General features: G+C 42.5%; 1 protein-coding gene across 1 annotated transcript; it reads left to right on the top strand.

The window, feature by feature from the left end:
- Positions 1–22,755: 22,755 nt before the first annotated feature.
- On the top strand, positions 22,756–45,778 carry LOC121316416 (translocating chain-associated membrane protein 2-like). The gene is made up of 7 exons (XM_041251487.1): positions 22,756–22,823; positions 24,124–24,208; positions 25,963–26,033; positions 26,281–26,385; positions 27,066–27,209; positions 42,959–43,116; positions 43,490–45,778. The coding sequence occupies exons 1-7, from the start codon at positions 22,756–22,758 to the stop codon at positions 43,561–43,563; spliced, it is 705 nt and encodes a 234-aa protein (XP_041107421.1). The 3' UTR covers positions 43,564–45,778.
- The last annotated feature ends 24,065 nt before the right edge of the window (positions 45,779–69,843 follow it).

The raw sequence follows: 69,843 nt of genomic DNA, 5'->3' as shown, positions 1-69,843 counted from the left end.
CAATGTGTGAAAAATTGGGGGGGTGAAAAAACAAATCAATAAAAAAAAGAAAACCTGAAGAGTCTTCATTATGTAAGTATTCACCCCCTTTGCTGTGACACTCCTAAATAAGCACAGGTGCAACCAATTGCCTTCAGAATTCACACAATAAGTTAAATGGAGTCCACCTGTGTGCAATAAGTGATTCACATGATTTCAGATTAAATAGACCTGTCTCTGTAATGTCCCACAGTTTGGTAGTGCATTCAAAGCAAAGCTATTACCATGAAGTTTCAAAACAACTATGGGATAAAGTTGTTGAAAGACACAGATCAGGGGAGGGGTATAAAAAGTTTTCAGAGGCATTAAATATCCCTTGGAGCACAGTCAAGTCGATCATTAAGAAGTGGAAGGTATACGGCACAACCCAGAATCTGCTTAGAGCAGGCCATGACAAATCTGTAAGACCTCAGCATTCCATGGCTGAGATGGGAGAAACTGTCTATGTGTCAACAATAGCTGAGGTACTCCACAAATCTGGCCTGTACAGAAGAGTGGCAAGAAGAAAGCCATTTCTGAAAAAAGCCCATGTAAATCCCACTTGGAATTTGCAAAAAGGCATGTGGGAGACACTGAAAAGATGTGGCAAAAGATTCTGTGGTCCAATGAAACTAAAATGGAACTATTTGGCCTAAATGCAAAGTGTTATGTCTGGCACAAACCCAACACAGCATATCATCCAGGTAACACCCTCCCTACTGTGAAGCATGGTGGTGGCAGCATCATTCTCTGGGGATGTTTTTCATTGGCAGGGACTGGGAAGCTTGGCAGGGTAGAGGGCAAAGTGGGTGGAGCTAAATACAGGGAAATCCTGGAGGAAAACCTGCTTCAGTCTGCAAAAGATCTAAGACTGGGACAGAGATTCACCTTTCAGCAGGACAATGACCCCAAGCACATAGCCAAAGCGACACTGAAGTGGCTTAAAAACAAGAAAGTGAATGTCCAAGAGTGGCCCAGTCAAAGCCCGGACTTAAATCTGATTGAGAATCTGTGGCAAGACTTGAAGATTGCTGTCCACCAACAATCTCCATCCAACTTGACGGAGCTTGAGCAATTTTGCCAAGAATGGGCGAATATAGCATGATCCTGATGTTCAAACCTGGTACAGACTTACCCCAAAAAAATTCACAGCTGTAATTGCTGCCAAAGGTGGTTCTACCAAGTATTGACTCAGGGGGGTGAATACTTAACTCAGCACTTTGGAGAGGCAACATCATTTATGAAAAATAATGAAAAAAATTTTCATTATTTTTCATAAATGGTGTTGCCTCTTCAAAGTGTTGTAGGTTGTGTAAATCAAATTAAAAAAAAGATTATGCATCAAAATTTCAGGTTGTAACACAACAAACTGTGAAAACGTCCAAGGGGGGTGAATACTTACTATAGGCACTGTATGTTAAAGTTTTATAGCAATTCCAGGTTTGACTATTATTAAGAACATAAGAACATAAGAAAGTTTACAAACGAGAGGAGGCCATTTGGCCCATCTTGCTCGTTTGGTTGTTAGTAGCTTATTGATCCCAAAATCTCATCAAGCAGCTTCTTGAAGGATCCCAGGGTGTCAGCTTCAACAACATTACTGGGGAGTTGATTCCAGTATATTATTATTATTATTATTATTATTATTATTATTATTATTATTATTATTATTATTATTATTATTATTTTCAAAATCTGGTACCTGGGAAGGGGTTTCATTTTTACAACTGGAGATGAAGTGGTTAAAACATCAATTAAAATGACCATGTAATTCCCATAGCCTATTTTGCTGCCTTTGGATCTCAAAATATTACACACAGGTGAAACGCTAACTTCACACCTGAAATGCCAAAACCAAAGCATTTGTGTTTCTCGTTATACACACCAGGGCTCGCAAAATTGCTAGCCCGACGTTCCGGGACAACCAAAAAAATCTGTTGGACCATGTCTTTTTTTTTTTTTTGGCTGCTTGCACGACGGGCAATCTGATTTTTTTTCACTCTATAACAAGATAACGTTCTGTGCTTTAATCAAACAGCAGTTTCGCAGTCGAGATTCCGCTCACAGATCATCCCGGTAAAACACGTTTTAGAGTGATCAATGTTTTTCATTGGTAACGCTTGAGTGATTTCCAGGGTGACGTACATGTACACATTGCTTTTGACCAAGTCCCGCAAGGATTGCCTATCTATCTAGTCAGCGCACTGGTATATGTCACATGACTGTGTCTGCTCCAGTGAAACAAAGGTTAAAACGGACACTAGACAGCCAAAATACTTTTATATTGAAGGCTATGTTTTTTTTAAACAAAGTTAAAGACTGGAATTCCAAACTACAGCACTCAGCTCACCAAGATTCACATTTTGTTATCTTGTTGTTACCTTTATTAAATCGTTAACCTGATTTCCCAACCCAGGAAAAAAAAAAAAAAAAAAAAAAAAAATAGTCTACCATAGTTATTATCACTGACTCAGATTTAGCACGTAGCATGTTGACATCGCTTTTTTCTTTTCTTTTATGGGATTTAAAATGTACCGGTAATTTTATTTTAAATGTATGGTGTTTGCTTGTAACTTACAGTACTGAGTGCAGCAACAGTCTCAGGTCCAAACCGTCAGCCCAGAGTAGATATACTATTTACATCCTCGCTATGTGGCCTTCATTGTACGATTTTAAGGTACTGATTTTAAAAAAAAAAAAAAAAAAAAAAAAAAAAAAAAACCTGCTGCTGATGTTGGCTCGTCAGCTGTATGCAACCGGCATGGCAAAGCAACATTTATTTATTTATTATTTAGTGCTAGTAGTGACAAATACTGTAATAATAAAGAAAATCAAAGAATAAAACAGTACTAATATTATTAATAATTTAGCTAATGCCTTTATCCAAGGCAGCTTCCTTAACTTACTCCAGCAGCTTATATTGTTCGTTTTGTATTGTCTTTTTACTATAGCGAACAAAAGGCTATGGACCCAAACAGGGTTGTTATAGCGTGGATGTACTGTATTAAGTATTTGACTTGTGTGCTTAATATAACATTTTAATATATAATGCATCCACATTTGTTATTTCATTTTTGTTATTTTTCACCTCCCATAGTGTTCAACATTTAAGAGGGTATAAAGAAGTTTGGATCAGGATCCAATATCATCTCTTACAAAAAAGTATACTTGTGCCAAAATTGTCAGGTTTTAGTATACTACTGGTACCATTATACTATTCTATTTTGGCACAAGTTATACTTGGAGTATACAACATTGTATATTCTTTTTTTTGTAAATAATGCAACGTAGTTCTCAAATATTGGACATTTCTAGATTGTATCTTGCTTCTCTTTTGCATACCTGCATTGTATCTTGCTAGATGTGTACCTCCAGATTCTGACAAATACTTTTAGAAAACCAGGAGCAACTTCTGCTCTGGATCAAAAAGCTATAATGCACTGTAGATGCCCACCAATGTGGATAACTATAGAAAAACTAGTAGAAACTAACTAAAACAAATGGAAGTCTGTGAAAAACAAATGGAAGTCTGGGAAAAGTATGGAATTTGTATGAACCCTGAGATACTGTAGCTATATTGAGTACAGTGTACTTTGTACAAATCAGTCCATAGGTCAATTATGGGCAACTTGACATTTTTTTTGGACAACCAAATGTCTACAGTGGACTGCCTGAATGTCACGTACCATTACCAAAATTTTGCGAGCCCTGCACACTGTACATTTCTAGTAGTATGTAGAAATGTCATTGCACAGTATGAGAAATTCCTTAATCATGAAGCTGGTATTTGTTTGACCCCCTTGCCGCAGTAACCAAATGCATGACATTGAGCCGGGTTGTATACAGCTACTGTAGCTCTGCTTCTACTTGATAAAGTATCAAATGAACAGGGGAGGTGAAGAATACAGTAATGTAAAATACTGTAAAGAAAATAAAATGCATATTTTTCAAGGTAAGCAGTCAAATACACCATTTCCGTGAAATACATGATATCATTAATTTTCAGGGGCATTTCTTACGACAGAGTACAGGTTCCTAACCTTCCTGAAGAACCCAGGAACAGAGGGAGAGACTGAGAAGGGAGAGTATTTAGGGTCCGCATTACCCTTTTTGATCTCCCTGAGGATGAAATTATTGCTCAATACCAGCTATTCCATTATGTACAATTGTTTGTATTGGTCATTGTCACAAAGATGGCCAGAGTGGGTGGCATCAGACCAGAGCCAGGAAATAAATAACGAGAGATGGAGTTTGGTGGAGCTGAATCAACTCCCCAGTAATGTTGTTGAAGCTGACACCCTGGGATCCTTCAAGAAGCTGCTTGATGAGACTCTGGGATCAATAAGCTACTAACAACCAAACGAGCAAGATGGTCCGAATGGCCTCCTCTCGTTTGTAAACTTTATGTTCTTATCTTCTTTCACTCAGCATTTAATGAATGAACAGACAGACAGAAAATAAACGGTTGTAACAATACAAAAACAGGACATGGCACATTCGCCAAAATAAACAGACAAACAAAACGGACTAAACAAAACACGGTAAGCTTCTTTTACTTTACGTTATTATTAGTTTTATTCTCTTTACCTCTGTCTCCAATCCCGTTCTCCACTCACCGAACACACAACCCGCAACATATAACAGAAAATACACACAGGGGCGGGCACTTTGTCACAGTCATATAGTAAACTTGGTTCATTATATCCTTTTCATTTTGTATATTTGGTTTTATCTGTCGTATAATAATAACATAATGTAAAGTCAATGACACACGGGTCATTGCCTCTAGCAGATGTAATTTAAAAGATTTTGTGTTTTGGTAAACAGTAGCTGAAAAGAAAATTGAGAAGAATTTATTTTGTTGATGTAAAATATTAAACTGTAGATGTTCAATAGCAAATAGTACTTTTTTGAAAAATGGCGTAGATTTTATATCTACAGTGGGGGGCAGATTGTGGTCGCGCGACATCACGATACAGATGCGGTACAACGTTGCAAACACTGTGACTTAATGTTAGATTATTACCATAACCCTGATTTCCTGAAAAGAATGACAACCATTACCGAATGGGAAGAGCCTCTCTGACCGTCAATCACTGAGCATATATAAAAAAAGCTGCCCTTTCAGGGCCCTTCTGTGAGGAGGAAGTCCTTCCCGCCTCGGACGTCCTCACAGAAGCATATCGCCATTTTCTTTCGAAATCGAAGGTTAGCTGGGGACGCGACCACGAAGGGTAATGGTTGTCATTCTTTTCAGGGAAACAGGGTTATGGTAATAACCTAACATTCCCTTTTAAGTGAAATGACAACCATTACCGAATGGGAAGTTGTACCAAAGCTGTTGTGGCTCCAGATTTCCAACAGTACAGGCTCAGAGCTCTCATGACACCTAAAGGTATGCCTCCTGCAACACCCTAGAGCTGAGGATGGGCTTCGCTCGGTTTGCAACATCAAGGCGGTTAAAACACGCAAATGTCTGACTACCTGTCCATGTAGCAGCATTGCAAAGCTCATCCAAGGAGGTGCCATGAAAGAGAGCCCACAAAGTCGTTTGGCCCCAGTTAGAATGGGCTGTAATGTCCAAGCGTACGGCATTTTATTCTTAATGTTACACGCGAGTCATTTCCAGTGAAAGCCATACATGTGTCATCGATGGACAGCGTATGAAGCTCACTTACTCTTCTGACAGACGTAATGGCTAATAAAAACACCACTTTGAGGGAAACTGGGCGCTGCTCTGCTGAAGCCATGGGCTCAAATGGGAGACCCGTAAGGACCCCAAGCACCAGTTCCAGATACAACTTAGGGACTATGATTTTCATTGGACTGAACCTCTGAGACCCTTTAAGAAATTACACTGCCAGGAAGTGTACCCCAGGGGACACAGAATCAGGTAGCGGAGGGAACGCATACAAGAGCCCCTGTGGCCAGAGATGAGCTAGCACGTCTACTCCCAGCGGGCCCCCATCTCTCTCCATAGAGAACCATAGGGGGCAATGAGTGGACTCTGCTGTGGCGAAGAGGTCAACTTGTGCAGTACGAAACCTCAGGAGTCTGCGCTGTGTTGTGAAAGCCTGGTGAGCGCAAGCCGCCTTGGTGGTTTATGTAGGCTACCACTGTCATGTTGTCCGTCCGGACTAGCATGTGTTTGTACATGAACTGCTGGTGAAAATTAGATAATGCCAGGGCTACTACTTGCAGTTTTTGGGCATTTATATGCATTCTCATTCTCAGCAACCTTAGGGGAAGGGTTCTCGAGGCGGCTGCCATCAGCCCCAACAACCTTTTTGAAATATTCTGATCTGTAGAAGAGCATCCTCTCTGAATTGGGAGATTGTGACTTTTAACGACCGAATCCTGTCTTCCAACAGGCATGCAAGCTCACAGAGTTCAATTTGATCCCCAGGAACACTGTAGACTGAGACGGTACGAAGTTGCTCTTTTGTTGATGTATGGAGAGCCTTAACTTCGTCACATGATTTATGACCTGTCTGGTGTGACCCTTGGCGTGTGCTTTGGAACATGCACAAACTAGCTAATCGTCCAGGTAGTTAAAGATCTGAATACCCCGCAGCCTGAGTGGAGCCAGTGCTGCATTCATGCACTTGGAATGGACGGCAGCATGCAGAATTCGTACACGTTGCCTTGAAAGGTGAAGCATAGATATTTTCTGTGCGTGGGACGGATTGGGGGGAAGAACCGGTTACCCCTGGCCGCCGGTGGTCCCTTACCGCCGGCTCTTCCTCTTCCTCTGCCTGTCTTCTTGCTTGGTCTGGGGTGGAGGGCGACGTTCAGGCCCAGTTGCCCCTGCAGGCTGGGAAGGCCACCTAGGGCGTTGGCAGTAAGCAGTAAGGCGTGAGAATTTCGAAGCGACCTCCGTGGCCTTGTGGGACCTCTCAAGGCTCACATCAGTGATTGCTCCTAACGTCTGCCCTGGTGTTATAAGGGTATCTAACAACACAATCTTCTTGGTTTCCACGACTGTCCAGGGTTAGCCATAGGTGTCATCGAGCGGCCACCAGTGCCTGTCTGATGCCTGACCTAACTCCCCCATCAGGTCGGTCATCGCCCCCGTCACCACCTGAAGCTCTCCCTCGGCTGCGATTGGTAGAGCACCAGTATGGCTATTGCGTTTACCTTTCGTATTGACAACGCTGCTGATGCATATGCTTTTTTGAGCATGGTGTCAGTAGTCCTGCATGGCTTGGACAGGCAAGTAGGGTCTTTGTCACCTATGTGGAAGCTCGATCCTTGCACCAGCACCGTGACCGTGTCCCAGATAGGAGGGAACGTATCTTTGCCAGCTTCTTGGGCTCCTGCTGTTCTGGAGCCTGAGGGAGCGGACACCGGGTTGCTCCAAGATGAGCGAACCAGCTCTAAGAAGTTCTGGCATAGAGGGAGGGCTTGTTGTGGGTGCCCTTTCTGCTTTAGAAAGCGGTTCCCCTTCCCCTTCTGTTCTGCCGGCCAGGGAATGTCCGTGGCAGCAGCTGCGCGCTGCATCAGGGCCCAGAACTCCTCCCTCTGAGACGTATGCGGAAGGGGCGATATGGAGCCCCCCGCTGTGGCCTGCCCAACTGAAGTGGTGGGGTCAGACACGTCCAACCTTGATGCTGTAGAGGACAGCTCGTCTGGGCTTGGGGGTCTAGGTGGGGCCAGGGATGGAGAGTGGGAGTGGGGGAGCTGGGGCTGTCTGGTGGTAGGGGGCAGTCTACCCGGAGACTTCAGCTGGGTCTCCAGCATGGTTTGCTGGACCCTCACCTTCTGTGCAAGCTCTTCAAAACATCGCTCAGTCGAGCTTTAGCGTCTCTCTGGTGACTCGGAGGGAGAGCGTCTGCGCCTACGCGGGGAAGGAGAGCAGTACCCCCCGCAGTTACCGCCTGCCTCCTGGTGAACACCCACTCGCCTCCAAGTGAGGGCGACCCAGGGGTATGGGGTAGCTCCCTGGACACAGTGGCGGGCGGGGTTCCAGAGGACCTTTTTGGAGGACCCTGGACCACAGCTCTCATTCTCCCCTGGCCCGAGGAGAGAGACTCAGCTTGAGAGAGGACTGCCCTCCTGTGCTTCGTTCATTTGGAGAACTTCTGGCAGGGAGAGCAGTCCAACTCGCCCACCAGCGCCCTGGCCGTGTGGTCTGGACCTAGGTATATGGCACAGGAAGTGTGTCCATCCTGCTTAGGGAGTTTTGCCGCACACTGATCGCACTGGTGTATCCCAGCGGAGGACCTTGCAGAGCGCACTGACATGGCGCGGGGTGTCGGTGCCGAGGAAACGTATCGGTGCAGAGTTGCCTGCGCTAGTAAGTTAGGTGTTGGCGTTGAGGTGGGTGCACCGATTGGTGTCGGTGCTGAAAAGAGCGCGGACGGTACCAGGCTGTCAATTGGTGCCAAGGAAGCGCGGTCGGTGCCGAGTTTAATCGGGGTTGGTGCCGAAGATGTTAAACTGGTGCCGAGTCAAACTGTGTCGGGGTCGGCGCCAAGGAGGGTGTTCAAGCCGGTGGAGAGTTAAGTCGGGGTCAATGCTGGGCTGATATAGCCGAGTCAATCGCTGTTGGCGTGAGGAGAAGTGCGGCAGCGCTAGGAGAGCCCGACGCTTGAGAGGGGCAAGTAGGCCTGAGCTGGAAGGTAGCTGAACCCGCGAGGTCACCCTACAGCACCACAATAGCTCTATCAACGGTAAAGAAAACTACACGAGGTAGTGAAAGAGAATAATAGCTAATCGCCAATCTCAAATAGAAGGGTCGAAACCAATTGTAATCAATCAGTAGAAACTACCGACGCGAGACTAAGACAATAAGCAATCTCAAAACACTCGATATATGTAGCTTACCGTGTGTATCAATTTGTATGTCGAAACTGTAGAAATCAGCCAATTTTCGGAACAAAGAAAGCACAAGGCAATCTGTGACCTGTCTCGGTGAAGTGAGATAGAAAATGGCGATATGCTACTGTGAGGACTTCCTTCTCACAGCGGGGCCCTGATAGGGCAGCTTTTTTATATATGCTCATTGATTGACGGTCAAAGGCTCTTTCCATTTGGTAATGGTTGTCATTCCACTTGAAGGGGAACCACCTTTTTTCTGACAATATAAAAAAAGATCACTATGCTACTCAACCACCAGATGGCACAAGGGTGCAAAATAAATAAGATGTACATAAGAACATAAGAAAGTTTACAAACGAGAGGAGGCCATTCGGACCATCTTGCTCGTTTGGTTGTTAGTAGCTTATTGATCCCAGAGTCTCATCAAGCAGCTTCTTGAAGGATCCCAGGGTGTCAGCTTCAACAACATTACTGGGGAGTTGATTCCAGACCCTCACAATTCCCTTTGTAAAAAAGTGCCTCCTATTTTCTGTTCTGAATGCCCCTTTGTCTAATCTCCATTTGTGACCCCTGGTCCTTGTTTCTTTTTTCAGGCTGAAAAAGTCCCTTGGGTCGACACTGTCAATACCTTTTAGAATTTTGAATGCTTGAATTAGGTTGCCGCGTAGTCTCCTTTGTTCAAGACTGAACAGATTCAATTCTTTTAGCCTGTCTGCATATGACATGCCTTTTAAGCCCGGAATAATTCTGGTCGCTCTTCTTTGCACTCTTTCTAGAGCAGCAATATCTTTTTTATAGCGAGGTGACCAGAACTGCACACAATATTCAAGATGAGGTCTTACTAGTGCATTGTACAGTTTTAACATTACTTCCCTTGATTTAAATTCAACACTTTTCACAATGTATCCGAGCATCTTGTTAGCCTTTTTTATAGCTTCCCCACATTGTCTAGATGAAGACATTTCTGAGTCAACAAAAACTCCTAGGTCTTTTTCATAGATTCCTTCTCCAATTTCAGTATTTCCCATATGATGTTTATAATGTACATTTTTATTTCCTGCATGCAGTACCTTACACTTTTCTCTATTAAATGTCATTTGCCATGTGTCTGCCCAGTTCTGAATCTTGTCTAGATCATTTTGAATGACCTTTGCTGCTGCAACACTGTTTGCCACTCCTCCTATTTATGTGTCGTCTGCAAATTTAACAAGTTTGCTTACTATACCAGAATCTAAATCATTAATGTAGATTAGGAATAGCAGAGGACCTAATACTGATCCCTGTGGTACACCACTGGTTACCACACTCCATTCTGAGGTTTTTCCTCTAATCAGTACTTTCTGTTTTCTACATGTTAACCACTCCCTAATCCATGTACATGTGTTTCCTTGAATCCCAACTCCGTTCAGTTTGAGAATTAATCTTTTGTGCGGGACTTTGTCAAAAGCTTTCTGGAAATCTAAATAAACCATGTCATATGCTTGGCAATTATCCATTATCGATGTTGCATCCTCAAAAATATCAGGCAAGTTAGTTAGACACGATCTCCCTTTCCTAAAACCATGTTGACTGTCTCCCAGGACCCTGTTACCATATAGGTAATTTTCCATTTTGGATCTTATTATAGTTTCCATAAGTTTGCATATAATAGAAGTCAGGCTTACTGGGCTGTAGTTACCTGGTTCAGTTGTGTTTCCCTTTTAGCCTGTCTGTTTTCTCATTGGAAATAGGTACATTTCAAAATATCACTGTCCTGGTCACAAAAGGAAAGTTTGTGGGGCCATTTTCTATACTTTTGAGGCATAAGCAATTAGGAAATAACACTTACTACCCAGGAACAAAAATTATGTTACATAGTGTTATTGTTGTTGTTATTATTGTAGACATTTAGCAGACGCCTTTATCCAATAATTAACATATGTTCACCTGTCAGCAGTGCTTGAATGAGTATAACCACTTTATTTTGAAAAAAAAAACTCATTTTTTTGCTGCTTGACATTTACATACTTTCAAGCAAGTGAGTAACAAAAATACAGTCAGGTACTGAAAATTCAGAGCTACAAAAGAATCTCAGTAGCAACATTCTCCTGCACAAACACAGTTATGTGAGAGCAATGTGCCTGATAGTTGGCATATGAACTGAGAGTATTATCATGGATACATTTCGGGCACCCCAAAGCTCTCCAAAAAGGCCACCTTTTGAATGAAATATTGGACAAATAAGTAAAAAAGAGGATTACAAAATCTAATTCATGTGAGGTGCCAGAAGGTAACCTCCCTCTTAGAACTTGCTCAAGAAACTAGTGTATGACCGGCTATAAAGATTTGCACAATGTTTATTTTTGGAGAGGTTTGGGGACCCTTGGGCCTAGCTTTGTAAAACCTCATGTAGAATTTGATCCATTTATTCAATCAGTTTAAAATTTTTATCCAGTGTAGTAGACATGTTGGGGAAGCACTGGAAAAAAATCTGTCTTTTTTTTCTTTTGCTACAAGGAAAAAATGACGCTAAAATATAAACAAATGAAAAGTGTTTCTTGTTTTTTTTTTCTGGTTATCTCCTTCCAGTGTGGTACTGAGTAAGACTTATATCAAATCTTTTATTCCTAATGGCCAGGGGGTTATCTTGAATTCAAGCCCTGAACCATGCCTGTGCTGTCTGTACTTTGCAAAATAATTTTTGATTTATTTAAGGCCAAAGCCCTCCAGGCGGAAGTTGCCTGTGGGAGGCTGGGTGTTTAACAGGTTAAACCGGTTTTACTCAGAAAAAAATACTTAAAATAGAGTGTGTAAAATTAACAGCGTGTGTGAAAATAAATTGGACCTGACGCAACTGACAAGCGCTGAATAAATGGCTGCTACCTCTTAAAACCGACATTGTTTTGATCTACTACGCTTGACCTAGTAGGAGAGTGGTTTGAGCTACGTCATCGCATTGACGGGATGAGACCGGCCCCGGGCCTGCGTTGGGTTCACACATACAGATAGGCCGGCCCTGAGGCAGCAATGCCTACTTTAGGCAGCATCAAAAAGCTGGTCTAAATTTCACCCGGCCCAGGGCCGCGTTTTCATTTTTCGAGCGTTCACATATGAGAAGGCGGCCCTGGGCCGGCCTAAACCGCAAGTGTGAACGGGGTCATAGTGACTATGCATGCATTCAAGGAGTTGTCTCGCAACTTTAACAGGTCTGACTGCTTCGTGCAGATGTACAATTTGCCTCACCAGGCTGATAATGCGTCTCTGTTGTTTTTCTTTCAGCAGCACAAACATTTTCATTATAGAGTTCTTTGCTGGGTGAGCAGGTACAATGTGGGTTTGCTGCTGCATAGGTGAAATGCTGTCGGGCAGCTGCGGCGAAGGGAGCTGTGCGATGATTTTTGCCTGTGTACAAAAATAAAATGTATTTTAATGTAAGCAGAAGGACACACTTTTTAAATAGCAGAAGCTTGAAACAGAATTTAATGTTTAGAATTGAGTTGAGTTATTTTGGAGTTGAAGTAGCCCAAAACAATCTGAGCACTACATTTAGTCTACATATTTTTTATTGTTTTTAGTATCTTTTAATGTTGTACCACACAAGTGTCAATGTGTTGTTTGTTGGTCTGTGCTCCAGGACCCCTTGTAAATGAGGCTTTGGTCTCAACTGGTAAATTTCCTGGTAAAATAAATAAATAAACACAAAATTTGTAGCCTGTAACATCATACCTTTGGCTTATTGAAGCTGACACCCTGGGATCCTTCAAGAAGCTGCTTGATGAGATTTTGGGATCAATAAGCTACTAACAACCAAACGAGCAAGATGGGCCGAATGGCCTCCTCTCGTTTGTAAACTTTCTTATGTTCTTATGTTCTTATTGACAAGCTTCCTCTTTTTGTCTGGATTACAGCTTTCATTGTTACAATGCTTCATTTTTCTTTTCTTCTGAGCGTCATTTTTGATCTGCTGTCTCTCCAGCTCTGCTTTTGATTCAGCAAGTTTATTGGCATCTGGTAAAATAACAAGTAAAAGATAGATGAATGAATTGCATCAGTACATAGCAAAAAATGAGAGCTTCCCAGTATTCAACCATAAAATGTGAGCAAAAAAAAAAAATCAGAAAACAGTTACCTCCAAGCTTTCTAATTTTCACTTCAAAAGTTTCCTTCTCTTTTCCCTTCTTTCGGAGAACCAAGTTGCAGCCCTGCTTCAGTGTTCCAACAATATCTTTAGTCAAGATGATGTCAGTGTTATTCGGTTAATATCTATTCTAGGACACAAGGGCAAACTTATAACCATGGTGTGAGAAGAAAGACTAAGGGATTAATTCATCAGCGTGTTATTTTCTTTTGATATTTAATCGTATACTTGTTTTTACCCTGAACATCTCTTTACAGTCTCAGTGACAGTTTTAGATAGATTAACCAACTAATGAGTCATAATGAACGTTTAATGTGGAAATGTGAAAAACACGTGAGATAATGCGTTTAAAAACAAATCGTCAATTCTTCAGCTACGTTATATAATGTCCTGAGTGACGCAATCGCCAAGCGCTGGTTTGTATTTCAAATAAAACCTCAACTGTCAACTTTAAGTGTATAACTTTGGATGTATACATGATACAAACAGCCTGTAAACAGTGCAAGATCTCCAAATTATTTCCAAATGATTATTATTAGGCTTCCAAGCCAAAGGCTGGGAAGCCTATTGTTATTGTTAGTGTTTTTATTTTTATTTTTTTTAATTATTTTTTCTTCCCAAAACAAGATGGCCGCCAGTTGTATGTTTACGTCTGAAATTGAAAACTGCCTCAGTTACAAACGGTTTACTTGACTAGAAACTTCACAAGCATCATCCTTGACACTGTAGCAATACAACTGACAGAAACTCGTATTAAACAAGATGGCTGCCTGACCCATTTTTGAAAAAAAAAAAAACGTTCAAAATGTTTTTCTGTGGAACAGTTGAAGTTGCTGATTTTAAACTTGGCACAAGTATTGGTCCTCTGCTATTAGTATTAGTATTAGGTCCTCTGCTATTCCTAATCTACATTAATGATTTAGATTCTGGTATAGTAAGCAAACTTGTTAAATTTGCAGACGACACAAAAGTAGGCGGAGTGGCAAACACTGTTGCAGCAGCAAAGGTCATTCAAAATGATCTAGACAAGATTCAGAACTGGGCAGACACATGGCAAATGACATTTAATAGAGAAAAGTGTAAGGTACTGCACGCAGGAAATAAAAATGTACATTATAAATATCATATGGGAGATATTGAAATTGGAGAAGGAATCTATGAAAAAGACCTAGGAGTTTTTGTTGACTCAGAAATGTCTTCATCTAGGCAATGTGGGGAAGCTATAAAAAAAGGCTAACAAGATGCTCGGATACATTGTGAAAAGTGTAGAATTTAAATCAAGGGAAGTAATGTTAAAACTGTACAATGCACTTGTAAGACCTCATCTTGAATATTGTGTGCAGTTCTGGTCACCTCGCTATAAAAAAGATATTGCTGCTCTAGAAAGAGTGCAAAGAAGAGCGACCAGAATTATTCCGGGCTTAAAAGGCATGTCATATGCAGACAGGCTAAAAGAATTGAATCTGTCCAGTCTTGAGCAAAGAAGACTACGTGGCGACCTAATTCAAGCATTCAAAATTCTAAAATGGTATTGACAGTGTCGACCCAAGGGACTTTTTCAGCCTGAAAAAAGAAACAAGGACCAGGGGTCACAAATGGAGTTTAGAAAAAGGGGCATTCAGAACAGAAAATAGGAGACACTTTTTTACACAGAGAATTGTGAGGGTCTGGAATCAACTCCCCAGTAATGTTGTTGAAGCTGACACCCTGGGATCCTTCAAGAAGCTGCTTGATGAGATTTTGGGATCAATAAGCTACTAACAACCAAACGAGCAAGATGGGCCGAATGGCCTCCTCTCGTTTGTAAACTTTCTTATGTTCTTAAAGCAGTCAGGCAGCCCTTACAATGAGAACTAAACACGCTTAGACGGGTACTGATACTGGGTCTTGGGAGCCGTAAGTTAATATTAGTAATTATTATTTTATTATTTTTTTCTTCCCAAAACTTTAAACTGCTGCTTTCGAAGCTGTGTGACTGATCAGGTTCTGACTTGACAGCTACCAAGCTGGATACATTGGCTGTCATGCTGAAAAAACCTTGCAATTGGCGGCGTGACGCATTTTTCGATAAAACCTTTCGAAATCATCTTCTTGGGAACCGGTGAAGCGATTGATCTGAAACTTGGCATATATCATCAGCATCCAAACCCGCAAGTCAAGAAGTTGCTGTGAAATTTTAGAAGTTGCTGCCACAAATCTTATCAAAAACGCACTTTAAAACAAACTGCTGCTGTTTGAAAACCATTTGCCAACAAACTCTTAGTTATCATCAAAACATGGGATACAAATAACAAACTGCTGCTGTTTGAAAAACAAGATGGCCGCCACTTATAAGTTTACATTTGAAATTTAAATCTGCGTCAACTGACAAACTTTACTAGTTAACATCCCAGTAAGAATGGGATACAAATATGTGAAAATGGTGATGTTTTATAAAACAAGATGGCCACCAAAGGGTTCACTTCCTAATCATTTACTATAATAACTAGGAAAACGTAAAACCTCCTTCACATGAATAATGCATGTATCCATTTCTTTAGAAAAAGCATGCCTTAACTTATTGATATGTGCTACTATACAGTTTATTTATTTTGGGCTATTGCCTTACACAAAAGAGTTCACTAGACGTTAGCTCTTGCCTTTTGTTATTTGTTAGTTTTAGCATGTGACCTTGACCCCGCTATTCATCTATAGTCAAAGCAGTTTCTAACTAGGTATTGCCCGCTAGCGGTCAAAAGACGCTTAACAAACCCCAGTGCAGTGACAGTGGGGGAAATAATCATAATGACTGTACCCGTATAAACGTGTGCCTACATTTTTTTTTTTTTTTTTTTTTTTAACTTGAGTGCGCATGTGCCCTAAGTGGTAGGAATGCTTTTGTCTTTAAGGCATCAGAAAATTGGAAGTTTGTATCAAGCTTAGATCTATTCAAAAGTACTGGTGCCATTAAACTGAGGACAACTTGTACTGTGTACTATGCAATAAGATGTTAAATGTTTATAAGGGTTCCATGGCTACCTCCTAATCATATTCAAGGGCTTTCTCAAGCACTCTTTGTTGTCTGAGGCCCATGGGCATCCAGAGGGAGGACAAAACAGTTTGACTGTTTTGAATGATTTATGAAGGGATGCTAAAAGTTCAGGTTTTTTTAAAGTTCTCTTCTTTTTCTCTGGAGTAGCCAAGTAAAATACTATTGTGTATCTGCCTATATAGAATGTTCATTGTGTTAAATGCTTTACATTTTTTGTTGGTGACATTACTTTCTTATTTATTATATTCCTATTGGTAATATGCTATTATTGTGTCTGCACTCATGGATATTTGACATGTGTATTTACCTTTGAGCTTGTATGGCCGTCCCTGTTTATCCCTTTTTTAATTGAAGACACTTGATCATGGTTACAATAGAGGTGTATTAGTATATCTTTGTGCCTGGTTGTAGAAAACATTTAAATACAAAAACATTATTTTTTAAATGTAGTGAAGACATCCAAAAATGTATTATAAAAAGTATTAAAAATCATGCAAGTCCTTCTCAGTCAATCCAAGAAGCTGAACGATGAATATTCTAGTACAGTGTCTTCCAAAGTGTACAATTAGCACAAACCATTTTTACAGAAAACTCTGCAGTTTTTGCAAAACATTTTTTGTTTTACCTTTGCTGTATCCTGTGTTGTACAGTACATATCACAGCAATCATTTTTAAACTTAATCCCAGTGGCTTTTACTGTGGCAAAGTGGTTTGCTGTGCACATGTGTAGAGGTGATGCAGTGCTCAAGACAATGACAAACAACAAAGTACTGGTGAAGTGATGGTTTATTTATAATCCAACGTCTGATGACAACAGTAAAGAAATGGAGGGCTGGCAATACACAGTGATGTGTGTTGCACAGTTCAATAAACAACTGGTTGCAGTCCCGAAATAATACACAGTTAAGTACACACACAAAACACACACAGTCACAAGTCCAAAATGAGTGCTATAGTGCTTGTGGTGAAATACAATTTTAATCCGTGAACAATGGTGCAGGGTTGTCCAGGTTTGTGCTGGCCTTAAATGACAGCTCCAGATCGTTTTAGCCACCTAAAAAATAACAAACAGTACAATTAGATGATACGGACAAACAAAACACTCACGTTAATTTATACTAGTCCTTCAGCAGTTCTCTTAACCATAAAAAAGGAACAGATCACCTAGCCACGTCCCCTATTTTTACCTTCAGTCATCCCCCTTGGTTAGCGAGTGCAGCCGTTTCTCCTCCAATCCGCGGTTGCCACATCGCTTTCCCTCTGGAGCGATGACTTAATTTACGCAGCTGTGCCCCCTTTGTAGATGGCGAACTTCCACCTAACTCTGGGAATTAATCGTCAGGGCATCCAGTCCGGCACTCTGTTCCCCTTATACAACGCCTATCTACTTTTCTCTTTACTCACCCCTCCTGGGAAATATATCCGCATTTTGGTGCATGCTGAAGCATATGATACCTGAAGGGCTGCAATGCCAGATACCATGAGTTATCAAGGTGTTGCTGTCCTTCATTGTGCTTAATCACTTGAGTGTGGCATGGTCTGTGACGAAATCGAATGTATATCCCAGCAGGTAGTATCGTAATGAGTGAGTAGCCCATGTAATGGCCAAACAGTCATTTTTGACTACAGGCGGAGCATCTTTTTGCTGAGGTAGTGTCGGGTGTTCTCCATCTACCTTTTTGGACAAACCCGCACCCAGACCAACATCAGAAGCATCTGTGTGGAGGATGAATCTCTTGGTGAAATCTGGTGTGAAGAGAGTGGTGGCCTGGCAAAGTCTGTGCTTGATACTATGAAATGCCCCCTGACATTCTCCTGACCACTTAATCAAATTTGGAGCGCTGTTTTTGGTGAGGTCAACTAAGGTATTGATCACTGTCGCATACTCGGGAATGAATCTTTGCTATTAACCAGCCAACCCCAGTAGAGACCTCATCTGATCCTTGGTTTTGGGGATTACCATGTTCGTCAAAGCCTGGACTTTGGTGGCAATGGGTTTCACCTGATGATTTCCCATCATAAATCCTAAATATTGAGTTTCTGTTTAAGTTAAGTTGGCTGACAGCCGGGCTACCCTTAGAGACTGAAGGACCTAGCCAAATGCTCTTGCCAGGTGGATCTATAAATAACCACATCATCAGTATATGCTGCAGCATACTCACAATGTGGGTGTAATCAGTCTCTGAAAGACAGCAGGTGCACCATGTAGCCCAAACGGTTATGAAATGGAACAGACCAGTAGGAGTTGAAAATGCAGTTTTTTTTCTAGAGCTGCTGGTTAATGGGAATTGCCAGTATCCCTTTGTCAAGTCCAGAGTGGAGATAAATCTAGCTGTTCCCAGTCTATTGAGAAGCTCGTAGACCCGAGGCATGGGGTAGGCATTGAACTTGGCAATAGTTTTTATCTTACGGACATCAACACAGAAGCGGTTGGTGCCGTCCTTTTTAGCGATTGTCACAGTCGGACTACACCACCCACTCCTGAAAGGTTCAGTCACCCCAAGTTCAAGCATCGCTGTACTTCTACGCCACTTTGTCGACTTTCTGGGATCCGGTAAAGTCTCTCTCGCACCGTGACACCTAGGGGAATGATAACAGTTATTCAACAAGGTTAGTTCTTCCGGGCAAGTAAAAAAAAAAATTTAAAAAGCATTATTGAACTCCTCAAATAACATGCAGCTCTCTTTGCTGATGTAGAAATAACTTTGCCCCCAGTGGAATGTTTCTGTAGCTAGAAGCCTCTAAACAGCCTAAATTGTCCTATATTTCTCCTGGGGCTATAAATAAGGCTTCCCTTGTCTGCCAGGGCTTTAGTAAATGTATATAAGAAATTTCCTGTTCATTATGGCGATTGGGCTGACTAATTTCATAATTGACCTTCCCTACAGCCCGAATCACCTCATATGGCCCCTGCCATTTAGCACACAGTTTTTTTTCCGACAAGGGAAACAGCAGCATTAGTCTCCTGGTTGAAAAGTCTGAATTTTGTGTTTTTGTTGTAATGCTGCTGTTGCCGGTGCTGAGCCGATTTGAGATTGTCCTGGGGCAAATGACCGATCTAAGTAGGAGCACATGCTGCACTACATTTTTGGACGAGCCTTTGTGCTTTTCCCACCTCTCTCAACAGATCGAGGAGGCCGCAAGGCTGTCGGCCGTACAAGAGCTCGAAGGGGGAGAACCCTGCGGCACCTGTCTCACAGCAAAAAGGAGGTAGGGGAGAAGCGTTGCCCAGTGTTTTTGCTCTTGGCTCATGAATCGTCTCAGCATCTGCTTTAAGGTCTGATTTAAAGTGCGCAACCAAACCATTTGTCTGTAACGTGTTAGACAGTAAGTTGGTTCCATGATCAGTCAAGATTTCCTTGGGGATCCCTATTCTAGCCTAGCCTAGTTCTTTGGCTATTGCAGCTGCACTAGTGGACCTCAATGGAACTGCTTCCGGGTATCGCATTGCATAATCTGAATCAGAATGTTGCAAATGTCCATTGCAATGCGCTCAAAGGTAGTGAAAATAATTGGCAGTGGGACCAAATGGGCAGGGCACACTCGACCCAGCTCTACTCTCTGGCAGTCTGGGCATGTGGCTACATATTTCATCACTTCATTATGAAGCCCTACCCAATAAAATCGAGCCAATATACGTTCCCTTGTTTTGTTAGCTCCCAGGTGCCCTGCAAAAGGGATATTTGCCGACAAGACAGGGGAACCATCAATTATATTACAGACTGTCCAGTGCCCGTAGCAAAGTTTACCCTATATAATGATTGTCACTTAATAATGAAGTGTGGATATAGTAGTCCCCAGCGCCATCCACATCCTTGCCTTAAATAGACTGAACCTGTTTCCAAGCGTGCACCAGTGTGGCGTCTTCGCTTTGGCCCCAAACTAGGTCCGCGCTTGAGGCCCACATGTCTGGTATATTGAGAGAGGCTGGAGTAGCCTCTGCCCTGGATGGCCCAGTAACCTTTTCTTGGATGAAAAGTGAAGGAAAACAATTCAGCTTGTAAGGAACCAGTCGTTTCCCTTTTTCTGCCACGTTTACGAGACTGTCGTTAATTTCACCAATTCTTTATAGTTTGGCAAGTCTCTGCCCGGAATTACTGTGTGATACACTGATAAGTATACTTTTAGCATGAATTGTGCTGTCATGTCTCCATGGATACAGGAGATGGCCACCTGATCTTATGGCTGCAAATCCCGCCCCCCCTGCACAAACATCTGTCCCGCATTTGCCCACCCTGCCCGGCGCTCCTCATACTAAGTCAACAACACCCCAACAGAGCCGCAGATTTTTGTTTCATTGCCGATCCGATCTTTTCTGAGTAGTCTACTGTGTATTATCCGTCACTGACATTTTGTAACCAATCAGGTTTTGAGTTTGTTATTGTGGCAGCGCTGCCAACACTCATGCATTGAGCTCACACGCATTAGTGAAAAAAAAATCTCGCTCAATTTTCGAAATTCTAGGCAATTTTTGGTCGGTTTCTAAGAATAAGCAGCTATCTAAAACACATTGTGATTTGTTGACCGGCTGGATACAACAAATTTTCAGCCAATCATAGTTTGCCTCCTTTTTTGGCACTCCATGCAGCTGCTGTCAGGGCAACATGAACTACAATATTTGAGCAAGCTGTGGTGGTGCGAGTTGGGCTATTAACTGAGGGAAGCATTATTAATTTTTTTTTTTTTTTTAACAAATCAAACAAACAAGTCGAGGTGGGCATGATTTTAGGGAATGGCTAGAGACACTTTTATCGGATTCTGCCTAGTCAATGCCAGTGTTGTTTTCAAAATGTCTAATAATGAAAATAAATCATACTTTTAACTATAACGAAACTGCAACGAAAAAAATAAATACGATAACTAAAATGATTTAGTTGTCTGATCTGTTTGGTAAAATTGGCATTTGATTCCATTTGCCCTTTGTAGGGTCGCATTGTTGAATTGTTTATAACATGGAATAGTCATGAAAGTAAGCATTATATGTACATTTTGTTACTTTACAGTAATTTGGTGTGTGTGGGAATCTGTTTTTTGCAATCTCTGTAGAGGGTCTGCTCACTGTATGATTGTATTTGTTTCAAGTACTGTTGCTTAGACACCATGTTGTTGCTAATGCGGTAATAATTATAATTTAAAAGAAAAATAAACTTTTCCAGGAAAAGCTGTGGTAATTCATGCTGTGTGGATAGTTCATAATACTGTGCTGTCATATGATTTATTTAATTTATTTGTTTGCTGTCATTACAGTGAAGTAAAATAGTAGAGAATACAAGCTGATTGATTTGTCTTTTCTAAAATGAGCCCGCCCTAAATAAGTGGATGCTCCCCCACAGCATTCATGCCTGTCGCCTTGTAGCACAATTTAAAAAACGTTTTAAATTTTTTTAAAGCAGCTGTTTTTATTGGATGTTCATCACATAATAGTAAATATCAAGGTTGTATTTACTTAGTATGGATAAAATCGGCGTATTTACATTTAGAAATGTTGTTCCCGAAGATTACAGCAGACACAGTGCAGACAGCGAGGCTGAGCTGATCCTAGGAAATCATTATCATCAGTGACAGCAGTGAGACTGAGAGTGTTTAGGGAATATACCAAACAGCCCAAGAGGTAGGAAAATTGTTTCTCAGTTTTATTAGACATTTGTTATCTTCGGGTTTTGTGCCTTATGTGACCATCCATTATTTAGGATGCTTTTAATAATTATTTCACCATTTAATTGTTTTCTTGCATAAAAACAATGTGTTGCTCTGAAGTTCACAGGATCTAGCCTATCGCTCTGCACTATTATAAAACCAGAATGCCATAAATTGTAATTTAATAAAAAATAAAAGATGACATTTGTATTAATATAGTAATATTAATTTATATGATTTGTGGTTGTTAAGTGTGTGACTTTAAGTTTAACTTGCTTTGATGATGGTTCGTCTGCTTTGAGTTCTTTTGCAAGTTCTGCCGCGAAAGTCTTTCTGACCATGCCACCTGACTTGTGGAGCTCAATTTTTAATGATTTATAAATATGCAAATAAAGTATATCTCTCTGTCTGAACCGAGTTGCTGCTATCGATTTCACGGTGTACCATGTGTATAGATTGCCATGGTTTTGAAACTGCAACATTTTTTCTATACCATGGTCACCGAGTTTACGGTTTACCATTATATGCTAAAGTTGTTAACACATTTCTGTCTCTACCAGCTCCTAATTGCTGCTTGTCAGTTTTTTTAACAAAAAATTAAATAATAAAATAAATATTTTGTTCAGCACAGGAAACAGTTGTGTTGAATGTGGGATAGTAAACAAACTCGTACAAGTAAGGACGCCTGGGGCAACGCGTGTACTGTTTACTGTTGACAGTCCAGTTTACAGGAGGCTAGTTCAGCAGAAACGATGATCACAGATGGAATGATTTTCCCTGACATAGTTCAGCTTCCATATTACACTGTGGAAACAGAATACATTTTTATTGCATTAATGTTTAACGTCTAATGTTTAAACTATAAAAAACTAATATAAAAGAGAATAAATGATAGTATAACCATAACAATCCAACATATTACATTCTGATGTAAAAGTGTTAAATGTTGTCTCTCACTCTGGCCCTCTTTGCACCCCAGTTTACATAGTCTAGTTACGCCACTGCTAGTATGGCATCAGGGCAGGGGCAGCAAATGTAACCCAGCTGGGGGCCAGCCTTGGCCTTCCTGGTAGGGAGGTGAGGCTGTCCGAGGGGGTCGGCAGTGTTGGAGATCTCGGTCCAGGTCTGGGAGATGGTGGTTCTGGTAGTGGTGAAGTTGAGAGCGGAGATGGTGATGGACTGCTCCACTGGGCTGGAGCGGTGAGTAGGCCGGTCGGCAGAGATCAGGGACTCCTTGAAGTCTTCCGCCAGTTTTACTGCCTCTCCAGGGTGTCAGGATTGTGGCGCCGTATCCAAGCTTGGGTTTCAGCGCCAACCACATGGCAAAACTGCTCGGTTTTGTAGCGTAGCGTGATTGCTTTCTGACACAATGTGTGGCAAAGTGTTTTGCAGTGAGCAGGTGTAGAGGTGATGCAGCGCTCAAGACAATGACAAACAACAAAGTACTGGTGAATTGGTGGTTTATTTATAATCCAAAGTCTGAAGGCTCCAGTAAAGAAATGGAGGGCTGGCAATACACAGTGATGTGTATTGCACAGTTCAATAAACAACGGGTTGCAGTCCCGAAATAGACATAGTTAAATACATACACAAAACACAGAAATGGTCTCAAGTCCAAAGTGAGTGCTGTAGTGCTTGTGGTGAAATACAGTTTTAATCGGGAAACAATGGTGCATTGTTGTCTGGGTTTGTATTGGCCTAAGCAACATCTCCAGATCATGTTAGCCATCTAATAAATAACAAGCAGTACAATTAGACGATACAAACAAATAAAACACTTATGGTTATTTTATACTCGTCCTTCAGCGGCTCTCTTAACCACAAACAAAGGAACAGGTCACCTAGCCACATCCCACGTCTATTTGTACCTTCAGTCAAGCCCCCTTGGTTAGCGAGTGCAGCCATTTCTCCTCCAATCCACGGTTGCCACATCTTTTTCTCTCTGGGGTGATGACTTAATGTACCGCAGCTGTGCCCCCTTTTTAGATGGCTGACTTCCACCTAACCGGGGGAATGAATCATCTGGCTGTCCAGTTCAGGGCACTCTGTTCCCTTTATACAGTGCCCTCACAGGTCGGGAGAGAGATTTATCACCAAGAATCATTCTATCTCTGTCACACTCACACATTATGGGTCATGAATCATCTGGGGAATACATTTCAATGCTTACTCAAAAATGCTTTCCAGGTGAAAGAGTGTCTTTTCTAAACAGTGTTGTGTAAGATTGCTTTCTTCTGCAGTAATGCTGGTGCTCAAAAATAAGCTTTGTTGCAGGAGGGAGCATGATCTGGATACACTCTTTCTATTGATGAACACTCCTAAGGAAAAATTGAGAAAGAAGTTCCCCAGGCGGTCTATGACTTTTTGTGTTTTTAAAAATACATACAAAAATTGACAGTTTAACATCGGGTGTGCATATTAACTTGTAGTGCATGTAAAACACCAGTGAATGAATAATTGTAATGTGAAGAGGATTGAAACACAAACTGTCTGTTTCTAGGTTTCAGGTGAAGTTTTTCTATCTCTGTCAGCTGGCCTACTGGCTCCACGTGCTACCTGAGCTCTACTTCCAGAAAGTAAGGAAGGTGGGTGAACCGAAGTCAAGTGTGCGTGGTTTCAATCACTATTCTGTGCTGCTTTGAGCACCCCACCAATTTCAGATGTGGTCAGCATTCTAACAGTAAACTACAGCCCCAAACCTATACATTTGTCTGTGAGCAGGGCGCTGGGGGTCCTAGGGGCACCAAAGACTGTGCTAACAATGGAACCTAGGACAACTACAGTAAATTAGTACAAACCATTGAAGAGAACTCAGGAATGCTTTAAATAGAATAAAAAAGGAACAGTACTGAACACAGTGAACACACACACTGTTAAGAGCTAAATAAGACTAGGCTGTTTTCTGTCAAACAACGGCAGAAACCAACTTGCTGAAATAAAGTCCACGTACTGTCTTCTGTTAATATCTTTTCAATGTAGCTTTATACCATGAAGGACACAAATATCCCCAGTGACATGGGTACAGTGAATGCACCCCTATTATATTATACACCCCTCTGTCTGTCTGTCTGTCTGTTATTAATCCCTTCTTGCACTGGATGTATGGAGAGCAACATGAGTGAGCAGTAAATGATAGAATATAGTGATATCGGTGCAAACAGTCACAATGCCTGCAGCTCAAAGTTATTTTTTTTATTTTTTATTTTTTTTGCTTTGCAAGTGACTAGTCCAGAACTGTGTTAATTACTTTTGCGTTTTGATGTGACACCTAATATAAAGCAGTTTTGTTCACCGCAGTGTGAGGAGGGCTTTACTCTTCTAACTGTAGGCTGAAACTAGCTAGACATGCTACTATTTGATTTTTATTTTTTTGCCAAAGCAACGATTAGTATCAACATTTATTTTAGAAAGAATTTAGCGAAACCCCTGTATCATATTCAACATGCAACAGAACCATGGTTATTAGCATTTTAATTGAAATAACATTTGGTCACAGCGGAGCTATACCTTGGAAAGATAAAGATCCTACATAAAATTGTCTCAAATAAACTGTAGAAAACGCAGCATATAAAAGTGTATTACAGACTTATATGGCATAATGTTATGAGTAAAAATAATGTGCATAGAACAAATTATTAGATAGTTGAACAGAACTAACTTGCACTTTGGAGTCCGAGCTCCATCCCTCTCCTGCTTCAGCACAGCTGGACTCAGAGTCACTGGATGCAAAGCAGACGGGGCTGCTTCGTCCTGCCACAGAGACTTCAGCCGTCAGCCAGGGTATTGTGCACAACTGTCACCATATACCTAAATCAAAAGCTTACATACACCTTAACCCACTAATTTCAAAGTAGGCACTTTGAATGACAGGCGCTGTAGCTGGCAAATAAAAATGCACAGTCGGTGCAGGTCTTGATGATTTCACAGTCATTTGAACAAATGAGAGCATTTTAGCACTGCCTCAGTCAACAAGATCTGTCAGAACAGGGTGAAACTACAGTACTAACTGAGACCACTGAGATGACTGACAGCGTTCCCCAGCCATTCAGAGCGGAATGGAGACGGGACAGGCAGCAAGTATCAAGTAACTACACAAACTAGAGAGAATTTCTAAATTATTATTTTTGGCAAGATATATAAATTTATTTCAGTTAAACTCATATTTTTGGGGATTTCGATGTTTAAAGCTTTACTGATTTTAATATCAAAGTATTAAGCCTAAAAATACCTATACAATTGTAGACAAAAAAATGTTTACTTATTTTTGGTGTAATATGTTTGGACTGCAGTCATACATGTGTTATTAAAAGACTAACACGGGTTTGTTTTTGTTTGTTAGGAGGAGACTCCGCGGCAGCTCCTGTACATCTCTTTCTACCTGCTGCACATCGGAGCCGCATACCTGCTCAAGTGAGTGCTGCCTAAAAGTATGAGACCTAAAGTATGACCAGTGTATGGATTAGTTAACAGAATATGATCTGCTTTGACAGACAAATGATATGCTTGGGTGGTCCATGTTTTCTGTAAGCAGGAATTGATTTCTGTTGAGCTAATGTTATTCATTAAAATGTAAATTATCCTATTAGTTGCATGCACAGTGGGGTTAATTGCCTTGTCTACACCGTGTTCATTATCAGTGTATATATTTTTTCTGCAGTCTGACTCGACTAGGCCTAGTGCTGCTGTTCTTGCAATACCTATCTGAGCTTGGCTTTCACATTGCCAGACTCTTCTACTTCACAGATGAGAGCCATAACAAGCTGTGAGTATTTCTTTCTTTATCTACAATGCTAGGCAGAAAATTAGAAAGACCTTCCATGAAACTGTCATTTGGGAACTAGTACACTATGGGAAGCCAGGATTGCACTGATTCAATTTGACTAGTTAGCAAGACTTTTTTTTTTTTTTTTTTTTTTTTTTTTAATTATGATGGGATTTGAGCATTCATCCTTTTATTATATCCTTTGATAGGCTTTTGGTCATTGGTTTTTAAGACTAATGAAATGGCTTGCAAAACTTTTAAAAGGGCTGTCCCTTGTACAACTAATGAATTTGTTATACAAATGACATCCAAGAGGGTAAGTGTTTCCTTTATTCAAGACTGTGCAAGAAACTACCTGACTCAAAAGTGGTAACTCTGCGGGTCATTTTGGAAAACAGCCCAAACCTCTTAAGAAATTACAGCCAGTAATCTTGGAGTAAGGTTTCCCTCCAGAACAATTTAAACACCTTACTGCTCATGTTGGCCCTACAACGTGTTGCTGTGTGAGATGTTTTTTTTTTCCCATCCAGCTGTCTTTGCATTCAGATCTGTCCTAAAGCTTGGGAGGCTATGTGACCCAACACTGTTTCCTTCTGCACTGTAATGCTTAGTTTTTCTCATGGTTTGTGATGTAACATAAGACCACGCTCAGTCTGTCTCATCATACTCTTTCTCTGCAGGTTCAAAGTGTGGGCAGTCGGGTTTGTCTTAACGCGTTTGTTCACACTCACTCTGTCAGTGCTGGTGGTGGGGTTCGGTCTGGCTCGCATGGAGAATCAATGGCTGGACCTGGAGACTGGCAACTTTAACACCCTGCTGTTCAGGTACAGTTACTGAGGCATGGAATAGCAAGGATACCCACTAAGTTAGAATGGACAGCAAAAAGCCCTTGCAAAATCTTTGCATTATTAAAAAAAACATAATTATATGAAATATATACTGCTATAATCACCTAGGGCAAAATGTGCCTCTTACAGAACTGTCCAGAAATAATACAAACACTTTATTTGTTTCATTCCTATAAATCCTTATCAAATATTATGTTTCAAATTAATATTCTGTTGATGACGACACATGTTTCAGGGATGGAAATAACTAACTGCATAACAGTCTCACTCATTCCATGTTTTAATGTGTATTTGATTAGTCCCAGTGTTTGGTAATGAGTTGTATCTTACTGAACACTGCTATGCAGTGAGAGTCTTGTTTCCATCCCTCACATTTTTGTAGTGGGGATAACAAGTAAACACAGTTTACTGCACTGTTTACTTTTCTTTCTATACAGCTGAAGAAGGGCTTTTGTCTGAAACTTCCTGAAATAAATGTTTTTAATCACTTATACCTTTTGTGTACATGCAAAAATGTATATGATTCTTTAGTGGTTTTTGATCATTTTTCAACGCAAAATTGTTCCTTTTCTTTCAATTTCCGAGGATTTCTCTTGTGCACGCCTCCTTCAACTCATACCCAATATTTTCAATTGGATTTAGATCGGGACTTTGACTAGGCCATTCCAGAACCTTGATTTTACTCTTTTTTAACCATTCTGAAGTAGATTTTTGATGTGTTTTTTGGATCGTTATTGTGCTGGAGCATCCAGTTTTATAGCGGGGGATTCAGGTAATTGGCCAATATCTTTTGGCATGGTATGGAATCCATTTTACCATATGTTGGAACACAATTTCCTGTACTATTAGAGTAAAAACAGCCCAATAGAAGGATATTACCACCTCCATGCTTGACAGTAGGTATGGTGTTCCTTTCTTTGTACACCTCACCAGACTTTCTCCAAATAGAATGACTATCAGCATGACCAAATGCTCTATTTTTTTTTTATTTCATCTCTCCACAAAACCTTTGATCAGAACTAATACCCATCATTAAAATGCCATTTTGACTTTAAGGAATTGTCCTTGTGATGTTTTCCTAAAGTGTCTTTTTCCTTGGCCTGCAATCATTGAGACCATGCGATACTCGACCTGTGGTTGACATGGAAACCCCAGTCCCACTTGCCGCCAATTCACTTTGAATATCTTTGGCAGTCAATCTCGGATTGTTATGAACATAAGAAAGTTTACAAACGAGAGGAGGCCATTCGGCCCATCTTGCTCGTTTGGTTGTTAGTAGCTTATTGATCCCAGATTCTCATCAAGCAGCTTCTTGAAGGATCCTAGGGTGTCATCTGCAACAACATTATAAAAGAAAAAAGGTAAGAAAGAGAGAGTATCAGACAGTTATTAAATTAAATAATGTTGGGTAATGTTGCAAGTTCAATTCCCACCATTTTTTTTTTTATTTTTAACTTAGATTAAGCAGTAGTAAATATATAAAAAATAAAATGTTATGGTAAGCTTTCATATTGAAATGTGTGTACTCACTAATAATTTAAACTCACATTTGTTTAATAATAAACATTTAGGTCTGTTATGTCCCTGAATAACTAAAACAGGTAGAAATAAATGCCGATTTGATAAAAAAGAGTGACTAAATATTTACCAGTGTAGCTCACTATCACTCTTTTGCTGGGGGCCAGTGAGATATTTTGGGGAGGCGGGGGGGTTGGGATAGCAGTGATCCCATTGGCTGGATATCCCTGTCTCAGCCAGGAAAACAGAACACTGTAAAATGCAGTTCCTTAAAAATAATTCCACCCATTTGCCTGTTAGTATTAAGTGACTAATCTGATTGGCTGGATATACACCACCAACTCCACACAGTTAAAAAATAAAAATTACACCAAGTACAGTATGGATGAGCTTAAATGAGCATGTTTAGAATTTTAAGATACTAAAACTTGCAAGGAAAGACGAACATCAGTTATCAGTGTTGCTTTGCCAGCAGTGCCATTTTCTGGATGCTTCATACCGTGCTCTTCTTTTTCATGTCTTGTCTTTAGGGCTACATATTTTTTTATCATTATTGACAAACAAGTATTTATAATTAAAGACTAAAAGCCATGCTAGCTTCATGTTACCCAGTGCCTATAACTTTGTCTGCAACTGTAGTACAACTGAATGTATTTATTATGTGCTTTCAAAATAATTAATAGTTAAAAACAATAGTACTTGATGGAAATAAAAGGGTAGGATGGGGCAAGATGCAATTTGTTTCAATCACTACTGCCTCGTATACACACAGGTGGCAGTAGTTTAAAAATATATTGAATTCCTTTGAAAATCATATGTAATTGTCAATGTTTTTAAAATCGGCGTCTTGCCCCATGCGACTCGTGAAACTTTGTTCTTGTAAGGTGTGAATATTGACAAAGTGTTATCTGTTCAAAGCAGTATTCAACATTGTCACACTCTAATAAATAAAACTGTTAAGCTTTATTTAAACCAGTGATTATAGTTTTCAATCTGGATGTTTTCAGGAAAAAAAAAAAGTTAAACCTTAGTTAATGAATATGAATCCATATTCATGTAAGATGTGAAAACATATTTTAATGTTAGCTATGTAATAAGCTAATAAGGGGGGGACAAGCATTTTGGTACCTTTTTGAATGTTTAACCTTAGCGTTGACATACAGCTATGGCCAAAACTTTCGCCTCCCATTATAGAATTAACTCATTTTGCTTCATAAAGTCGGATGAAACCAGCTGACTAATGAATAATGTTAAATGAAATACTGCGTTGGAGTTTTGCATATAAGGACAAACATTAAAACATGTGACATTTCAAACTCTTAACATGAAATACTGTACTAACTTACTATTATGGCTTCTTTCGACTTGTGCAATATCATTTTGTAGTTTATTTGATTACATGATGTTAAATAAAATATCTAAATTATGTTCACACACACACACACATATATATATATATATATATATATATATATATATATATATATATATATATATATATATATACACACACACACACACACACACACACACACACACACAAGGCTTAGAAAAATAACATCCTCTGATTGGTTTGCATAGTAATGAGCCTTTTTGAACTGAATAAATCACTACACATCAGTACATTCTAAATTCCATGACAAACTGCCATTTTATTTGTTATATTTACAAAACCACAGCCAAAATGGCATTTCACTTATTTCCTTTTAATATATTTGGGAATGAAACTCAGCATAACTGGTACAACACAAAATTTCTGAGTGAAGACAGCAGTTCATCTGAAAAAATAAATAAAATAAGCGCACCAGCAAGAGTAGAAACATAACAGTAGATGAGGAACAGGTAACTGAAATAAAAGAAAACAAATATTGAAAAAAAATAAGTACAGCATAGGCTGGTTATTGTACTTAAAAAAATATGGACATTCATTTTATGGAAACAAGTCAAAAAAAATCTCAGCAACATTAAGGGAATTTTATGCCAGTGCAAGTAGTTCAACTGGGATCAGCATTCAGTCTCCAGTTTTATAACGCTGAGCTGGACTAAATTACATAGTTTAACAGTAGAAGATTTAACATCTGAAAACACGTGAAAAACATTCTCTAGCATCCAGCACTACATTTAAAACAAAGCTGAGGAAGGAATATTTTAACTGTTTATTTACATATGTCAATATATCTATCAGTACACAAGCCATATTATAACATTTTGTACATGTAATTGTTTGTGTTTGTTTAGCACTTCCCTTAATAAGCTGCATGTTGGGATTATAGGTTCTGTACAGCATTGTGCAGATATGCCACTGGAACTGGCTCTGCCATTCGGTGCTACTTGTGTTTGTACTTAATAAATGCTCAGTTAGTAGATATTCTATATTTTATGTTGAAACACTTGTCCAATTTTGTGGGTTTACTATTACAAGAACCATAACTTGAAAAAGATTGGCAGAAAAAAAAGTGGCAGTTCTTCTTTACCTTTGCCCCCCACTATTAAACAGAATTAGGCGCCCCTGGAGTGAAAGCTACCAGAACTCAGAACAGATGGAGTTCTGATCAAACCACATTACTCATAAAATAATGAGGAAAATGTTTGTATTCATTAACAAAAACTAGTGCTGCATAAAATCAGTGTTGTGTGTTTTTTTTTGTTTTTTAGCATGTCCATTTATAACCCTAAGAGTGCTTTATCATCCAGTAAGGCCCTTGTCATTGTTTAAATGGCTTTGAACAATAGACTGCAGGTTCAATAATGCAGTTCAACATTACATTTAATAAAATCACTAAAGTTAGAATTGAGCAATATGTTAAGTCCTAGCAATATGGGGGCAGGGGGTTTACTGTGACAGACGGGCGATTGACGTAGTATTGTATGTTAGTTTATTAGAATTTTGACCTGTCTGCAATACTCCTATAGTTTGGAATTGTAAGGCACTATTTACAATTTATTTACAAGTTGTATCGACAATAATAAAAATGTATTGATCAATATAAGCATCGTATATCAGAGTTACACATGGTAACAAACCATCTGCCACTGCATTCACTTACAAACACTGCCTGCTACACAACATTAATAATAGCCTACACACAAGCACACAAGCTTAGTCAACAGTTCATCCAAAATGCATTCTCTGTGGGGCAGCTATAACCAGGAGAGATAATAAATGCTGCAGTATGCATCGCGTAGGCCTGTCTCACAACAAAAATCACAAGCAGGCAACACAGGCATAGATAAACTTTTCGGGCACAATGGTAATTAAATGTTCTTCATGTAACGCAGCCATGTTCCTGGATCCAGGCACTGTTGTCTGGTAGCGGAGGGTTAATAACACTACACCTGGCAGAGTAAACGGTGCCAGGATGTCACAATTACGCACGCATTCACTGCCACGCACCCACCATAATAACACATATTACACACTGCACACATTAGCATACTACAGAGTTAAATGTGTTCTCTGTTGACTGTAAGTAATCTATGATCAGAGAGTTAACTACAAGTGGTAGGAATCAGCGCATCACGCCTCACAACAAAAAAAAACAATTAAGCACGGAGAGAGAGAGAGAGAGGATCAAACAGAGAATCAACTTACTCACCTATTGGAGGTACTTACTGCCACACTGCTCTGTTGTCCTCTTTTTTGGCATCTACTCCAGTTCTCCACAACGTAGAAAGACGATGGCCTGCCTTAAACCACGACCTCACAAAGGGCCTCGGGTTGAGCTGCTCAAGCAGCGGGGTGTGTTAATGTCCAGAGAAAGGAGCGCACTTAAGAACATAAGAACATAAGAAAGTTTACAAACGAGAGGAGGCCATTCGGCCCATCTTGCTCGTTTGGTTGTTAGTAGCTTATTGATCCCAAAATCTCATCAAACAGCTTCTTGAAGGATCCCAGGGTGTCAGCTTCAACAACATTACTGGGGAGTTGATTCCAGACCCTCACAATTCTCTGTGTAAAAAAGTGTCTCCTATTTTCTGTTCTGAATGCCCCTTTTTCTAAACTCCATTTGTGACCCCTGGTCCTTGTTTCTTTTTTCAGGCTGAAAAAGTCCCTTGGGTCGACACTGTCAATACCTTTTAGAATTTTGAATGCTTGAATTAGGTCGCCACGTAGTCTTCTTTGTTCAAGACTGAACAGATTCAATTCTTTTAGCCTGTCTGCATATGACATGCTTTTTAAGCCCGGAATAATTCTGGTCGCTCTTCTTTGCACTCTTTCTAGAGCAGCAATATCTTTTTTATAGCGAGGTGACCAGAACTGCACACAATATTCAAGATGAGGTCTTACAAGTGCATTGTACAGTTTTAACATTACTTCCCTTGATTTAAATTCAACACTTTTCACAATGTATCCGAGCATCTTGTTAGCCTTTTTTATAGCTTCCCCACATTGCCTAGATGAAGACATTTCTGAGTCAACAAAAACTCCTAGGTCTTTTTCATAGATTCCTTCTCCAATTTCAATATCTCCCATATGATATTTATAATGTACATTTTTATTTCCTGCGTGCAGTACCTTACACTTTTCTCTATTAAATGTCATTTGCCATGTGTCTGCCCAGTTCTGAATCTTGTCTAGATCATTTTGAATGACCTTTGCTGCTGCAACAGTGTTTGCCACTCCTCCTACTTTTGTGTCGTCTGCAAATTTAACAAGTTTGCTTACTATACCAGAATCTAAATCATTAATGTAGATTAGGAATAGCAGAGGACCTAATACTGATCCCTGTGGTACACCGCTGGTTACCACACTCCATTCTGAGGTTTTTCCTCTAATCAGTACTTTCTGTTTTCTACATGTTAACCACTCCCTAATCCATGTACATGTGTTTCCTTGAATTCCAACTGCGTTCAGTTTGAGAATTAATCTTTTGTGCGGGACTTTGTCAAAAGCTTTCTGGAAATCTAAATAAACCATGTCATATGCTTTGCAATTATCCATTATCGATGTTGCATCCTCAAAAAAATCAAGCAAGTTAGTTAGGCACGATCTCCCTTTCCTAAAACCATGTTGACTGTCTCCCAGTACCCTGTTACCATATAGGTAATTTTCCATTTTGGATCTTATTATAGTTTCCATAAGTTTGCATATAATAGAAGTCAGGCTTACTGGTCTGTAGTTACCTGGTTCAGTTTTGTTTCCCTTTTTGTGGATCGGTATTACGTTTGCAATTTTCCAGTCTGTCGGTACCACCCCTGTGTCAAGAGACTGCTGCATGATCTTGGTTAGCGGTTTGTAAATTACTTCTTTCATTTCTTTGAGTACTACTGGGAGGATCTCATCCGGCCCAGGGGATTTGTTTATTTTAAGAGCTCCTAGTCCCTTTAACACTTCTGCCTCAGTTATGCTAAAGTTATTTAAAACTGGATAGGAACTGGATGACATGTGGGGCATGTTGTCAGTATCTTCCTTTGTAAAAACTTGTGAAAAGTAATCATTTAACATATTTGCTATTTTTTTTTCTTCCTCTACGATTTTGCCATTTGTATCTCTTAAACATTTAATCTCCTCTTTGAATGTTCTCTTGCTGTTGTAATATTGGAAAAACATTTTGGAATTGGTTTTAGCTCCCTTAGCAATGTTCATTTCTATTTCTCTCTTGGCCTTTCTAACATCCTTTATGACTTGCACTTGCAGTTCCGTGTACTCTTTCTGCGTACTTTCTTTTTGGTCCTTTTTTAATGCTCTGTAAAGTGCCTTTTTTCGCTGAATATTTTTTTTAATTGATCTATTAAACCATTTTGGCAATTTAGTTTTACATTTAGATTTGTCTACTTTAGGGATGTAATTGTTTTGCGCCTCTAGTACTACATTTTTGAAGAACAACCATCCTTCTTCTGTGGGTGTTTTCTCTATTTTACTCCAATCTACTTCTGTTAGTCTCTGTTTCATACCTTCATAGTTTGCTTTTCTAAAATTGTAAACCTTAGCTTTAGTCTTTACTTTTGGGGATTTAAAAAACACTTCAAATGAGACCATGTTGTGGTCTGAGTTTGCCAGTGGTTCTCTGACCTCTGTTTTAGTTATTCTATCTTCGTTATTTGAAAAGACTAAATCAAGGCATGCCTCCCCTCTAGTCGGTGCCTTCACAAATTGTGTTAGGAAGCAGTCATTTGTCATTTCCACCATTTCTATTTCATCCTTCGCGCTACCCACTGGGTTTTCCCATTTTATTTGGGGGAAGTTGAAATCCCCCATTAGTATGGCTTCTCCTTTGCTACACACATTTCTAATGTCATTGTATAACAGATTATTTTGCTCACCGTCTGAATCTGGCGGTCTATAGCATGCTCCTATTATTATGCCCTTTTGAATTTTTGTCTGTTATTCTGACCCATATTGATTCGGTTTTATTTTCTTTGTCCAGGTTTAACACCTGGGCTTCAAGACTGTTTCTTATGTATAGCGCTACCCCTCCTCCTCTTCTGTCCTGCCTGTCTTTCCTATACAGTGTATACCCACAAATATTATATTCGTCCCCATCACTCTCAGATAACCACGTTTCTGTAACACCTATCACATCATAGTTACCTGTTAGTGCAGTAGCTTCAAGTTCTAGAATTTTGTTTCTGATACTTCTAGCATTTAGATAAATACATTTAATGGTTGTCTTACCTGAGTTGTTGTTCTTGTTTTGATGCGGTCTCCCTTCTGTTTTTTTGTTGATTTCTCCCCCCTTCCTTTCTAGTTTAAATGCTTCCGAACCTGCTCGAGGATCTTTTCTCCGAGTAGACTAGTTCCCTTGTTATTTAAATGCAGTCCATCCCGTCTATACAGATAGTCCTCGTTGTAGAATGTGGTCCAATGATCAAGATAGGTGAAGCCTTCCCGTGTGCACCACGTCTTCAGCCATGCGTTTTGATTAATTATTTCCAGCTGTCCATATGGTCCTTTGCAAGGTGCGGGTAGTATACCAGAAAATACCACAGTTTTGGTTTTCTCTTTTAATTTCCTTCCTAGCTCTCTGAATTTGTTTTGCAGGGATTTTGGTCTGTCTCTTCCAATGTTGTTTGTACCGATGTGGACGACTACTACCGGGTCGTCTCCTGTTCGTTCTAGGAGCCTGTCCACGTTTTCAGTGATGTGCTTGACCGAGGCTCCCGGAAGGCAGCACACTGTTGTAGTAAGGGGGTCCAAACTGCGAACTGAACTTGCTGTGTTTCTCAATATGGAGTCCCCAACAATCATGACCTCCCTTCTTTTTGCTGTCTGGTCACCACTGTCAATGGGGTCCTGGATGTTGTTCCTTTCATTCTCTTGTTGTTGGTTCTGCTCATCAAAATTCTGAAGTGACTCAAATCTGTTGGTTGTTTTGATTTCTGGTGGTTGTGTTTGACGAAGTTTCTTTTTTTCCCTGCTTCTGCCTACCTGAACCCAGCTGTTCTGACCTTCTATCTCCCTGGTGGCTTTCAGTCTGTTAGGGGTGATGCAGACTTCCATGAATTGTGGGTGTGCCAGTTCCTCAAGATCCTGTTGCTGTCTCACTTCCTCCAGCTCCATTTCTAGCATACTTACTAGTTTATGCAAATCCTGGATCGCGCGGCACTTTACGCACACTTGGTTTAGCTCCGCTGGGTTTTCTCGGATTTCCCACATCAAGCAGGTGTCACAGATTACAGGCTTGAAGACCATGTTGAGGTTTTTTTTTTTTTAAGTTTAGTTTCTTCTGCAGCTGTCAACCTGCTTTCAAACTGCTTCGAAACTGCTCTGTACTTTTCCACGCCTGTACTTCTCCCACTCGCTGTCGCTTCCACTCGCTGTCGCTGGGAAGACTGCCTCGTTTAACTGCGTTGTTCTGCTGTGCTGTCGGCTCCTCCCCTCGCCCGTGTCTCAAAACGGCGCTGAATTTGAATCAGCTGCTCCGAGTTTCAGCTTGTTTGTTATCAGAAAAACACACGCGGCTGTTTGACTTTGAGCTGCTGCTGTGTTTCCCCAATGTCCTCTGTTTTCTGATTAAAGCAATTCAAGATGCAATTTCTCCTTTCTGCTTCGAAACTGCTCTGTACTTTTCCACGCCTGTACTTCTCCCACTCGCTGTCGCTGGGAAGACTGCCTCGTTTAACTGCGTTGTTCTGCTGTGCTGTCGGCTCCTCCCCTCGCCCGTGTCTCAAAACGGCGCTGAATTTGAATCAGCTGCTCCGAGTTTCAGCTTGTTTGTTATCAGAAAAACACACGCGGCTGTTTGACTTTGAGCTGCTGCTGTGTTTCCCCAATGTCCTCTGTTTTCTGATTAAAGCAATTCAAGATGCAATTTCTCCTTTCTGCTTCGAAACTGCTCTGTACTTTTCCACGCCTGTACTTCTCCCACTCGCTGTCGCTTCCACTCGCTGTCGCTGGGAAGACTGCCTCGTTTAACTGCGTTGTTCTGCTGTGCTGTCGGCTCCTCCCCTCGCCCGTGTCTCAAAACGGCGCTGAATTTGAATCAGCTGCTCCGAGTTTCAGCTTGTTTGTTATCAGAAAAACACACGCGGCTGTTTGACCGTGTCTCAAAACGGCGCTGAATTTGAATCAGCTGCTCCGAGTTTCAGCTTGTTTGTTATCAGAAAAACACACGCGGCTGTTTGACCGTGTCTCAAAACGGCGCTGAATTTGAATCAGCTGCTCCGAGTTTCAGCTTGTTTGTTATCAGAAAAACACACGCGGCTGTTTGACTGTCGCTGGGAAGGAGCATTGTTCCCTTAACCCGAGAACTGTAGAGTGGTTTGAGCATTTCCACTAGCTCCGAATCATGTAGGCGTTTTGACAGGTTGTCAATTACTGCTTGGTGGAAATGCAACCTGTGATTTTCCCCTTGCATCCATCAGTTCAGCATCTTTAAATGCGCCAGCTGAGATGTGCTGTTTGGGTAGATTTTCCACCTTTATCTTTCATGGCCTGTAACACTTCTATGGTTTGCATTATCTGGCGGCTTGACCCCTTCAAGGCAATGTCTTTCTTCTGTAGATTTTGGGAGAGGGCCTGGAGCTCCCGCAGGACATCCTTCATGCAGGCCAGGTCACCTACAGCTTGCCAGCTGTTTGTGCAGTCCAGCGTGTAGCCTCCTGTCAGCGTCAGAGCGGGCTGGGTCTTCGCTCGCTTCTTTTAACTATTTCGCTAATGCTGGGAAGTCGTGCCACATTGCTTTGACTGCCTTGTAACTACTGCCACCCAGCGAATGGTGAACACCTGGACGATTTTAAGGAGTGTCATGTTCAGTTCCTCTGCTTCACCTCTCAGTAACCTTGCGCTCTTTGGGGACTGGTGGTAGATGACATAGAACTTCGAAATGAAAAACTCAGTGATTGCATCCCGTCACGACCTTCAGGGAGTCATGCATGGCCAGCTCAAGAAGATGGGCTAAACAGTGTACTGCTTGAACAGTGGGGAAGTCGCTTTTTAGCCTGGTAATTTATCCTGTTACTCTCCCAGTTAGGACAGAGGCCCCATCAGTTGCGATACCAATTAGATGCAATTTCAGCCACTCTTCATCCAAACCAGCGTTTAGTAGGCTTTCTCTCAATGAGCCATAGATAGATGCAACATCAGTACCATGTTTCAATTCTACCAAGTCCAAAAACACGTTTTCCATGTCACCATTACCACTGATATCACACCTGAGATGTATGATCAGGTAACTAATTCTATGTGTTGTACTTTCGTCTATACAGAGGCTGATTTGAGAGTTCACCACTTTAACCTTGGAAATGAAGTTCCGTTTCATTTTGTCAACTATGTGAACTGCAATGGTAGCACATGAGTGGTCGGACCTGTGTACCTGCCCCATTTTTGTGCCATTCTGTTCTTGCAATGAAATCAAGCTGCTCATTTTCGTGAAAGGTAGTTGTTCTTTAGCTATGCAGTTGGCTGTGCGAAATGATGCTTCAGTTTCCTCAAACAGATGTGAGCTGGCCTCTATAACCTTGTTCGGAAGCACATCCTTTTTTTTTTTTTTTTTTCTTCCTGCCATTTCTTGTGCCCGTTTAAGCGAAACTATCCCTCTGTTTATATTTCTTCTTGCTCATGTGTTTTGAGTTTCCAGTACTCACGGTGCTCTTCATCCACTCTTCTGATAAATGGACCCCCTTTTCTGCGCAAAGAAGCGATTTTGCCTCCTTACAAAACCCTGCAACCTACTTCTCCTTCCTTGATGTACAGCCAGGGGTTGCACTCCTTCCATTCATTGAACTGACTAACTGTCCAAATTTTTAGAAGGTCCAGCTTCTCTTCTGCCCTGGCTGGATCTGCTTCACCACTGGCCTGCTCTGTGTCGCTGATGCTGTCTGGCTCATCATGTTCTTCTGAGACATGTTCTTTAGTCGAGTTCATGCTAACGTTACTGCCATCATTAACTTTAGCTGCTGCTTGCTGCTGCTAGTCCTTTTCGGCCGGCTTTGAAATTTTAGTGAAACCAAACACTGACAGATCCTTTTTTCCTTTTAGTTTTAGACATAGCTAGACCCACTAGCTACATAGTTACTCTGGATTAAGATATATATATATATATATATATATATATATGGCAGAGTGGAGGCGGACGAGCCTCGAGGGGTGGAGCGGAGTAGGCTAGCTAACATTACCAGAGTGGACGTTACACTCCTGTGGGAAAGCCTGGCTGTAGTAGCCTACAGTGCCACTTAGTGTGGTTGAAAAAAGTACATCCATTAAAATGTTCAAATGACCCAGCAGCTCTGATAATACAGGTGATGATGGATATGACTGGGCCCCCCCGGATTTTGGTTTCGCGTGTATCTAGGGGGGCCGTGGTTGGAACTAGGTGGGCTGAGCCTCCCCCCTCTCCCCCCCCCCCCGTAATTTGAACCAGGAAGTGCAGAGCCAGCTCATGCCTTCTCAAACAGCTTCCGATATAGGAGTGTGCTTGGACTCCGGGTCCATGCTGTCCTCTCTGTTGGACAGCAGAGTGCAGAGAATAGCCACCTGTTTACTCTTTCAGCTAAGCAGAGCGCTTACAGCAGTGACGTTCCAGAAACTTCTGGGCTTGGTGGCAGCAGCTTCTCAGATGTTAACTTTGGGTCTCCTGTGTTTGTGCCCCCTGCAAGCCTGGTTCAACAGCAATGTTTTACAGCCTGCACTGAATCGCTAAAAGCAATCTCATGGTTGAAACAGCCTGCTCATCTACATCTACTCCTCGGCATACCGCTGGGCAGTGTCACCAGAAGGGAGATCGTCTCCATGGACACGTTCAGCCTGGACTGAGGCACTGTGTGGACTTGCAGAGGGGCACAGGGGGTGTGGACCCCCCTTGACAGTTCTCCACATCAATATTTTGGAGCTGCAGGCAGAATTTACTGTAGAAGGATCAAGGGAGACATGTGCTTGCCCTTATGGACAAACACAACAGTGGTGGCCTATATAAACCACCAGGGCAGCCCAGTTTCAATTGCTTAGCCTGCAAGCTTTTGCTGTGGGCGCACAAGAACCCCCTCACTGCAGGCAGTACACCTGCCTGGGGTGACAAACTGGGTGACGGACCTCCTCTGCAAAGCGGGTGAGTGAGTAGCAGGCATTCTTAATTGTGAAAGCGTAATTTTTGCAGAAGCCAAGACAAAGGTACGTGCAGAAGGGTCAGTGAATGTTAGGATCTCAAGCTAAAATACAACCCCATTGGCTTGGGGTAAATTTACTTTTTTAGAAGCTGAAATTGTGTCATGTTCAGCTCGGGGTTGTCTTGCGAGTGATCCCATCGAGGTGCAGAAGATTCACTTTACCCAAAGCGTTTTCATCACTTCAAAAAAAAAGATTTAAAACTCTGTTATTGCTGTAATAAATATTTTGCAGGCTTTTTTTTTCCTTTAGTGTGAACGTGTTAATTACAGTTATCAAGTGTATTTTTGACAGAAATTAATGTTTTAATAATCAGTTTTACTAAAAACGTAATAGTACTCTCTGGAACTGGATCCCAGATATTTGTATGCGGTTCATCTGTACCAAAGCAGGAACCTAGTACCTGATTTCAAAGGAACCAGTTCACACAACTCTACATTTTGGAAGCGATTTACACTAGCAGTGGAGCAGAGCGTGAGTGGAGCCGGCTGCAGAATTTGAAGCACCAGAGTGGACTGGGAAAATAAAAGCCTTGGAGCGAGTGGTTTCAAAGATGAAGAGAGCAAGGAGCGGCGTTTTATGAGCATTCCACTCCACTCACATGCTCTTCTAGTATCCTCTCGGCCTAATGGGTTTTCTGCTCTCTTTTGCCACTTGGTGGCAGGGCTCATGAAGTGCAGCCGATTTTAATGCAGTCAGAAAAAAAAGGATTGAAAACCTACGACATGTTTGATATCGCACAGCAACAGTATTGTGACCAGGTAAATAGCTGCACCTTAATTACTAATCACATACATGCATATATTTCAACTAGCCTTTTTTTAGGTAACCTTAATAAGCATTAACCTTATGTAGTACTTGCATGACATTTCTTTGTATTTTGCATCATCTTAGGTAAAGCAGTAGGGACTTAAGGCAACAAGACTACGTTCCTCCGTGTTGCAGTTTGAAGGCAGTGGTGCAACAGTAACAGCTTGGAAGCCTTTTTGAAGACACATTTTTGAGCAAAGGTGGTTAGGAGAAGTCTCTCGATTGGCTAGTTTGATATCAGAGTTGACACATCCTACTTACAGTGCTCCCTCACTATAAGGCTCTCTCTTATAACACATCTTGGATATAATGCTCCTGCAGCATGCCCCCCAATTCCCTATACTAGTGATTCATGCAATATATCTACAGTAAATACAGTGCCAGTGTTGTTCAAACTATGAAAAAAACTTCTGTCGAACTTCTGTTTCTGTCTCTCCCTTTTTGATACAGTATTGAACTGAAGAAAAGCTGCTCTGGTACTTTATAACACAGACATCTTATTCGGCATTCATTTTATAACTAAATAAATATTAGTCCTATTACGTGGTTATCTTTCCTAATGTATTTACTTTTTTGATGCGAAAGGAGCTGCAGCTTTCTGCGGAAGACGCGACTCTTCAACTTCATTTCAGCCCCGTTCCAGCAGCCGAACCTGGGGCAAGCCCATTCCCTCTTCCCCTCTCCTCGCATTTGGTTTGTTTGTCTGTCGCTTCGAACTGAACTCCCGACCGCCTTTTAGCCAGGCTATTTATAGTTTGAAAACTTCATTTAAAATGATCTACAAGTGGGAATATTACCTTTTTTTTTGGTTTAAATGGTGTTGATTACATGGTGCTTTATGCATTGTTAATTCACAAAGTCACATTTTTTGCTTCATTTATATGTGCATTATAGAGAGGGAGTTCTTTTATTTTGTATTTCTCAGATGTGTCGTTGTGTCCCATAGTGCCCCCTACCGCCTCCCCCGTTTTAATAATGCTCTCCATTTGTAGTGCTCATATTGTGTGTCACCCAATATAGTGAGGGAGAACTGTATAAGGTGTTAAACACCATTTCCTTTGTCTGTATGAATTTAAGAACGATCTTAAAAATCAGTGCTTATGACTTTTTAAGGAAAATATAACTTTCCATGTCACTCCTAGTTTATATTAGATCTTATTTATATCTCCCTATAAAATGTACCTTTCTTTATAGAATGTCAGGGTTCAATTCAGGCGGATCAGGAATTTAATTAAATTAATCTGAGTTATTAATGTTATCTTGTTTATTACTGATTTGTTTGGTTCGAGATATCTTCATTTAGTCTCAGTATTTTCTTAATTTCTATGGACTTTCCTTGTTACCTATTTTGTTAGAAATCTTTTCATTTCCTAAATATTTTTTAATATTTACTGTGGTTCTATTAGCCTCTCAGGGGCCAGAGAGTCTTGATAATTAGCAGGGTTGTCAAGCGGTCTTCCTTTGAAGCAAAGGTGTTAAGGCTTACTTCTTAAACTGGTGTTATTTTTGATTAGATTCTAAATAAATTGCCTTGATTTAAGGAACCTTTGTAATTAAAGTAGTTACTTAGATTAGGTATGTTGTTGTTTTTTTTTTAAATAAAGCAATATGATCTACAGATTCCTCCTCAATTGGTTTCTGGCAAAAGTTAATGTTTGTTATATTTCAATATCAATCACTGGTCACCAGCACTGCACTACTGTAACTTGCCTTTAATCTGTTTTACATTAACAGTAAACAAAGATCTGTAAATATGTTTCCATAATAGAAACCTGTAGCACATACTTTTATACTTTTGTGAAATGTGGCTGTCCCTTCCAGTGTTTTGGCCTCTCAGTGCTCTTTCTGTCAGCAGGATGACAGTTCTCCTGGTGGTCTGCCTGACGCAGGCCTGGCTCCTCTGGAGGTTCATTCACTTCCAACTACGTCGCTGGAGAGAGTACCGGCAAGAACAGGCAGTCCGCAAAAGAGTGACTGTCAAGCAGCAGCCCAAACCTGTCAAGAGAGACGCTGGTGAGTTAGCAGAGGGAAGAGAAGAGAAATGGAAATTTCAAAATTGTGTATAGAAATACAGAAATGTTTTAATCCCCCCCTAAAATGACCAGAGTCGTCTTATCCCTGTATATGTCCCACTTATATTAGCTATCTAGTAAGCAAGGAGTCTAAGTGGGATATAATAGTCAACAAATACACCACATCCCAGAACCCCTGAGTTTTAGGTATATGTTATAAACACATTTGTAAACTGATGAAAGTATGCTACATTTATATTACTTGCTTTATTGAATACATACAAAAAATTTACTATGCTAGGTGCACACATTTTTAAATTTCTTTTTAGTTATAATAATAGAATTTAAATGACCTTGATTTTTAACATGTCTAGGACACCATGAAAACGGAGTGATCAAAGCTGAAAATGGAGCCTCCCCTCGACCCAAGAAAGTAAAGGCTCCATAGGAAGCTGTGTTCAAGAGACTCTTGATTTGCTGGATATGGAACTAATGGAATAGGATCCTGGTGTTTAGCCTTGGCAGTGCTGATTGGATAATAAAGACAATGCTGGTGCTGAATTCCTCAGATGCAGTGCAGTATTGGGATCAGCCTCTCTTCCGCCTCATTGCCCCTTACTCAATGATTTGCTATCTATTTTTCCTGTTGGTCTTGCACTGCTATCAGCGTCACTGCCATTGGTTTTACAGGCACTGGTCTTGAACGTCCTCTTTTTAATATACTGGTACCAGTGCCTTCCCTAACCAGTTTAACTTATATCGGTGCCTTAACTTGGCAGTTTAATTGCCTGTCTCCGTAGAGCAGAGCTGTGGGATTGAGCAGTTCAGTGGTTAGAATACAGGGTTCCAGTGTAGAAGGTAGTTTTGAGTGGCTTCTGATTCTGTGGTTACAGTATTGGCTTGCAGTTTTGAAGTAAGTGAATTGAGAAGTAGTGTAGGCTAATGAACAGAGCTGAGGTATTGAGGATGGCTGGCTGTGATTTGGAACTAGAATCACCAGAGCCGCCCCCTCTAACTGCTAGGACACCATGCTTTCCAATCTCTCATTTTGCAATTGCTAATCAACTCTGCTTCTGTCGCTTAGCCCTCAACTTTGTCATACTGGCCTCCACTCCTTCAGCTCTAATCACAAATCCATTGTCCTCCATTACCTCTGTTTATCAAGTGAGTAACAGCCTGTAGAGGCAGGTGCTGGTTCTGATCAGATACTCCATGGGGATTATTAGTTGTCATTGACAAATAGTTGCCTCACGTTTTTTACATTAATTCCTATCACATAGTGTTAGACATGCTTGTGCTTGTCAGATATACACATGATTAAGATGTATGGAAGTCTTGTACCGAGTGCTTGCACACAAAGTAAATGCTACAGTCATTACATAATTAATATTTTCCCAGTTATATTTTAAATATACAGTAGTTCATTTTACAACTGAAGCACAGTAAATTAGAGAGAAGCAAAGACTTTGTCTTTGGCTACAGCTGTGTACAGTGAATTGCTGAACCGTTTCCTGAGGTGAAGCCAATCTCATTGAGATGATTTCTTTCTTTGAGAAGGATGTTGGCTAATGTTTCTAAAGTTTCATCTTTGTGTGAAGTTGTGGATATCCTCAATTAAATAGAAGTATCCTCAATCACTTTTGAATATATAGCAGACAGCCAATCATTGTGCAAGATTCTCATCTAATTTGATCAAATTGGCTGTAAGTATTTACTGAAGTACCATTGAAATTAAGAGATAACTAATGGGGGCATCAAGTGTATGAGGACATAATTGTCCTCCGAGTAAATAAAATCAGTGGAATGTTAACTACCCAAAAATGTAAAGAGTTTTTTTTTTTTTCTGTTCTTTGTTGTTATTTAATGATATATAGAGGTTGCATGAAGGATTTTATGCTAGTGAATGTTGTCTTCTTTACACTCAGTGCACCTTTTAGTTATTATAACAGTGGGCTTAATAGTTGTGTGCTGCTTCTGATCTGAGTCTGACTTAAACTGAATCAGTCATTCACCTCAATGACAAGTATTCACCGCTATTGCCATGGACCCTTTGTGGGGTTTGTTTATCCAAACTGTTATTGAAGGTTAAAAGGATCCCAATAAAAGTGAATAGCAGAGAGATTCCATGTGTTGTTTAATCCCAAATATTGGCTTCTTTGGAGACCCATTTTGATTTAACTGAACAGTTGTGTGCTTTAAGTTTAGATCACCTGTAGGTCTGGTTATCAAAAGATGTGTTGCGCGCTCTCTTTCACTATGCCTCCCCCTCAAATTGGCCAAACACTTTGTTCCCTGGGATTTTCCAGGTTCAAAACTAAATTATGCAAGCTTTCAAAACTCATTGTTTGTTAAGTAACTGGTTAGGCCAAGATGTGCTCTAGTGCAAAAGCGATATGTAAATCTGTCACTATTTTTAGATACATTACATCATGGACCAAAATGTCTAATAATATTTATGGAGATATATGGAATTAAATCAATCAGTCAATCTCTCTATCTAACTAATCTTAGATAAATAGATAGATATATCTGTAATGGCTCATTTGTAAAATTTGGAAATATGTAGATTTACCAGTTTACCGGTCAATGTATAAAAAAAGGTAACACACACATTATATATATATATATATATATATATATATATATATATATATATATATATATATATATATTTATATATATATATATGTATGTATGTATGTATGTGTATAAAACTGAAATATCTTGCTTGCATAAGTATTCAACCCCTGTGCTGTGGAAGCTCCCAGTTTGCCCCGATGAAAGAAATTGCCCTAATGAGGACACAATTACCTTACCATTGGCCTCCACCTGTGAACCATTAAAGTTGCTGTCACATTTTCTGGATAAAAACCCCACTGTTGAAGGATCATTGGTAAGGCTGTGAATCTGAAGGAAAATGAAGGCCAAAGAGCATTCTACAGAAGTTGGAGATAAAGTAATACAAATGCAAAGATTAGGGAAAGGGTACAAAATAATATCCAAGTGTTTGGATATCCCAGTGAGCACAGTTGGATCAATAATCAGGAAGTGGAATGCTTCTTGTCAGCAGGGACAGGGCATCTTGTTACAATGGAAGGAAGAATGGATGGGGCAAAATACAGGAAAATACTGCAAGAGAATCTGCTTCAGTCTCCTAAAAAACACTGAAGCTTGGGAGGAAGTTCACCTTTCAGCAGGACAATGATCCCAAGCACAAGGCCAAAGCAACATTGGAGTGGCTCAAGAACAAAAAGGTGAATGTCCTACAGTGGCCTAGTCAAAGTCCTGATCTCAATCCCATTGAGAATCTGTTGCACTATTTGAAAATTGCGGCCCACAAGCGTCGTCCAACCAACCTGAACAACCTGGAGCAAATCTGCCAAGAAGAATGGGCCAAAATCACTCGGACACTGTGTGCAAAGCTGGTACATACTTACCCCAAAAGACTTAAAGCTGTTATGTATATATATGCAAACAAGAGTTAATATATATATTCCTTCCAAGCAAGATATTTCATTTTTTTTTATTTTTCTTAAAAATATTTCCCAACATAAAACCAATGTCACCTTACAATAATTGATTTTTTAAGTGTTTTAAAATAAAATATCAAACAGAACAAAATTTCAATGTACCATTTGTAATTCAGTAATATGAGAGAATTGGTCAGGGGTCTGAATACTTTTGCAAGGCACTATATATATATATATATATATATATATATATATATATATATATATATATATATATATATATATATATATATATATATATATATATATATCCGAACAGTAGTATTTTTTTCTATGTTTTAAGTGTTTACCTTTTGTATTTCTATTTTGTTATCTAGCCAAAAATTAAGATTTTTTTTTTCTTTTGATTAAATGTGTAAATGTATAAAGATAGGTAAACCTGTTGCATGAATAATAAACTGCTTATCCTGACCCAGTGTGATTGGTGTTGCTACTTGGTTACTGCCTGTCATTCACTACCACCCCCTCCTATCATGGACACAGCTTCCTCTAGTGCAGAAACAGAAGTATAGTATTGTGGCAAAGTGGTGAGTGCAGTGCCATGCAGATACAAAACACAGACAATTACTTTCAGGTGCAGGGGTGTTTAGTGATAATAATAACAATGTCCAGAGCCCAAAGGCAAACACCTGAAAATAATAAATGCTGGAGTGATACAGCGGCGTGTATCACTCATAACTCTAATCCCCGGGTTTGACCTGTAACCAAAAGTCCAGGTTTTACACACACCCACACTAAACACAAACACAAGACCGTGAGTGAAGTTAAGTGCTAGTGGCGATTACAGTACTCTGTGAAATGCTGGCGTGAAAAGTGATCGTGTTACTGATAGTCTAAAAAGACAAAACTAGTTACAGTCGACACAAAACAAACATGGTTCTCGGCAAATTGTTTACTCCTTTTAGGTTAACTCCAACCATTTATAAAGGAGCAGATTACTTTGGTACGCCCCTATTGAGAGGAACGGTAGTTCCTAGTACAAGTCATAACCGACTTCAGTGGGCAAATGCTCACCTTCGATGGCCACTGGCACGCTGGAGAATCCCGGTTTCACCTGTACCGGGCAGATGGCAGACAGCGTGCATGGCGTCATGTGGGCGAGCGGTTTGCTGATGTTGTGAACAGAGTGCTCCATGGTGGTGGTGGGCTTATTGTATGGGCAGGCATAAGCTACAGACAACGAACACAATTGCATTTTATCGATGGCAATTTAAATGCACAGAGATACCGTGACAATTTCCTGAGGCACATTCTCGTGCCATTCATCCGCCGCCATCACCTCATGTTTCAGCATGATAATGCACGGCCCTGTGTCACAAGGATCTGTACACAATTCCTGGAAGCTGAAAATGTCCCAGTTCTTCCATGGCCTGCATACATGTCACCCTTTGAGCATGTTTGGGATGCTCTGGATCGACGTGTACGATAGCTCTGCTCTGCTCCGCTCTTTCTTTCATTCCACTCTGCTCCCCTGTTCCAGACATAATGGTATTAAAAAAAAGATTATATATATAATAAGTAAATAAACTAGCTGTTTTTCCTCCATCGTGTTGCTAATTGTAGATGAAAAGATGTAATGTACATTCAGAAAGGAATACCATTTAACTGTCCTTATTAATCTTGACTCAAGTAAAAAAAAAAAAAAATCCCCACCTATGACCAGCAAAGAAAAACACAGACATAAAGTGCTCAGAGAAGTTATCTAATTTAATTCAAAGAAACTTTTTCATTATTATTGTTTGGTACTGAAAAAATGCATACATTTCAAACTTTGCATATGATCAGTATCAAATTAGCTTTATACAGGGCTTATTTGTATCCGAATATCTCATAGGGAGCTCAAAGCAACCCACGAACACATATGAGTGAGGTGACAGGACTGACGGACCACCCTGTACTAGTGTATGAACTATCCTTAAGAGTGCAGAAAATATAAACCATGTTCGCAGTGATGTATGGTGCATAACCATAGAACTATAAGAACAATAATTGCAAACAGATGGACACACACACACGCACACAGATGATGTTTCTCACATTTTCATATGGCACAAAAACAGCTCCACAATATATATATATATATATATATATATATATATATATATATATATATATATATATATATATATATATATATATATATATGAAGACTTTAGATGCAAAACGCGATATGCACCATTCGCACCAAAAATGAGCTAAAAGCAGGATCATTCATCTCTCAGTGCCTACTTTCTGATGTTCTTTGTCCTTTGTCCTCAAAACACGATATACACCACATTAAATACAACTCATATCATCGTTTCTTTCCATAACTCGCAACACTGCCAGGCTTCTAATTTAGCAAAATCTGACATATCCACTGAGCCAGTCAGCGTGCAGTATCACAGTCGTGTGACCCTATTGGCATCGCCCAGAAGTTATATTATCATATTTAATCTTGTAAATTGTGATTTTATGATTAAATGAAAAATAATTTAAAAAGAAAATGCAACAAAGTCAATTTTCTAATGGCGTGTAGCAATAGTGAATAAGTATTAGGTAAATTAACGTTCCCTTTCAATTTGAAGATAGCCACCAAACATCATTTATGGGAAAACGAATATCAGATGCCGTTGTAAGGGAGGAAAGAATGGCAGCGGAGGAAAGAATGGCAGCACACGAGGGACGCTTCAGCCCTGTTTGACTAAAGGTCAGCGATGCGAGCGTGCAACCTCGAGGACCCTTGTGCCCATTGAAGGCAATGAGGTATCTTTCACATTAAGGGGATAGAACCTGGAAAAAGTATGCAGCATAGCCCAGCTAGCCGCATTACAAATCTCAGCTATGTAGGAACATCTAGAGGGCCCATGACATAGCCACATTTCTCGTGAAATGTGCGGCTACATGCCCAGACGGGGTAAGCCAGCACCATCATACGCCATCGAGACTGTGTCTGCAATCCAATGCCACAGTCGTTGCTTCGAAAGCGGCTGTCCCAAAGTCCGTGTCGCGTGGCAGGCAGAGCTGGTCAGAATGACGCAATGCTCTAGACCTATCCACTTAGCATCTCAATGCCCGAACCGGGCAGAGGAAATTCAACTTCCTATCCTCTGCCAAAGTAAATGGTGGTGGATGAAAGGACTCCTGTTCCACAGACTGATTAATGTGGAAGTCTGTGACCACCTTGGGGAGGAAAGCATGGTTTGCTCACAGTGACACTCTGCTACTATCATCTCAAATACGCATGCAGGAGCTATGCACAGGCAGCGCCTACAGCTCACTAACCCGCTTCACTGAGCTGATGCCAAGAGGAAGGCTTCCTTCATAGACAGATACTTCAACTCAATGGGTGTCAGTTTGTTGTTAACTTGTTGTGTTCAGTTCCAAGGTTTCAGTTTGTTGTTAACAAGCTTTCATTTGGCAAAATGAAATCGCACTAAACAGTCTGTATTGACTCATCTACCAGCACACAGTGAATGTGCTGGCAGTCTTACACAAGTACATTTTTCAAAGCCTTCACCACTGTGTCGAACTTCGGGGAAAAATAGTTGAGCTACAAGGGAAAACATTTCGCTTATGGCGATGTGACGAGCGGCTAACGGGAACGTAGCATAACAAGCTGGGTTAAATAAATCATTCAGACGAAGAATAGTAATGTGAATTCTAAACAGTTTTGAGATATTCAGTCTTTTTTATTTCAAGGTCTTTAGAAGAAAATCCAAAGATCCACAATTTTACAATAATCCTTTTGTATAACTTCAGTTTCCTATAGATAGATTTTTAGCTTGATCACATAACATATGCAGGCTACTTTCCATACCAAGTATTCAGAAACAAAACTCAGGTGGTAGATGCTTCAGCTACATTGTACCGAAATTATGGAACGATTTGCCTAGTACTATAAAGTACTAATGCTTCTGTCGATGCTTTTAAATCTTGTTTAAAAACACACTTGTATAGCTTGGCTTACGCAAGTTTTTAAAGAGATATTCTCTCGCTTCTGCATTCTTATTTTATTAATTTATTTATTTTGTATGTGTTTTTTATTGCTGAATTTTATATATTTATTTCTATCTGTGTTTTATTACTGATTATATGTATATATTTCTGTGTGTGTTTTATTTGCTGATTATATATAATTGTATGTGTTTTTTATCATGTAAAGCGCTTTGTGGCGACCCCTGGTAAAAGCACTGTACAAAAATAAAGATTGATTGATTGAATGGGTGGAAGGTGTCCCTGCTAAGCGTGTGCAAGTGTCTTTCTTGTAGGTATGAAGTCTAGACCATGGCAACCCACACCTGTGATGTGAATTGCTGGATCAGAGGGCCTGTTGTGGTATTTGTAGAACCAACTCGAGCTGAACCTGGCTCAGAATTTGAATTCTGCTGGGAACGAGCTAATCTGCTGGACATGGACTGGGTGATTTAAAAAATGACCTGTATTGATATAAATTATATGGGATGTAACTAGAAGTAGTACTTAATAATTTTTAGTCTATAGAAATAGTGTGGAAATAATACGAATAATTCCTATGTAAAAACTATATAGCAGAGTCTAGCACTGCATGATACGCCAGCCTGCTTCTAGCAGTCTCTTATCAAAATGAGCTTGGTTCTCAGGGCTAAGTGCCAAGTCTTTGTTAACACATTCCAGTGTGATGTAGAATGCTGCTGTACTAAGTAGATGTGTGTGTTAATATGCTTTAAATAGTATAGACTTTTGACGTGAAAATTAAAAAGACTTAGAAAGGACCAGTACACTGCCTGACTGGTTGGTTAATTGAACAAGTAAAATTTGATTTAAAAAGAAGAAACAATCCCTGATTTAAAGAACAAGTGTTTTAAGAGAATGTATTCCAAGGTAAGGGGAAAGGGTAGTTGAATTAATACAGTCTTAATGTTATTGCTGGTAAAAAAAAATATATAGTTAAAAGTATTATTTGGTAGTAGAGTGAAAAACGTAATCTAGCCTCTAGTTGAAAATAATGCAGCAAATAAGATCTTATGTTTAAAATAATAAGATTGTTATGTTTAAAGTAATAAGAGTAAAGAATGAAAAGTAACTCTGAAGGCAGTAAAGAGGTTGAAGAAAGGTAACATACTGGTGTAAACTCTGTGTAACCTGTTTTCTTGAACTTTTTCTAAACCTGCTTTTTAGAAAGATCACTGCTTGGTACCAAGAGATACGTTTGGCAAAGAGAAGTGGGAAGTTTCTTATCAATAAACTTAGTGTCAAGGCCAGTATTAATGACAAGAAATACTTTCTAGTCTTAGAAAAAGGGAGTTTTTCCAGGATATATTCAAAATAATTAGTTACCTGGCAGGAAGAAGCGAAAAAGTAGGGTGTAGGGAGTGTTATTGAAAACATTAATCAACACTGAAATTGGCAAAAGAAGAGGGGCCAGATCTTCGATCACTGCTTGGTACCAAGAGATACGTTTGGCAAAGAGAAGTGGGAATTTTCTTATCAATAAACTTAGTGTCAAGGCCAGTATTAATGACGAGAAATACTTTCTAGTCTTAGAAAAAGGGAGTTTTTCCAGGATATATTCAAAATAATTAGTTACCTGGCAGGAAGAAGCGAAAAAGTAGGGTGTAGGGAGTGTTATTGAAAACATTAATCAACACTGAAATTGGCAAAAGAAGAGGGGCCCGATCTTCAATCTTCGCACAATCCCCTCACTAAAATTGTGCCTCACAAAAAATAGTGTTTTGGCACAAAATGAGAAATATTCCAAAATGGCACAAAGCAGTTGCACAACAGTAGTAAAGTTATGGCACCTAGTGTCAATATGTTTTTTATGACCCCTTTTTTAATTTGATTTATGAGTGTAAGATAAGAACATAAGAAAGTTTACAAATGAGAGGAGGCCATTAGCCCATCTTGCTCGTTTGGTTGTTAGTAGCTTATTGATCCCAGAATCTCATCAATCAGCTTCTTGAAGGATCCCAGGGTGTCAGCTTCAACAACATTACTAGGGAGTTGATTCCAGACCCTCACAATTCTCTGTGTAAAAAAGTGTCTCCTATTTTCTGTTCTGAATGCCCCTTTTTCTAAACTCCATTTGTGACCCCTGGTCCTTGTTTCTTTTCTCAGGCTGAAAAAGTCACTTGGGTCGACACTGTCAATATCTTTTAGAATTTTGAATGCTTGAATTATCGTCTTTGTTCAAGACTGAACAGATTCAAATCTTTTAGCCTGTCTGCATATGACATGCCTTTTAAGCCCAGAATAATGCTGGTCGCTCTTCTTTGCACTCTTTCTAGAGCAGCAATATCTTTTTTATAGCGAGGTGACCAGAACTGCACACAATATTCAAGATGAGGTCTTACTAGTGCATTGTACAGTTTTAACATTACTTCCCTTGATTTAAATTCAACACTTTTCACAATGTATTGTTAGCCTTTTTTATAGCTTACCCACATTGTCTAGATGAAGACATTTCTGAGTCAACAAAAACTCCTAGGTCTTTTTCATAGATTCCTTCTCCAATTTCAGTATCTCCCATATGATATTTATAATGTACATTTTTATTTCCTGCGTGCAGTACCTTACACTTTTCTCTATTAAATGTCATTTGCCATGTGTCTGCCCAGTTCTGAATCTTGTCTAGATCATTTTGAATGACCTTTGCTGCTGCAACAGTGTTTGCCACTCCTCCTACTTTTGTGTCGTCTGCAAATTTAACAAGTTTGCTTACTATACCAGAATCTAAATCATTAATGTAGATTAGGAATAGCAGAGGACCTAATACTGATCCCTGTGGTACACCGCTGGTTACCACACTCCATTCTGAGGTTTTTCCTCTAATCAGTACTTTCTGTTTTCTACATGTTAACCACTCCCTAATCCATGTACATGTGTTTCCTTGAATCCCAACTGCGTTCAGTTTGAGAATTAATCTTTTGTGCGGGACTTTGTCAAAAGCTTTCTGGAAATTTAAATAAACCATGTCATATGCTTTGCAATTATCCATTATCGATGTTGCATCCTCAAAAAAATCAAGCAAGTTAGTTAGACACGATCTCCCTTTCCTAAAACCATGTTGACTGTCTCCCAGGACCCTGTTACCATATAGGTAATTTTCCATTTTGGATCTTATTATAGTTTCCATAAGTTTGCATATAATAGAAGTCAGGCTTACTGGTCTGTAGTTACCTGGTTCAGTTTTGTTTCCCTTTTTGTGGATCGGTATTACGTTTGCAATTTTCCAGTCTGTCGGTACCACCCCTGTGTCAAGAGACTGCTGCATGATCTTGGTTAGCGGTTTGTAAATTACTTCTTTCATTTCTTTGAGTACTACTGGGAGGATCTCATCCGGCCCAGGGGATTTGTTTATTTTAAGAGCTCCTAGTCCCTTTAACACTTCTGCCTCAGTTATGCTAAAGTTATTTAAAACTGGATAGGAACTGGATGACATGTGGGGCATGTTGTCAGTATCTTCCTTTGTAAAAACTTGTGAAAAGTAATCATTTAATATATTTGCTATTTTTTTTTTTTCTTCATCTACGATTTTGCCATTTGTATCTCTTAAACATTTAATCTCCTCTTTGAATGTTCTCTTGCTGTTGTAATATTGGAAAAACATTTTGGAATTGGTTTTAGCTCCCTTAGCAATGTTCATTTCTATTTCTCTCTTGGCCTTTCTAACTTCCTTTTTGACTTGCGTTTGCAGTTCTGTGTACTCTTTCTGCATACTTTCTTTTTGGTCCTTTTTTAATGCTCTGTAAAGTGCCTTTTTTCGCTGAATATTTTTTTTAATTGATCTATTAAACCATTTTGGCAATTTAGTTTTACATTTAGATTTGTCTACTTTAGGGATATAATTGTTTTGCACCTCTAGTACTACATTTTTGAAGAACAACCATCCTTCTTCTGTGGGTGTTTTCTCTATTTTACTCCAATCTACTTAGTCTCTCTTTCATACCTTCATAGTTTGCTTTTCTAAAATTGTAAACCTTAGCTTTAGTCATTACTTTTGGGGATTTAAAAAACACTTCAAATGAGACCATGTTACGGTCTGAGTTTGCCAGTGGTTCTCTGACCTCTGTTTTAGTTATTCTATCTTCGTTATTTGAAAAGACTAAATCAAGGCATGCCTCCCCTCTAGTGGGTGCCTTGACAAATTGTGTTAGGAAGCAGTCATTTGTCATTTCCACCATTTCTATTTCATCCTTCGTGCTACCCACCGGGTTTTCCCATTTTTTTGGGGGAAGTTGAAATCCCCCATTAGTATGGCTTCTCCTTTGCTACACGCATTTCTAATGTCATTATATAACAGATTATTATGCTCACCGTCTGAATCTGGCGGTCTATAGCATGCTCCTATTATTATGCCTTTTGAATTTTTGTCCGTTATTCTGACCCATATTGATTCGGTTTTATTTTCTTTGTCCAGGTTTAACACCTGGGCTTCAAGACTGTTTCTTATGTATAGCGCTACCCCTCCTCCTCTTCTGTCGTGCCTGTCTTTCCTATACAGTGTATACCCACAAATATTATATTCGTCCCCATCACTCTCAGACAACCACGTTTCTGTAACACCTATCACATCATAGTTACCTGTTAGTGCAGTAGCTTCAAGTTCTAGAATTTTGTTTGGGTAGATGGCTCGCCGGTCCTGAGAACTCCCTCGAGATACCTGACAGAATCTGGGTGCAACGCTGCTTTGCACTCCCGGATCGCTCAGCCAGCCGGCCGTCTGGCCCTGGCGGCGAGCGACTCGGGCGTCAGCCACGCCAAGTGTTTGCGATCCAGGAGATCCCAGACTCTGGTCACCTTGGCCGAGATCAGCACGCGCCGCACCGAGGGGGACTCCAACGCCTGTGCACCTAGGTGGGGGTTGTGCAGCAGGGGCTCCAACAGGAGTCCTTGGCCCTCGGTCAGCACGACGTCTCGGCCGATGTTGAACATGCTCCAGGTCCTGAGCAGGTCCTGGTAGAAGATCGGCAGCTCGGGGAGACGGATTCCCCGGAGGTCGATCCAGAAGAGCTGCCGGTCGTTGCCCAAGTTGTGCAGCTGGCGCAAAACGAGGGACGCCAGCGTGCACCACTGCAAGGCCGGGTCTGCGTACAAATATCTCTGCAGGGTCTGGAGGCGGAAGGTGTGCACCTGGCACACCAATCCTTGCCCTCCCTCGGCGAGAGGGAGGCTCAGAACCGCCGCAGAGACCCAGTGCTTTCCGGCCCAGAAGAAGTCCGTCAGCTTCCTCTGGACCCTGGCCACAAACTCAGGGGGTGGGCTCAGGATGGTGAGTCAATGCCACAGCATCAATGCCACCAGTTGGTTGATGACCAGAGCCCTGCCCCTGAAGGAAAACAGTTTCAGCAGACCCGCCCATGACCTCATTCGTGCAGCCACCTTGCCCTCCAACTCCGTCCAGTTGGCGGCGACCGAGGCCTACGCAGGGCGGAGCGGAGCATTTGGTCCAGTTGATCCTGGCAGAGGACGCGGCAGAGTAGATGCTCTGGCAGCTCCGCATCCTCTCCAGATCAACCGGATCCGAGGCCACCAGGAGCACATCGTCGGCGTAAGTCGACAGGACCACCCTCATGTCCGGCGCGCCAAGCGCCAACCCCGTGAGCCTCCCGCGAAGGAGGCAGAGGAAGGGCTCGATGCACAGCGCGTACAGTTGTCTGGACAGAGAGCAGCCCTGACGTACTCCTTTCCTGAAGGCGAGGGGCGCGGTCAGGGACCAGTTGACTTTGATCAAACACAGAGGCGTACAGCATCCGGATCAGGCCCACGAAGCGCGGCCCAAATCCGAATGCTTGCAGGGTTCCGAAGAGATACTCGTGATCCACCCGGTCAAACGCCTTCTCCTGATCCAGGGAGAGGAAGGCGACCGACCGACCTGTCCTCCTGCAGTAGTGCAGGAGGTCCCGAACCAGGAAGATATTGCCAAAAATCATCCTGTTCGGGACCGTGTAGGACCGGTTGGGGTGGATCACGTCTGCCAGTACGGACTTGAGCCTCAAGGAGGCGGCCTTGGCCACGATTTTGTAGTCCGTGCATAGCAGCGAGACCGGGCGCCATTTCTTGAGGCAGCGCAGAGCCCCTTCCTTGGGCAGGAGCGTGATGACCGCCTGCCTCATTGAAAGGAGCATCTCCCCGGTCTCGTAGGCTTCCGCCATGACCCGCGCAAAGGCGGGACCCAGCAAGTCCCAAAACTTTTTGTAGAACTCCACGGTCAGCCCGTCGATACCCGGCAATTTGCCGACCGTGGGACGCCCATCCCACAGAACCCTGTACTCGTCGGAGTCGACGGGATCCGAAGAGAAGAGGGCCGTCCTCCGCCAGGAGGCAGGTGATGTTTTTACGGTCTCCCTTCTTTTTCTCCAAGGCATAGAAGACGTGTGTGCTGCAGTCCATCTCCCGAAGGAACTGGACGCATGAGCGCACAAACACCCATCGGGACTGCTGGAGCCGCAGGTCCCGCAAGGTGCTCTTCTTCTCCTCGTACGCGCTCTGCTCGAGTTGGTCCCCGCGAGCCAGGCGGCTCTCCAGACCGAGCAGCTCCCTTTCCAGCCGCTCGATCCATGAGTCCCTCCGCCTGCTCGCGCCCCTCGTGTACTCCTGACAGAGGATCTTGATCTGTGCTTTCCCCACGTCCCACCACTGACGCCACATGGGGAAGCGAGATCGACTGCCATGCCGGACCGTCCAAAAGCCCCGGAAAGACCGCTCAAAGTGCTCGTCCTCCAACAGGCTGTTGTTAAAGTGCCAGTAGGCAGCGGCGTGCCTAGCTGCACCACGGCTACCAGGTTGTGGTCCGTGAACGGCACTGGCCTGATGTTGGAGGAGCGAACGCAGTGAGCGTTGTTCCTCGAGACGTAGAACCTGTCGATCCGGGACTGAGACACCCGCCCCTCCCTCACCCGGGTGTAGGTGGCCACATCGAGTACCGTGGGAACAAAGGACCCGGAGGAGAGTGTTGCCACCCCACAAGATGTCACGGTAAGGTGGCTAAACCACACCCCCCCCCCCCCCACTCCAGCAGCCAGTTGGCTTCGGCCTGCTGAGTCAAGTGGGTTTCCTGCAGGAAGCACACAGAGTAACCTCCCTTTTTCAGGTAGGAGATTACCTGGGCCCTGCGGAAATGGTCCTTACACCCGTTGACATTGACGGTACCGATGGCAACACTCACAGGAAATCCTGAGATCTCCCGAAGTTCACCAACTGGTCATGAATCTTTTGGGCACGAGTGTGCACACATGTGCCCGAAGATTTGTTGGCGTGGCTGGCCCGGAGGAAGGATCGCACAGAGCTTAGAATTCTCTGGAAATCCCCCCATTTGTCCAGGGCCAGCTGTACCTTGTCCCTGTGGTGGATGGTGGCCAGCAGGAAGCAGTTAAACGAGGCAGTCTTCCCAGCGACAGCGAGTGGAAGCGACGGCGAGTGGGAGAAGTACAGAGCAGTTTCGAAGCAGAAAGGAGAAATTGCGTGGAAAAGTACAGAGCAGCCGCGTGTGTTTTTCTGATAACAAACAAGCTGAAACTCGCAGTTGATTCAAATTCAGCGCCGTTTGAGACACGGGCGAGGGGAGGAGCCGACAGCACAGCAGAACAACGCAGTTAAACGAGGCAGAAGCGACAGCGAGTGGAAGCGACAGCGAGTGGGAGAAGTACAGGCGTGGAAAAGTACAGAGCAGTTTAGAAGCAGTTTGAAAGCAAACTAAACTTCAAAAAAAAAAAAAAAAAAACCCCTCAACATGGTCTTCAAGCCAATAATCTGTGACACCTGCTTGATGTGGGAAATCTGAGAAAACCCAGCGGAGCTAAACCAAGTGTGCGTAAAGTGCCGCGCGATCCAGGATTTGCATAAACTAGTAAGCATGCTAGAAATGGAGCTGGAAGAAGTGAGACAGCAACAGGATCTTGAGGAACTGGCACACCCACAATTCATGGAAGTCTGCATCACCCCTAACAGACTGAAAGCCACCAGGGAGATAGAAGGTCAGAACAGCTGGGTTCAGGTAGGCAGAAGCAGGGAAAAAAAAGAAACTTCGTCAAACACAACCACCAGAAATCAAAACAACCAACAGATTTGAGTCACTTCAGAATTTTGATGAGCAGAACCAACAACAAGAGAATGAAAGGAACAACATCCAGGACCCTATTGACAGTGGTGACAAGACAGTAAAAAGAAGGGAGGTCATGATTGTTGGGGACTCCATATTGAGAAACACAGCAAGTTCAGTTCGCAGTTTGGACCCCCTTACTACAACAGTGTGCTGCCTTCCGGGAGCCTCGGTCAAGCACATCACTGAAAACGTGGACAGGCTCCTAGAACGAACAGGAGACGACCCGGTAGTAGTCGTCCACATCGGTACAAACAACATTGGAAGAGACAGACCAAAATCCCTGCAAAACAAATTCAGAGAGCTAGGAAGGAAATTAAAAGAGAAAACCAAAACTGTGGTATTTTCTGGTATACTACCCGCACCTTGCAAAGGACCATATGGACAGCTGGAAATAATTAATCAAAACCAATGGTTGAAGACGTGGTGCACACGGGAAGGCTTCACCTATCTTGATCATTGGACCACTTTCTACAACGAGGACTATCTGTATAGACGGGATGGACTGCATTTAAATAACAAGGGAACTAGTCTACTTGGAGAAAAGATCCTCGAGCAGGTTCGGAAGCATTTAAACTAGAAAGGAAGGGGGGAGAAATCAACAAAAAAACAGAAGGGAGACCGCATCAAAACAAGAACAACAACTCAGGTAAGACAACCATTAAATGTATTTATCTAAATGCTAGAAGTATCAGAAACAAAATTCTAGAACTTGAAGCTACTGCACTAACAGGTAACTATGATGTGATAGGTGTTACAGAAACGTGGTTATCTGAGAGTGATGGGGACGAATATAATATTTGTGGGTATACACTGTATAGGAAAGACAGGCAGGACAGAAGAGGAGGAGGGGTAGCGCTATACATAAGAAACAGTCTTGAAGCCCAGGTGTTAAACCTGGACAAAGAAAATAAAACCGAATCAATATGGGTCAGAATAACAGACAAAAATTCAAAGGGCATAATAATAGGAGCATGCTATAGACCGCCAGATTCAGACGGTGAGCACAATAATCTGTTATACAATGACATTAGAAATGTGTGTAGCAAAGGAGAAGCCTTTCAACTTCCCCCAAATAAAATTTCAACTTCCCCCAAATAAAATGGGAAAACCCGGTGGGTAGCGCGAAGGATGAAATAGAAATGGTGGAAATGACAAATGACTGCTTCCTAACACAATTTGTGAAGGCACCCACTAGAGGGGAGGCATGCCTTGATTTAGTCTTTTCAAATAACGAAGATAGAATAACTAAAACAGAGGTCAGAGAACCACTGGCAAACTCAGACCACAACATGGTCTCATTTGAAGTGTTTTTTAAATCCTCAAAAGTAAAGACTAAAGCTAAGGTTTACAATTTTAGAAAAGCAAACTATGAAGGCATGAAACAGAGACTAACAGAAGTAGATTGGAGTAAAATAGAGAAAACACCCACAGAAGAAGGATGGTTGTTCTTCAAAAACGTAGTACTAGAGGCGCAAAACAATTATATCCCTAAAGTAGACAAATCTAAATGTAAAACTAAATTGCCAAAATGGTTTAATAGATCAATTAAAAAAAATATTCAGCGAAAAAAGGCACTTTACAGAGCATTAAAAAAGGACCAAAAAGAAAGTACACAGAAAGAGTACACAGAACTGCAAATGCAAGTCAAAAAGGAAGTTAGAAAGGCCAAGAGAGAAATAGAAATGAACATTGCTAAGGGAGCTAAAACCAATTCCAAAATGTTTTTCCAATATTACAACAGCAAGAGAACATTCAAAGAGGAGATTAAATGTTTAAGAGATACAAATGGCAAAATCATAGAGGAAGAAAAAAAAATAGCAAATATGTTAAATGATTACTTTTCACAAGTTTTTACAAAGGAAGATACTGACAACATGCCCCACATGTCATCCAGTTCCTATCCAGTTTTAAATAACTTTAGCATAACTGAGGCAGAAGTGTTAAAGGGACTAGGAGCTCTTAAAATAAACAAATCCCCTGGGCCGGATGAGATCCTCCCAGTAGTACTCAAAGAAATGAAAGAAGTAATTTACAAACCGCTAACCAAGATCATGCAGCAGTCTCTTGACACAGGGGTGGTACCGACAGACTGGAAAATTGCAAACGTAATACCGATCCACAAAAAGGGAAACAAAACTGAACCAGGTAACTACAGACCAGTAAGCCTGACTTCTATTATATGCAAACTTATGGAAACTATAATAAGATCCAAAATGGAAAATTACCTATATGGTAACAGGGTACTGGGAGACAGTCAACATGGTTTTAGGAAAGGGAGATCGTGCCTAACTAACTTGCTTGATTTTTTTGAGGATGCAACATCGATAATGGATAATTGCAAAGCATATGACATGGTTTATTTAGATTTCCAGAAAGCTTTTGACAAAGTCCCGCACAAAAGATTAATTCTCAAACTGAACGCAGTTGGGATTCAAGGAAACACATGTACATGGATTAGGGAGTGGTTAACATGTAGAAAACAGAAAGTACTGATTAGAGGAAAAACCTCAGAATGGAGTGTGGTAACCAGCGGTGTACCACAGGGATCAGTATTAGGTCCTCTGCTATTCCTAATCTACATTAATGATTTAGATTCTGGTATAGTAAGCAAACTTGTTAAATTTGCAGACGACACAAAAGTAGGAGGAGTGGCAAACACTGTTGCAGCAGCAAAGGTCATTCAAAATGATCTAGACAAGATTCAGAACTGGGCAGACACATGGCAAATGACATTTAATAGAGAAAAAGTGTAAGGTACTGCACGCAGGAAAATAAAAATGTACATTACAAATATCATATGGGAGATATTGAAATTGGAGAAGGAATCTATGAAAAAGACCTAGGAGTTTTTGTTGACTCAGAAATGTCTTCATCTAGGCAATGTGGGGAAGCTATAAAAAAGGCTAACAAGATACTCGGATATATTGTGAAAAGTGTTGAATTTAAATCAAGGGAAGTAATGTTAAAACTGTACAATGCACTTGTAAGACCTCATCTTGAATATTGTGTGCAGTTCTGGTCACCTCGCTATAAAAAAGATATTGCTGCTCTAGAAAGAGTGCAAAGAAGAGCAACCAGAATTATTCCGGGCTTAAAAGGCATGTCATATGCAGACAGGCTAAAAGAATTGAATCTGTTCAGTCTTGAACAAAGAAGACTACGTGGCGACCTAATTCAAGCATTCAAAATTCTAAAAGGTATTGACAGTGTCGACCCAAGGGACTTTTTCAGCCTGAAAAAAGAAACAAGGACCAGGGGTCACAAATGGAGTTTAGAAAAAGGGGCATTCAGAACAGAAAATAGGAGACACTTTTTTACACAGAGAATTGTGAGGGTCTGGAATCAACTCCCCAGTAATGTTGTTGAAGCTGACACCCTGGGATCCTTCAAGAAGCTGCTTGATGAGATTTTGGGATCAATAAGCTACTAACAACCAAACGAGCAAGATGGGCCGAATGGCCTCCTCTCGTTTGTAAACTTTCTTATGTTCTTATGTTCTTAATTCAAGGAGCTCCGCCGCAGGGATGTCCGGAGAAGGGGCGGACAGACCCTCCGAGCCCACACTGCGCGCGGCCTCAGAGTCCTCCTCCCTCTCCTCCGGTTATCCACCGCTCAACTCACGGTGGAGAAGCACAACGCACTCACGTTGGTGGGTGAGCGCGCTGCGTCGTATCTTGAATTTTACCATGTCTCCCGGCGCCCCACCCCCAGGGGATGCGACGGGAGACATCGGCGGAGGGAACCTCGCAGGCGCCATCTGCACCCTAGATTTAGACGGCTTGGGTCCCTCTTTCGAGGGCTGTGGCACGGTCTCAGGCCCATCCTTGGCCCTCGGAGGGAAGGGATCTACCCTCTCGGGTTCTTCCCCTCCCTCGGTCGCGGTCACCAGGACCGTCACAGGTGTCTTTTTTCCCCCGTCGCCGACGGAATGGGAAGCCCGAGGTGGCAGCTCTTTCGAGGGCTCCTCCTGCGCCCCCCTCGTTGACCGCGATGGAGACCGGCCCCTCGGTGGTGGGTAGGGGACCGGTCTCGCGGCTCCTTTGCGCTTCCAGGAGGGAATCTACCTCGAGGGCATCACCTTCTGCCCTCTTTGGTTCTTTCCCTCCCTTCTGCTCTCCGGCAGCCGATACGAGCACGGGCTCCTCGGAGCCCGCTTCTGCCTCGGCAGGTGTTATACTATCCACCTCCGCGGCAGCACAAGAGCCGGAACTCCTGTCGCCGCAAGAGAGGGATGCCCGAGGCAGCTTTTGTTCTTGGGAGATTTGCTCTTCGCCCCCCTCCAGCCCCTCAGTATGGGTCTCTTGCATGAGCTCCTCGGAGACCGAGTCTGTCTCCTCCTCGGAGACAGGAACCTGAGGCAGCTTTTGTTCTTGGGGGGGCGGTTTTCACCCCCCTCCGGCCCCTCGGCGTGGGTTGCCTCGGCCACGGGGACCGAGACCGCCTCCCCACCAGAGAAGGGAGCCCAAAGCAGATCTTTCTCTGGGACAGGTGGTTCTTCCTCCCCCTCCTGCCCATCGGCAGGGATCTTCTCAGCCACGGGGGCCGAGACCGCCTCACCGCCCGAGAGTGGAACCTGGGGCAGATCTTTTTTCGGGAGGGGTGGCTCTTTGCCCCCTCTGGCCCCTCGGCAGTGGTCTCCCGCATGGGCTCCTCGGGAGCTGGTTCGGTCGCCCCCTCCTCGGCAACAACTGATTCAGGGCCCGTGTCGCCATCGGAGGAAGGCGGCGCCCGAGGTAGCTGCTCCGCAGGGGGACCCTCCTTCACCCCCCCGGTGACCTCCACTGCGGCCGGCCCCTCGATGGGGAGGGGAATTACCTGGAGGGCTTCTTCTGCCCTTTCAGGTTCCTCCCTCCCCTTTGGCCTCTCAGCGGGGGGGTCTCCTCCATGGGCTCAGCTTCTTCAGCGGAGCCCCGAACCGCCTTGGGGGGGTGGGTGTTTCTCCCCCTCCGTGAAAATTCGAGGGCCGAGGCCCCCGTTGCCGGTAGAGGAGGAGCGCGGAGGCGGCCATTTAAGTTTTGGGGGCTTTCTCTTGCGACCCCAGGGACCCTCGCCCAAAGACCCGTGCGTGCACACGTGGGGAAGAGGGCTTGCACCGTTCTCTTCCTCCTTATGCAGCCAGAGGCAGTCCCCTGCCCTGTCACAGCGACGGGGAGCTCACCTCCGGCAGCACTTTTCACCTCCTGCTTGGGGAGGAGGTGTTTGGTTTTACGGGTGGCCTCGCAGGGGGTTCGGTCAAGGGGGGCTTCGTCGGCCCCTGCTTGGCCTCCCCGGTGGACTTGGCTGCCACCTTTTTGCAGCTGCCGGTGACCACAGTCCACCCGGGGGCCTTCTCCCCCAGCGTGCTTAGAGTAGGCGCGGAGGGTCCGGCCACCTCAGAGACCTCCTCCCCTTCTTTGATGTTACCAGGAGGGGAGAGGGTGTTTTTATGCTCCCCTCCGTGGGCCTCTTTGAGGGCCCCGGGGGTGAGGTTGACTCGGAGCTCCTTGCAGTGGAAGCACCGCACCTCCTCCGAGGAGTAAAAAATGACATAATTGGTCCCCTGGAAGTGGACCACAAAACTCCCCTCCACGGCGTCCCTCCCCGCCAGCTGGATGGTAACCTGGCAGCGGAAGAACAGCACGTGGCGGAGGGGCTGGTCCTTGCAGCCCAGGGGGATGGGGTAGATAGCTGTTTTCAGCTCCACCAGGGCCTGCAAGTGGTGCTTAAGCAGGGCATCCTGTATAAACGGTGGCACGTTTGACAGGATGACCCTCCTGCCCAACCCCTCCAAGGGTTCAATGGGGATATAGATCCCCCCTACTGCGAGACCCCTCTCGATAGCCGTGTGCTTGGCGGCCTCTGATTTTAGAAAGAAGACAGCTTTGCCGTACATCTTAGAGGCAGCCATGATGGTGGCCGAACCGACCACCTTGGCCATGGCTTTAACCATGGCCTCTAACGAGAGAGTGTCTCTCAGGAGACATCTGACCCCGTGCCTCCTTGTCAGAATTTTAAAGGGGGCTGCAGCCTCCCCTGCAGCCAACTTTGCCCACTTTTTAGTGGTTTCTGGGGCCTGCCCACTCATTATTGTTTATTTTTAGTTTTATTTAATTATAAAACAAAAAATAAAATAAACCAGACTCCTCACCCCTGCACTTCAATAGTGGAGGGGTGTGCAAAACAAACAGGAAAAAATAAAAGTTTTTATTTATTTATTTTTTAAACAAACAAAATAATTATTTATTTTATTTTAAACAGACACATGCACCGCTGCACTTCAATAGTACAGGGGCACACAAAAATAAAAATCAAACAAAATAAGTTTTTTTTTTTTTTAAATTAATTATCTAATCTATTCCGTTTTATTCCTCCACCCAAAGGAAATAAAATGAAACAATAACAAATGAATAAACAAATCCAGTCAAAGGTTTTCTTGTTTAAAAAATAAAAACCTTCAACTAAAAATATAAAGAAAGAAACAGGGCAGACAATGAGCCTGACCTTCCATGACTCTGCACAAGGCAAGAGCAGGGGATTTTTTTAAAACAAAACGATTTGTAAAACTAATCCAAAAATAGTTTTCAAAGTAAAAATAATTTTAAAAGAAACTAAACAAAGTGCTCTATATTACAAAAATAAAAAGCACCCAAAATAAAAGTGGTAAAACAAAGTTAAAATTCAAGGAGAAAAAGGAAATTCAAACAAAAAGTAAAAAATCAAAATGGCCACCCCCCTGCACTTGCAAGGCAAGTGCAGAGAGACAAACAAACGTTTCTTTTAAAGAAAATAACTGATAAAAACTAAAGATTTTCCAAATAAAAGGTGCACAACTACTTTAGATAACTGAAAATATCAAAAGTTTTTCAAAAATAAAAGTTTAAATAACTGTTTTTAAATGATTTTAATGAGCACATGGAGGAGCTCCACAAAGGTGCGACCTCACAGGAAAACACACTGTCATTTATTTCAGAAGAACCACATTATAGACTTGAAAGAAAACACAGAGTGGGACATCTCCAAAAGTAAACATTGTAGAACAAGTTCTTTAGTGTTTTCTGAGTTAGGGAATCACTATAGTGACTGTTTGATAGTTGAACTTTCTCTGGCTTGTTTACTTATTGGAAAAAACACACATTGTCATTTATTTCAGAAGAACCGTGTTACAGCTTTGAAACAAAACACACAGTGGGACATCCCAAAAATAAACATTGTTGTACCATTCTTTTGTGTTTTCCCTGTTGGGTATACACTGTATTGATTGTAGAATAGTTTTCCTCTGTATTCCATGTTTAACTACTGGGAGAAACCAATTTTCATTTATTTCAGAAGAACCGCGTTACAGCTTTGAAACAAAACACACAGTGGGACATCACCAAAAGTAAACATTGTAGAACAAGTTCTTTTGTGTTTTCCCAATTTGGGAAACACTATAGTGATTGTTCAATAGTTGACCATTCTCTGGCTTGTTTACTTATTGGGAAAAACACATTGTCATTTATTTCAGAATAACCGCGTTACAACTTTGAAACAAAACACACAGTGGGACATCACCAAATATAAATATTGTTGAACCATTCTCTTTGTGATTTCTCTGTTGGGTATATACTGTAGTAATTGTAGGATAGATTTCCTCTGTTTCGCTTGTTTACCTATTGGGAGAAACCAATTGTCATTTATTTCAGAAGAACCGCGTTACAGCTTTGAAACAAAACACACAGTGGGACATCACCAAAAGTAAACATTTTAGAACAAGTTCTTTTGTGTTTTCCCAGTTGGGGAAACACTATATTAATTGTTCAATTGATGAACTTTCTCTGGCTCATTTACTTTTTGGGAAAAACAAACATTGTCATTTATTTCAGAAGAACGGTGACATAACTTTGAAACAAAACCCATAGTGGGACATCTCCAAAAACAAACATTGTTGAACCATTCTTTTTGTGATTTCTCTGTTGGGTATACACTGTAGTTCTATTTAAATGCCTAAAAGGCAAATGTCACCAAAAAAATTCTAATTAAATAAGAATTGTAAAAGGGGAGGTGGTACAGAGCACGCCCCCTAGGGTCCACTGGTCGACAAACGATGCCATGTCGCCAGCAGACTCCGCGTGGGCATGCTCTAAATTAATCCGGGAATGGAGGAGGGCCCTGAACATGGCCCCGCAGTCAAAGAGACCTTCCCCGCTCATCTTCCGCTTCCTGGTCTTGTAAATGGCCAGTTTAGCAAGAGCCAGGAGCAGATTGATGAGGAGGTCTCTCTTTTTGCTGGAGCCACGAACAGGATGCCCGAAAATGAGGAGGGCGGGTGAAAAGTGCAGCCAGAACTGCAGCAAGAGGTTCTTCAGCAGCAGGAAGAACGGCTGCAGCCTGGCGCATAAAAAATAAATATGAGCCACCGACTCGGACTGACCGCAGAAAGGGCATGCGGCGTCCGAGTTGGTAAAGTGACGTAGGATCTCTCCTGACGCGAGCGCTCCATGCAGGACCCTCCAGCCCAGGTCCCCAGCTCCCCTGGAGACCAACGGGGAGTAAAGGGCCTCCCACTGGGGACCGACGCCCTCCGGCGGTTGGAGGGTCTCCCGCCAAGCGGTGTCTTGGCGGGAGACGAGGGCGGGGAAGTGGAGGGTGTGGAGTGTCATCACGTACAGGGTCCTTCTCGACGTTGATAGCAAGGGGGTCGAGGAGAACTGCGAGATCCTGCTCAGGTTGTTCTCGAGGGGAGGCCGAGGGGGGGCTCGGGCCTTGGGTGAGCCGGGGGTAGGGGTAGATGGCTCGCCGGTCCTGAGAACTCCCTCGAAATACCTGACAGAGTCTGAGTGCAATGCTGCTTTGCACTCCCGGATCGCTTGGCCGGCTGTCCGGATGGACACCCGAGCTGCCCTGGCAGTGAGCGACTCGGGCGTCAGCCACGCCGAGCGTTCGCGATCCAGGAGATCCCAGACTCTGGTCACCTTGGCCGAGATCAGTGCGCGCCGCACCGAGGGGGACTCCAATGTCTGGCCCTCGGTCGGCACGGTGTCTCGGCCAACGGAAAACATGCTCCGGGTCCTGAGCAGGTCCTGGTAGAAGACCGGCAGCTCTGGGAGACGGATTCCCCACAGGTCGATCCAGAAGAGCTGCTGGTCGTAGCCCAAGTTGTGCAGCTGGCGCAAAACGAGGGACGCCAGCGTGCACCACTGCGGGGCCGGGTCTGCGTACAGGTATCTCTGCAGGGTCTGGAGGTGGAAGGTGTGCACCTGGCACACTAATCCCTGCCCTCCCTCGACGAGAGGGAGGCTCAGAACTGCTGCAGAGACCCAGTGCTTTCCGGCCCAGAAGAAGTCCGTCAGCTTCCTCTGGACCCTGGCCACAAACTCAGGGGGCGGGCTCAGGACAGTGAGTCGATGCCAAAGCATCGACGCCACCAGTTGGTTAATGACCAGAGCCCTTCCCCTGAAGGAAAGCAGTTTCAGCAGACCCGACCACGACCTCAGTCGCGCAGCCACCTTGTCCTCCAACTCCGTCCAGTTGGCGGCGACCGAGGCCTCCGCGGGGCTCAGGTGGACTCCCAGGTATTTGAAGCTGTCCGCGCTCCACTGGAACTGCTGGAGCATGGCAGGGAGGGAGTCCGCCCGCCAGGGACCCACCAGTAACCCAGAGCATTTGGTCCAGTTGATCTGGCAGAGGACGTGGCAGAGTAAACACTCTGCATCCTCTCTAGATCAGCCGGATCCGAGGCCACCAGGAGCACGTCTACGACGTAAGCCAACAGGACCACCCCGTGATCCTCCCGCGAAGGAGGCAGAGGAAGGGCTCGATGCACAGCACGTACAGTTGTCCGGATAGAGGGCAGCCCTGACGTACTCCTCTCCTGAAAGCGAGGGGCGCGGTCAGGGACCAGTTGACTTAGATCAAGCACTCGGCAGAGGTGTACAGCATCCGGAACAGGCCCACGAGGCGCGGCCCGAATCCGAATGCTTGCAGGGTTCCGAAGAGATATTCGTGATCCACCCGGTCGAACGCCTTCTCCTGATCCAGGGAGAGGAAGGCGTGGATCACGTCTGCCAGCACGGACTTGAGCCACAGGGAGGCGGCCTTGGCCACGATTTTGTAGTCCATGCATAGCAGCGAGACCGGGCGCCAGTTCTTGAGGCAGCGCAGATCCCCCTTCTTGGGCATTAGCGTGATAACGGCCCGCCTCATTGAAAGGGGCATCTCCCCGGTCTCGTAGGCTTCCGCCAGGACCCGTGCAAAGGCAGGCCCCAGCAAGTCCCAAAACTTCTTGTAGAACTCCACGGTCAGCCTGTCGATGCCCGGCGATTTGTTGTAGGGCATCTGACTGAGGGCGTCGGTGAGCTCGGCCAGGGTCAGGTGGCCCTCATACTCGTTCCTCATGCCCCCGCTGACCGTGGGAAGCCCGTCCCACAGAACCCTGCACACATCGGAGTCGACGGGATCTGGAGAGAAGAGGGCAGATTAGAAGGCCCTGGCCCTCTCGTTCACGCTCTCCGGATCCGTCAGAAGGGAGCCGTCCTCCGCCAGGAGGCAGGTGATGTTTTTGGTCTCCCTTCTTTTTCTCCAACGTGTAGAAGAAGTGTGTGCTGCAGTCCATCTCCTGAAGGAACTGGACCCGCGAGCGCACAAACGCCCCCCGGGACCGCTGGAGCTGCAGGTCCCGCAGGGTGCTCTTCTTCTCCTCGTACGCACTCTGCTCGAGTTGGTCCCCGCGAGCCAGGCGGCTCTCCAGATCAAACAGCTTCCTTTCCAGCCGCTCGATCCGTGAATCCCTCCGCCTGCTCGCGCCCCTCGTGTACTCCTGACAGAGGATCTTGATCTGCGCTTTCCCCACGTCCCACCACTGACGCCACGTGGGGAAGTGAGATCGACTGCCATGCCAGACCATCCAAAAGTCCCGGAAAGACCGCTCAAAGCGCTCGTCCTCCAACAGGCTGTTGTTAAAGTGCCAGTAGGCAGCGGCGTGCCTAGCCGGCACCACGGCCACCAGGTTGTGGTCCGTGAACGGCGCCGGCCTGATTTCGGAGGAGCGAACGCAGTGAGCTTGGTTCCGCGAGACGTAGAACCTGTCGATCCGGGACTGAGACACCCGCCCCTCCCTCACCCGGGTGTAGGTGAAGGCCGAGGCATCCGGGTGTTGCCACCGCCAGATGTCCACCAG

This window comes from Polyodon spathula, chromosome 5 (assembly GCF_017654505.1).
Source record: "Polyodon spathula isolate WHYD16114869_AA chromosome 5, ASM1765450v1, whole genome shotgun sequence".
Classification (NCBI taxonomy): domain Eukaryota; kingdom Metazoa; phylum Chordata; class Actinopteri; order Acipenseriformes; family Polyodontidae; genus Polyodon; species Polyodon spathula.
This window is presented reverse-complemented; position numbering and strand designations above follow the sequence as displayed.

Coding starts and splice junctions, on each gene's coding strand:
- LOC121316416 (XM_041251487.1), top strand. CDS start 22,756: ATGGTGGTTCTGGTAGTGGTGAAGTTGAGAGCGGAGATGGTGATGGAC. Junction 22,824..24,123: donor TGCTCCACTGGGCTGGAGCG/GTGAGTAGGCCG, acceptor GTCTGTTTCTAG/GTTTCAGGTGAAGTTTTTCT. Junction 26,034..26,280: donor GGAGCCGCATACCTGCTCAA/GTGAGTGCTGCC, acceptor TTTTTTCTGCAG/TCTGACTCGACTAGGCCTAG.